This window comes from Xenopus laevis, chromosome 2L, assembly GCF_017654675.1.
Source record: "Xenopus laevis strain J_2021 chromosome 2L, Xenopus_laevis_v10.1, whole genome shotgun sequence".
Lineage (NCBI taxonomy): Eukaryota > Metazoa > Chordata > Amphibia > Anura > Pipidae > Xenopus > Xenopus laevis.
The window spans coordinates 9,547,916-9,619,060 of NC_054373.1; the positions used below are offsets into that span (position 1 = coordinate 9,547,916).

General features: G+C 38.8%; 2 protein-coding genes across 10 annotated transcripts in view; both read left to right on the forward strand.

Moving 5' to 3' along the window:
• Positions 1–19,316: 19,316 nt before the first annotated feature.
• Positions 19,317–54,369, forward strand: tmprss2.2.L (transmembrane serine protease 2 gene 2 L homeolog). Of its 6 annotated transcripts, XM_041581517.1 has the most exons (17): positions 19,321–19,469; positions 29,924–30,031; positions 30,187–30,239; positions 33,316–33,484; positions 33,666–33,746; positions 35,899–36,024; positions 37,915–38,040; positions 40,516–40,635; positions 41,215–41,344; positions 43,396–43,506; positions 43,588–43,631; positions 45,349–45,517; positions 46,553–46,728; positions 47,803–47,898; positions 49,311–49,453; positions 50,771–50,923; positions 54,025–54,369. In XM_041581517.1, the coding sequence occupies exons 3-17, from the start codon at positions 30,225–30,227 to the stop codon at positions 54,034–54,036; spliced, it is 1,671 nt and encodes a 556-aa protein (XP_041437451.1). In that variant the 5' UTR covers positions 19,321–19,469; positions 29,924–30,031; positions 30,187–30,224; the 3' UTR covers positions 54,037–54,369. The 6 variants fall into 6 exon arrangements, with proteins under 6 accessions (XP_041437449.1, XP_041437452.1, XP_041437454.1 ...); XM_041581515.1 differs by lacking the exon at positions 29,924–30,031 and having other exon boundaries at positions 19,317–19,469; XM_041581519.1 differs by lacking the exon at positions 37,915–38,040.
• Positions 54,370–64,573: 10,204 nt separating this feature from the next.
• Positions 64,574–71,145, forward strand: part of tmprss2.3.L (transmembrane serine protease 2 L homeolog) — a 65,204-nt gene continuing 58,632 nt past the window's right edge. For 2 of the 4 annotated variants that reach the window (NM_001087958.1, XM_041580901.1), the window contains 3 exon segments: positions 64,574–64,626; positions 65,805–66,050; positions 66,992–67,160. The gene's annotated coding sequence lies outside the window, so the exon portion shown is untranslated. 4 annotated transcript variants of the gene reach the window in all.

Sequence of the window (71,145 nt, forward strand, 5' to 3'; positions counted from 1 at the left end):
TTTAAGGCAGCCAATCAATTGTTATTAGGTGGCAGGGCATCAGCACCCCCCCCCCCCCCCCCGGATTACCATTTTCCATTTTATCATTATGTTTTTTTAAATAGAAACCGTACAACACATTAATGAATGAAATTTTTCGTATACCGTATATACTCGAGTATAAGCCGTCCCGAGTATAAACTGAGGTACCTAATTTTACCTCCAAAAACTGGAGCTTAGGGTGAAAAATGCAGCAGCTTCTGGTAAATTTCAATCAAAAAATTTAGGGTTTCTGCTCCCATTGGAGGTGCCAGCGTCTCGTTTTTGGATGCCAGGGACCATTCTTGGACACCGGCGAATATTGTTGGAGACTATTCTTGGACGCCGGCGACTATTCTTGGACGCCGGCGACTATTCTAAGACGCCGGTGACCGTTTTTGCGCTTGACCTGAGTATAAGCTGAGGTAGAGTTTTTCAGCATATTTTGGGGGCTGAAAAACTTGGCTTATACTCGAGTATATACGGTATATATAAATATGTAATAAATAATAAGGCACACTAAAATATGACAGAAAAACTAATATACTCTTTTTTATTTAGCAGCCAAGATATTGCCCCAAACCTGTGTCTGTGCCAGCAGCAGCCAAAATATTGCTCCCAAAACTGTACCCATGCTAGACAGCTGCCAAAATATTGCCTCCTAAAACTGTGCTTGTGCCAGTAGCAGCTAAAATATTGCCCCCAGATATGAGACCACCAGGGTATGTTTTTGTTACACAGGGTTTAAAAAGAAAAAAAATCCCCCTTAAAAGTGCACCTTCAATGATTGTGCCCTAGACAGGTGCCTACTCTACCTACCCTTAGTTCCGGCCCTGGTAGGGGGCCCAGTAATGCCCTAAACAAAGGTCTATTTAACTAGGTCTAGGTTTATTTTTACCTAAATATAGGTGAACTAATGTTTTGGGGCCTAAAACTGAATTTGTTTTGGGGTCCTGTAACTTCTGATTTTAGCCATTGACTGTTCTCTAGACAAAACACTAAGTCAGCCACTTGCCTGTGCCTGCAAAGTGCTGCTTGGCCTAAGTAGGTCAGAATGTGATTCATACTCACGTAGCCGTGCAATGGTACCCATCTGATTGCACATACATCATAGACAATTATGAGCTAGCAGGCAAATGCAAAAACGACACAGGATTTATAAATAGCAGAATACAAAATGAACATGTGATTGTAATTTTACAGCATGTCTATAAATTTCTGCTGGGATTCAATCCAGGAATCTTTAGGTTTATGGCTCTGTGCCCTTTATACTGGGCCAGGTGAGTAGCTAGCTGGCTTGCTCAATATCTTTCACCTGCCCTTTGCCATTCCTTCCCAGCAATATTATTGGTTGGGTGGAGTCAGCCAATCAAGACTCACTCTGCCCTGTATATAGCCCAGCCCTCCTCATAGTCATTGCTTGAGCTTTAACTTTTATAGGAGCACTTGCTCCACTTAGGCTACTGGTACCCAGATAAAACTATAGTTTTTCTGGTAAAGACAAGTAGGATGTGGGCCAAGGTCTCAGAACACAAAACAAGTAGCAATAGAAACATAGAAATGTAAATAGTTAACATATTGCTTAGTGTCGGCATCTTGAAGCTTAGGTCTTTCCCTAGATCTTTCTATGGAGGAGGTCCCTGGCCCTGTGAGTATAAATATAGGGGAGTTGGGAAAGAGGGGAAGTTCCTCTTTAGCCTAAGAAGCATCTTGTAGGGGCCTTTGGAAGTTTGTCTGTTGATAGATATTATCTAGAGTAGGGTTGCCACGTGGCCACCTGTGACAAACTGGACAAAGCAGTGGCATATTTAGGTGGGGTCATATTATTGGGGGGCATGTTTGTGCCTGTGGGCAATGGGGCCATCAGTGGTGGTTATTGGAATGGTTTTATAAGGTTAAACAACCCTAAGAAAAAACTAACCCCAATATGTAATAAAAGGCACTAAGTTTGCCCAGGAGCAGTAACCCAAAGCAACCAATAAGCTGTTAGCTTTTAAACAGGTGACTGATTCTACCTGCTGATTGGTTGCTAAGGGTTACTGCTCCTGGGCAAACTTAGTGCCTTTTATTACATAATGGCCTATGTCAAAAGCGAATTTTGTGCACTGAGGCTTTGGAAAATGATAGAGGAGTAGGGGGGATCGGTAGTGGCCCTGTGGCCCTTTTTTGAATTTTCAGACAACAGTTGGCACTGGAGACTTATGGGAGAAGGAGAAATGTTCCTGGTAGGGTTGCCAACTGTGCACTAGGTTAAAATCTGGGAAAGGTGGCAGTTCTGATGACTTCGGGGGCAGGGCTGGGCTGCCCTTTTTACATATGGGTAGCCAATAAGACAGGCAGGACAAATCTTGCAAGGACCACATTGCAACATTGCGCATCATCATAGCAGGAATGGCAGTCTCCAGCTGCAAGGAGTTGACATTAAGGACGTGGACACGTTTGTCTTCCTGGGCAGTGTAGTAAGCAAGGATGGAGGAGCAGACGAGGACATCAGGAGTAGGGATGTCGCGGACTGTTCTGCGGCGAACTTGTTCGCGCGAACATCGGCTGTTCGCGTCCGCCGCAAGTTCGCGAACGTCGCGCGACGTTCGCCAATAGGCGTTCGCGTCAAAATCGTTCGACCATTCGACCATTCGGTCGCTAAAAACGAACGATTTTCGTAACGATTAAAATCCTTCGATCGTTCGAATCGAACGATTTTCGGATGTTCGAAGTTCGCGAACTGTTCGCGAACTGTTCGCATTTTTTGCCGGTGTTCGCGAACACATTATCGGCGGTTCGCTACATCCCTAATCAGGAGCTGCATCAACAAAGCCAGGCATGCATTCAACACCTTACATCCCATCTGGAACTCCACTGCCCTTTCACAACAAACCAAAATTCGTTTTTTTAACACCAACGTGAAAGCAGTCTTGCTTTATGGTTCGGAAACCTGGAGACTGACCATGACAATCACAAGTTAGCTCCAAACCTTCATCAACCGCTGCCTCCGAAACATCCTGCACATCAGATGGCCAGAGAAAACTTCCAACATCTGCCTATGGAAAAGATCAAAACAGATGCCCATCGACCGAGAAATCAGAAGAAGAAAGTGGGACTGGATAGGCCACATCCTCAGAAAGAGTTCTGACAACATCACAAGGCAAGCCCTTGAGTGCAACCCACAAGGGAAAAGAAAAGTTGGCCGGCCAAGACAGACATGGAGGAGGTGCATGGAGGCTGAAATGAAGGCAGATGGATGGACATGGGCTCAGCTGAAGAAGACCACTGCCAACAGAGTTCGTTGGAGGAGTGTCGTAGAGGCCCTATGCTTCCCGCTGGAGCAAACGGACTAAGAGAGAGTAAGAGAGCCAATAAGAACTCTGCCTTTACAAAGTGAAAGATGTACTGTAGCTCTAACAAGCCACTGATTGGCTGATATCATACAAATGCAAAATGTGTCTCTCAGACTCTTTTGTACAGTTTGGGGCAGCGTCTACAAGAAGTAAGTTTGGTTTCTGTTTTGTTTTTTTGTTGCACAAAATAAAGAACCTTTAAATGCATATTCCATCTATTTTTAGAGGTGTATAATGCAACAGCAAATACTTGTTCTTGACACTATTTGTGCTGTAGAATTGCATACTAATGGGAGGAAGGACTTATTTACAACCACAAGAGCTGTTTTGCAAAGTGCCCAAATTGATGCATCGGTGCTATTCCTTGTGCCCATAAATATTCCCTAGCAACTCGCATTCTGCACAACGTGCCTGGTCAGCAGGCAGTTACATGAATGGACACAAGAGGGCTCATGTATGATCGCAACTGCAGTGTCAGACTTGCAGAATAAGATGCACCCGTTCTTTAATGTGACATTTATTGTGTTCAAAAACAGTTTTGCACTTTCCTAATTTCTACAGTTTGCCTCCTGTTCTGAATCGAGTGCAAACAGGCCTATTGGTGAAGGGGAACCCAGGACTTAATGCCATCTCGGAGCAAGGTGGGTCATGTCAAAATGCAGGAGCAATTTTGTATCTTTGATGCAACAAACGCAATTGTGTCAAGTACAACCCCCATTGCAGCTTTGATTACACTGAATTGAGGGAAAACACTGCACTCTGGACTAAAAATTCATGGCACATTGTGTCCAAAATTGCACTTTGTACACTGCACTTGGGTAATCAGATGCACATGATAACAAATGCAAAAATGCAGCACTTCAAGGAACAGTAACACCTGCAAATGAAAGTGTACTAAAGTAATGAGAATATAATGTACTGTTGCCTTGCACTGGTACAACTGGTGTGTTTGCGTCACAAGCTACACTATAGTTTATATAAATAAGCTGCTGTGTAGTCATGGGGGTGAGGATGAGGATGATGGTTTGACTTTGCAAAGGCTATTTCAAGAGAATGCTGAAACAAGCAATGACTGCTCTACAGGGAGGAGCTCTTTAGATGATAACATATCACAGCCACCAACAGATATCCAGTGAGAACTGGTAGAAAACCTGCTGCATATCTGAAAGATTTTGAGACCTAAATATTTGAGGCGACATATTTATTATGCCTTGTTTATGTTTATTGCTATGCAGCACTGCTGACACTAGAGGGCACCCTCTACAGCAGTCCAGAGACTATCCTAGAGTATCCCAGGATTCTATGGTTCTCTTCATGTGGAGCTGGCTTGGCAGTTCTCTAGGCTGTTGAATAAAAACTACAACCAAAACCATCTGCGTGTGTGCGGGTCAAGATTCTACAGGGGTTGGCCATTCAGAACTGAAAAAGGATAAAAGGCACAGGATAGTCAGCAGATCTGTAGTATACAATGGGATTCTTCTATCAACAATCTACTGTGTATCCTGTGCTTGAATGGCTGCCCCCATGACTACACAGCAGCTCGTTTATATAAACTATAGTAGTACTTATCTGTTATCTACTGTGTATCCTGTGCTTGAATGGCTGCCCCCATGGCTACACAGCAGCTCGTTTATATAAACTATAGTAGTACTTATCTGTTATCTACTGTGTATCCTGTGCTTGAATGGCTGCCCCCATGGCTACACAGCAGCTCGTTTATATAAACTATAGTAGTACTTATCTGTTATCTACTGTGTATCCTGTGCTTGAATGGCTGCCCCCATGGCTACACAGCAGCTCGTTTATACAAACTATAGTAGTACTTACCTGTTATCTACTGTGTATCCTGTGCTTGAATGGCTGCCCCCATGGCTACACCGCAGCTCGTTTATATAAACTATAGTAGTACTTATCTGTTATCTACTGTGTATCCTGTGCTTGAATGGCTGCCTCCATGGCTACACAGCAACTTGTTCATATCAACTATATTAGTACTTATCTGTTATCTACTGTGTATCCTGTGCTTGAATGGCTGCCCCCATGGCTACACAGCAGCTTGTTTATATAAACTATAGTAGTACTTAGCTGTTATCTAATGTGTATCCTGTGCTTGAATGGCTGCCCCCATGGCCACACAGCAGCTTGTTTATATAAACTATAGTAGTACTTACCTGTTATCTACTGTGTATCCTGTGCTTGAATGGCTGCCCCCATGGCCACACAGCAGCTTGTTTATATAAACTATAGTAGTACTTACCTGTTATCTACTGTGTATCCTGTGCTTGAATGGGTTCCCCCATGGCTACACAGCAGCTTGTTTATATAAACTATAGTAGTACTTATCTGTTATCTACTGTGTATCCTGTGCTTGAATGGCTGCCCCCATGGCTACACAGCAGCTTATTTATTTAAACTATAGTAGTAGTTTAATTTTTTGGTGTTAGTGTTCCTTTAAGGTATGAGCCCAAAGGACGGATAGGTGACAAGGAATGATTGTCCAGGATATGTGCTGGCTCATGTTCTATTAAAATATTCATAAGCTACAACACAGGTGATATCCAAAGCAAGGTGTGTCTCTCTGCAGATGCCCAAAGATCTGCAACTGAGTTGATGCTCCAGGAGGGAGGTAAGCTCAATGCAAAATGGTTAATAGAAATATGAGGAATGCACAAGGGTTTGAGCACTCAACCTGAATTGCAATATAATAAAATGCTAACACAGCACAGAAATCCTAAGGCTGAGCGCAGGGTTCTATGTTTCCCTTTAATTGAATTATAAGGTGATCATTGTGAATTTATATTTCTGCTCTGGAACTCGGTACCATTGTTTTGGTTTTAAGATCTTTTGAGTTCTCATCATATATCATGGGTAGGCCATATAAACTCGACACTTCTACCAAAGCTCTTATATTTATTTAGGACCTTACCTATCCCTATAGGGCAGTTAGCAAAATTTGAATCAACAGTTTTATGATTTGTATGAGCCGGGAAATCTCCAAGAGTCAATAAAACGACTCTGTATCAACCTAAGACTGGGGGTGGACTAGGCCTGCCAAACCTTTCTCTTTATTATAGAGCAGCCCAGTTAGATGAGGTCCTTACTCTACATTCTACTGATGATAGTCCGCATTGGGTCTCTTTGGAAGCGGCATTTACCCAGCCATTTTCCCCTCTGGCATTAGTTTGGAGCTCTCAGGGGAAGAGACCTAAGCAGGCTAGTAGGTGTCTCCAGCATACTTTGAAAATCTGGGATAACTCTAACAAGATATTAAAGCTGGGTTCCCATATTTTTTAAAGCTGGCACCCATATTTCGTAACCCACAATTTACTCCGGGCCTCCAGGTTTCACAATTTAAGAGACCAGGGAATCTGGGCAGTCGGCCCTCTCTCCCCTCAACAGGCTATAGATAAGCTTTCTATCCCACCTAGTGAAGGATTTAGGTTGCAACAAATCCTACATTTTATATGTTGCCAGTGGAATCTTACGGTTAATAAGGATGTCCCTATGACCTTTTTTGAACGTTGGTGTATCAACTCCCCGAGACTACGTAAATCAGTATCATGTCTCTGTAACAGGTTCTTTGAATCTCCCCAGCCTTTGGAGCTACCCTATATGTTAGCTTGGTATAGAGACCTTTCTAGAGAATTAATTCCTGAGCAGTGGGATCGTGTTTGGTCCACAACTAGATGGTCCTAATAACGTTTCCTTACTGGAGTCTAACTATAAGGTACTTTTTCGATAGTACCTTGTGCCAGCACGCATTGCTAAATTTTCTCCTACTGCTGATCCCTGGGGCTTCCGAGGCTGTGGTGTAATAGGCATGATATTCCATACATGGTGGACTTGTCTTGGGGCCCGGAGATTTTGGATCAGGGTTTTTAACATGATTTATTCTGTTTTTGAAGTTTCCTTTCCCAGAGACCCTGCTATAGCCTTGTTAAACCTCAAGAACTCACCAATACTCAATTTTGATTATTCTCTGCCATAATGATGGTGGCTAAGAGGACCCTGGCGGGGGTCTGGAAACAAAGGCAAATTCCTATAGACCCAGTAAAATCGAGATTTGACTGGATCATGTCTCAGGAAAAAATGATCAGCATTTTGTTAAATACCCACGAGAAGTTTCTGTTAACCTGGAGCCCCTGGATTGAGTACAGATATGGGCCCGGAACGGCCAATATAATTTTTTCTCTACAGTTACGCCCGTTCTTGCTTGGTATCAGTGCAGAAGAGCTATATTATTTTATTTTACTATTTTACTTTATTGTCCTTTTTTTTTTCTTATGTCTTCTTTCCATTAAAAGTTGCTCATGTAATTAATATGCCTATTCACCATGAGGTACGGACTTTCGCCTACAATGAAAATTTGTGCCAAAATATGTAATTGATTTTATTATTTAAAGTTTACTTATGTTGACATGTACATTTGTGCCATCTGATAACAATAACTGTCTGTACACAAGTGCTGTTATAAACAATAAAAATGTATTGAAGTAAAAATATATTGCAATATGTGGACAAACAATCCCTGTTTTGTTTAAAGGGTAAGGCATTTTTTAGTAGCTTAAGGCGCAAATGGGGGAATGTAATAAAAGTCGGAAACAGAAATAATATTCACAATGCGAAAAATGATGCCTCTGTGTGAACAAATTTTCCTTTGCGCGAAATTTAATGTAGCTTTTGCAAACTCCCAAACTGTTTAGCGACCACTTCCGACAGTGGAAGAAGATTAGTGAATTGTACAGTTTGCGCCAGTGAGCAGTCAATGTAATAAAACTTCTTACAGAAAAAGTTGTGACTTAGCTCCAAAAGATTGCGACGCCTTCAAGCTCTTCTTAAAAGTGGGCAATGAGCAATGACAATTCACAATGTAATAGTTTAAAGAAGAGTATTACATTGCGAAATGCGAATTTGTGCGAATTGTTCTTCTCTTTGCGACTTTTATTACATTCCGCCAAAAATGTTTCAGTATCCTTAATATATTGATAATGGGTCGAGTGCAGTGGACTCTTGTATTTGTCACAGCCTCATTGCACCCCTGCCTAATGGTTTTAAAAATTAGTGGTGAGCACTACTTGCCCTTTTTTGTTATAGTATATATATATATATATATATATATATATATATATATATATATATATATATATATATATATATATATATATATATATATATATATATATATATATATATATATATATATACTATATATACATACATATATACATACAGATCAGACTGGGCCTGGGACACGGGGAAACAAATTGGTTTGCCCCACAGACCCAGACTCACTCAGCACTGGAAATCCTAGGCACTGCACCCTTACCTGTACTCCGGCTGATAGTGGACCCAACACAGTACACTGAGGGTGGCTGTGGCATTGGGGGGTCCTGGGGCCGGAGGGATTGTGACTTGGGTGAAGGTCCAGAGTGGTAGTGGCTTGGGGCCTATGGGTCACGAGGCAGCAGACCCAATGGGCCCTGGACCCCCAGTCCAACCCTGTATATATAGACAACATACACATACATGTAGTATATGTTATAAGGTGTTCCAGGCTCGGACTGGATTAGCCGGACACCAGGAAAAAACCCGGTGGGCTCCAGCCTTCGTGGACCATACCGGCCCAGGCCCACTCCCCCCACCCGCCTGAAATGACACACTTCCTGACCTCCCACCGAGATCGACAGGGCCAGATTTACATAACAGGTGCCCCTAGGCCCACTGTCATTTGTCACCCCCATCCCCTTCCTTTTATTCACTCAAATTTTCATCATCGGAGCAATGGGGGAGCAATGGGGATTGGCCCACAAGAAATTTTAAAAACTATTGTATCTCCTGTGCATCCGCTGTGTTTTTGAACCAATGTGGGTGTGGTTGGGCAGCATGTCGCCCCCTAAAATCCTGCCACCCTAGGCCCGGGCCTTGTTGGCCTCTCCACAAATCTGGGCCTGGGGTTCAAAGAGAAACAGGTACGTGCTGGTGGAGGGAAGGCAGATAGAGGGGGGTTGCATTTGGTGCAGTGGTCTTTCAATTTGCTCCAGAATCATCCGCCTCTGACTTGCAGTTTTGTGTTTAGCTGAGTGGAAATGTCTCCCAACAGGAGAATGGGTTTTCTTATCCATAGGATTAAAATTACCAATGGACCTTTTTATGTTCTTCAACCCTGGGATGATTGGTACATCTTTGTGAGAGGATTGATGCATGCAAATGAGAAAGGATTACTAGGCAGAGCGCAAATCTACACAGCTTCTATTTGAACCATTTATATTCCTTACAGCTTGAAAACTGGACTAATTCCTTCTAATATGGACACTATAACTGAATTGGACTGTATCTGTCTAAGATTGGTTGGAAATACAATTTACAATTTATTATTTACACTGTTTATACACTGTTAATATAATGGAAAGCTACATAATGGTGCTATTTTGGATAGATTGTATAATAGTATCCTTTGGTCATTTCGGCTGTTGTCTTTCGTCCTCTGGCCACTAGATGGAGCTGAGGGCACATTTTGGGAATTATGGGAAAATAACTGCTTTAAACGTTTACTCTTTGTTTGATTGTTTGTTAACTGCACCCAAGGAAGGACCCGTGTGGTCTGAAACATGTAGTGCTTCAATAAAACTACACCAAGATGTTGAAAAGGCTCTCCAGTTGCTCTTTCTACATATGTTATAGTATAGAGGTGGCTACTCTATCAACTGTTGCAGAGCCAAATTGAAACTTATATAACGAGTTATGACTATGAAGATTTTCATTCATCCAGGTCATGGTATATCTAATATAAGTCATTCTAAAACAACTGGACCTGCTGACTAATCACTGAAGACGTTTCACTACTCATCCGAGCAGCTTCTTCAGTTCAACTGACTGGTGTGGAAAGTCACTAATCCAATCACAACTAACCAAGTATGTTTGTTGCTAGATTTGTACCTTAACACCACATACTTCATGTACAAGGACCTTTTTATAGACAGTAACATGGCTGTGCAATGTGTTCTCCAGTATCTCTAATTGTAGCAAACTTGTAGGAAAAGGAGGGCCTTACTTACTTTCCAGGGAACTACACCGACTCACTGGTTCAGGTATGTGGATGACACTTGTCTTAAAATCAGATCCAATGAAGTGGCGGCATTTACAGAACACATTAACTCAGAGGACAATAAAATAAAGTTTACAAGGTAAGATGTCCACGAGAACAAACTTGCCTTTTTGGACTGTTTGATATTCATCCAAGAGGGGGGGGGTAACTTTAAAACAAAAGTCTACAGGAAACCCACTGATATGGATCAATATCTGTTGTCCGATTCCCACCATCCACTGGAACACAAACTGGGTGTCATTAGAACTCTGCACCACAGGGCGGAATGTGTGACAACTGATACAGAGTCCAAGGACAAGGAGCTCTGAAAGCATCTGGCTACCCAGACTGGGCCTTTTTGAAAACAGCAGCAACCAAGCCCAACAGGAACACCAATAGAAATAAACCCCCCAGAGTAACATAGCAGGCGAAACATAGTCATCCCATATGTAGCTGGAGTGTCGGAGAGACTCAGGAGGATTTTCAACAAACACCACATCCCTGTGTTTTTCAAACCTAGCAACACACTGAGACAAAAACTGGTACACCCAAAGGATCCAACACCTAAAGAAAAACAAAGCAATGTGGTAAACGGAGTCCAGTGCAGTGAGGAGTGCACAGATCTATACATTGGGGAGACAAAACAACTGTTCTCTAAGCGAATGGCTCAGCACAGGAGGGCGAACTCTACAGGGCAAAACTCAGCTGTCTTTCTACACCTAAAAGACAAGGGACACTCCTTTGAAGATAACAAGGTCCAAATCTTGGATAAAGAAGGTGTGAAAGAGACAATTCATGTCAAGGTGGAGAAACCATTCTGCTCCATACAATGCTGTTCTCACTTCTGTACCCCGGCGGTTTCAGAACACTTCACACATCCATTCATGCAACTCTCACAAGTAACACCTGTATCTAGGAGTTGCATGACACATTGGATAATCCTATCACAGTAACTACACAGAATCTACACCTCTGTGAGTCTCAGATGTCACCTCTCTGAAGAAGTTACAATGTGCCATTGTGATTGGATTAGTGGAAGAGTTTATATGCAGAGAATTTCCCACACCAGTTGAACTGAAGAAACTGCTCGGATGAGTAAGGATTACTCAGCAAGTCCAGTTGTTTTATAATTACTTATATTAGATATTCCAAGGATGGAAAATCTGAATTGACATTATAAGGCAGATGTATTAAGGGTCGAATATAGAGGGTTAATTAACCCTTGATATTCGACTAGGGAATTAAAATCCTTCGACATCGAAGTTGAAGGATTTTGCGCAAACAGTTTGATCGAAGGAATAATCGTACGATCGAATGATTAAATCCTTCGAACCGTACCATTCGAAGGATTTTAATCCATCGATCGAAGGATTATCATTCGACCAAAAAAAGATAGCCAAGCCTATGACTTCGGTAGCTTTTAGGTGGCGAACTAGGGGGTCGAAGTTTTTTCTTAAAGAGACAGTACTTCGACTATCGAATGGTCGAATAGTCGAACGATTTTTAGTTGGAATCATTAGATTCAAAGTCGTAGTCGAAGGTCGGAGTAGCCCATTCGATGGTCGAAGTAGCCAAAAAAACACTTCGGAATTCGAAGTATTTTTTCTTCTATTCCTTCACTTGAATTTAATGAATGGGCCCCTATATCATTGGACACTGAGTGCACTCGGTCATCTGGCAGCCACAATTTTCCCTGTGCCTCTGTGTTGCCGTGCCATGCTCCAACTTCCATGTCATGTAGAAGTCAATGACAGATATCCCTGGAGTTGTTTCTTGACATCGTCATCTGCGCTGGACTATCCAATAAAGTCGAGTTTTCGCAGCGCAAATGTGATAAAATCGAGTTTTTGGAGTGCCAACTGTACAGTACAAATTGACGCTCCTTTTTTTTCCCAAGCATTATTCACAAATTATTGATAAATGAGTTCATCTCATGGAAAGGAGTTTGGTCGACTTTGTTTTTATGAAATAAATGAGATTCATTTGAGTTTTAGTAAATAGGCCCCTTTAAATGTCGCTCACATCTGTCCTTTCTCCCCTGCAGTTTATAAATTCCCTATAACAACAATGAGAGTGAAAGAGAGGAATAGAAAGTGTGGCTAAAGCTGAGTCAACAGAAGCATTGAATTTGAAAACAATAGAAATATACCTGAAAGCTTGTTTGGTATAATATATAAAAGGTTAAAACAAATAAAACAGTATCCTTTTAACTGCAAAGAGACATATAGAAGGTGGGTGAATAACCGAGACATGAGGCTCATATACAACTGCAGTCACGCGGAAAAGGGTGTTGTTATTGCACGAAAACTATTTGTTTCCAAAGTCACTCCTTGCCCCTTTACATTTATTTGACAATTAACGATTGTTTGACTTTTTCAATTATTTGACTTTTTCTTCTGACTCTTTTCAAGTTTCAAATGGGGGTCATTGACCCCACCTAGAAAACAAATGCTCTGTAAGGCTACAAATGTATTGTTATTGCTATTTCTTATTACTTATCTTTCTATTCAGGCCTCTCCTATTCATATTCCAGTCTCTTTTCAAATCAATGCATGGTTGCTAAGGTAATATGGATCCTAGCAACCAGATGGCTGAAATTGCAAACTGGAGAGCTGCTGAATAAAACGCTAAATAACTAAAAAAAAAAAAAAAACACAAATAATAAAAAACGAAAATTAATTGCAAATTGTCTCAGAACATCCCTCTCTATCATACTAAATGTTAATTTAAAGGTGCAAAACCCATTTAATATCTGTATAGAAACAGTGAAAGATGCATATCCTGATATACAATAATTAATGTAGAACTAGGAATGCACCAGTTTCCAGATTCAGTGGGATCCAAGCATTTTTTAGCATAATTCAGTAGGAATGCACTGAATCCAAGATTCAGTTCGGGATTTGGCCAGGATTCTGCCTTTTTCAGCAGGATTTGTATTCGGCCCGAATACTTCTGCCTGGCCAAACCGAATCCCATATGCAAGGGGAAATTGCGTGACTTTCGGGGGTTCGAAATCCCAAAATAGTGGGTTTGGTGCATCCCTATAATTCGGAATTCTTAGCTCTGGTCAAACTGAACCCAAATCCTAAATATTTTTTACACAAATTATATTTACAGTGAGTGGGAGCAGCTGATGAAGGGAAGAACGTTATAACGTTGTGCCTGTTGTGCTATAACCCCGGAGGCACAAGACCAATAAAAATTAGATTCCATTTTTTGTTCGGTTTTTGTTGAAACCAAGTGACCTGCCAATATTAGTTTCTCCTTTTTATACAAATCAGTTAAAGTTAGAAAGGCCACTATTGATAAAAAATTAAAACCAATTGTAAATTGTCTCAGAATATCCCTTTCTACATCATACTAAGGAGCAGATTTACTAAAGAGTGAAGTGGCTAACACTAGAGTCAATTCGCCAGCGACATCCCCAATTTACTAACGGGCGCAGGCAACAATTCGCTAGCGAAAGAGATAGGCCCTAGTGCTCCGTCGCACTCTATTGCCAGGCGACAATTCACTTTGGAGAATGAACGATACTCAAATTCACTAAAATACGAATTTTACTGAAATTTTACATCTTTCGCCAGACTTGTCTTCACCAGCTCAGGCCAAGTGCAATGACGTGCATAAATCTTCCTCATTCTTCTGTAACTTACATCATATTCTGTGAGTGGAAAAAGCATCAAAGTTCAAATAACGCTGACGACTTTTCCTTATTTCAGAGTGATAGGCTACAAAAGTCCTTACATTTTTTTTTTTTGTAACCGATTTTCTCCAGACATTTTCTAACATATGGAACATAAACTATACAGTGGGCTCATGTGTAGGACATTATAACAACTCTATTGTCTTTATTAATGTTCCCTGGACTTGTGTTTCAAAAAGTGGAATTTGTAAGTATAGGCACCAACATTTATAATAACGACATCCATAAAACGTTAAATTTCCCGCCCTATGCAAATTGACCTGAGCGCAAGATCCCTAGCGATATTTCGTTAGGCAGAAATGAACACTAGAGTTTCTATGAATTGCGCGCATTGCCGAAGTAACGGTAGCAAAAAGTCGCCAGTGTTTGGTGCCCACGACGGAACTCAGCATTTTAGTGAATTAGCGTTGTCTGAGCGAATTTTCGCCTGGCGAAGTGTTGTGCTCGGTGCAAGGTGGACACTAGTGAATTTTCACTGATTAGTAAATCTGACCCTAAGGGGCAGATGTATTAAGGGTCGAATATCGAGGGTTAATTAACCCTCGATATTCGACTGGCGAATTAAAATCCTTCGACTTCGAAGTCGAAGGATTTTGCGCAATTCGTACCATCGAACGATCGAAGGAATAATCGGATTATCCTTCGACCAAAAAACAGATAGCCAAGCCTATGGGGACCTTCCCCATAGGCTAACATTGACTTCGGTAGCTTTTAGGTGGCGAACTAGGGGGTCGAAGTTTTTTCGACTATCGAATGGTCAAATAGTCGAACGATTTTTAGTTCGAATCGTTCGATTCGAAGTCGTAGTCGAAGGTCGAAGTAGCCCATACGATGGTTGAGGTAGCCAAAAAAACACTTCGAAATTCGAAGTTTTTTTTCTTCTATTCCTTCACTCAAACTTAGTGAATGGGCCCCTAAATGTTAATTTAATGGTGAACAACCCCTTTAAAGGTAGTCAAAAGGAGCATCTTAAATTTCCTTATAGTTATAGTCTTCGCCGCTCAGCCTGTTCCGAATCTCATGTACTGTTACTACTGACGTGGGGGGGGGAAGCCTGGAGTTACTGCAACCTACATCTATGGTTTCCACAAAGGTCTGCACCAATCGTTGCATCAAACCTGTTTGTATAGAATAAGGTACATGTCAGACACCCCCCAATGGCTGTAACCCAAGTCACAGGACCTAAGATGCCCATTTATAAATAAATCCATGTCTATTGTATCTTGTTTCCTTTTCTGTAGGTGTCTCCATTTTATCACATGGTACTTCCATTTACAGCCAACTGGTTAATTAATACAGGTTTGTGATTCGTTATCCAGAAAGCTCCAGAATTACTCTGTAATAATAAAACAGTCGCTTGTACTTGATCCCAACTAATATATAATTAATCCTCATTGGAGGCAAAACCAGCCTATCGGGTTTATTTAATGTTTACATGATTTCCTAGTAGACTGAAGGTATGAAGATCCAAATTACAGAAAGATCTGTGATCTGGAAAACCCCAGGTCCAGAGCATTCTGGTTAACAGGTCCCATACCTGTAGTAAGAAACAAAACCTATGAAGATCATTCCAACTAGTCCCCCCCAAAGTTCATGTTCCATGTATAACAACCCCTGTAATGAAGGGGTTTAGGGATTCATCAAGAGATGGGGTGTAATTAAATAGTCTTTAGAGTTGGGTGGGTGGGTGGGGATAACGCCATACGGTAAGTTCCCTGAATATCTGTAAAGAAAGAGTAGGGGGTCCAAAACTGTGTTGCTGCCCCCATTGCAGGCCTGGAAGGGGCGCTGTATGTGAGGGATCTGCTGTTAATTGGAGGAGTGAACTAATGTGAATGATATAGAGCCGGGAAGGCTTTACCAACAGTTCATGATGGGGAATAAAGAGGAACATTATAGTCTGCTCATAGTAAAAACCTAATTATTTATTTTAAGGCAGTGTCTAATCGTAAACCAAATACCCACCAACGACATCCTTCTCCCTCACATCTCCAAAACAATCAGCACATACCTTACCTTACATGGCCACTTACACACCCTCCATTGTCTTCTACAGCAATCGCTTGAAGGCAAATATCTGTCCTGCAATTGTCACTTGTAAACAAGGCAGTCGGCATTTCCAAGTGTCAGGAGGTTGCACGTCGCTCACAAGAGATTTCAGCTAAAGGGGGACAATTTGCTTCAGTTACACCAGACTTGCCCACTAACTCTCCCAATGCCATCAAGCCCCTGTCTAAATATGTCACCTTTTCTCAAAAACGATGCCAACCTTTACTTCTATGTCATCTTATCAAATACCCTGAGTACCAGTTTAACTGGTAAGGCTGGGAAAATCCTGGTACAACTATGGGACCTGTTATCCAGAATGTTTGGGACCTGGGGATTTCCGGGTTATGGATATTTCCGTAATTTGGATCTTCATACCTTAAGTCTACTAGAAAATCATATAAACATGAAATAAACCCAATAGGCTGGTTTTGCTTCCAATAAGGATTAATTATATCTTAGTTGGGATCAAGTACAAGCAACTGTTTTATTATTACACATGAAAAGGAAATCTTCTTTTAAACTTTAGTTTATTTGATTACAATGGAGTCAATGGGAGACAGCCTTTCCATAATTTGGAGCTTTCTGGATAACGGGTTTCCAGATAACAGATCCCATCCCTGTACCATAAATATGTTGTATACTTTATTCTTTCAGTCTGTACTCAGTTCATCAGCTTTACCCAAAGCTGAAATGATCAGGAGAGCTGGAACAGGTTTTGGTTGGTGTCATGCAGCAATTATTCAAGGAAAACTATACCCCCAAAATGAACACTTAAGCAACAGATAGTTTATATCAAATTAAGTGGCATATTAAAGAATCTTACCAAACTGGAATATATATTTCAGTAAATATTGCCCTTTTACATCTCTTGCCTTGAACCCCCATTTCGTGATGGTCTGTGTGCTGCCTCAGAGATCACCTGACCAGAAATGCTGCAGCTCTAACTGTAACAGGAAGAGATCACCTGACCAGAAATACTGCAGCTCTAACTGTAACAGGAGGAGATCACCTGACCAGAAATACTGCAGCTCTAACTGTAACAGGAAGAAGTGTTCAAGCAAAAGACACAACTCTGTCTGTTAATTGGCTCATGTGACCTAACATGTATGGTTTGTATGTGAGTACAGTGAATCGTAGGATCCCAGGGGGCGGCCCTTATTTTTTTAAATGGCAATTTTCTATTTATGATTAACCAATGGCACATACTGCTAAAAAGGTATATTATTATGAAAATTGTTTATTAACATGAAGCAGGGTTTTACATATGAGCTGTTTTATGCAATATCTTTTTATAGAGACCTATATGTTTGAGGGGTATAGTTTTTCCTTTAAGTAAAAGCTTTTATATGGTTCTTTATGTTACATTAATGGTGACTTTCTACTGATTTGTATAAAAAGGAGAATGTATTATTGGCAGGTCGCCTGGTTTCATCAAAAACAGAACAATCAATGGAATCTATTTTTTATTGCTCTTGTGCCTCCAGGGTTATAGCACAACAGGCACAACGTTACTAATTTGTAATATTTAGAGTTTGGGTTCAGTTTGACCAGGGCTGAGAATTCAGCTGTTTGAATTATGCTAGAAAAGACTTGGATCCCACTGAATTTTTAATTATTTAGCTTTTTATTCAGCAGCTCTCCAGCTATTTGGTTGCTAGGGTCCTAATTCCCCTAGCAACCATGTATTGATTTGAACAAGAGACTGGAATATAAATAGGAGAGGTCGGAATAGAAAGATATTTAATTAAAAGTAGTAATAGCAATATTTGTAGCCTTACAGAGCATTTGTTTTTAGATGGGGTCAGTGAGCTCTATTTGAAAGCTGGAAAGGGTCAGAAGTAAAATGCTAATCATTCTAAATAGTGATGGGCGAATCTGTGCAGTTTCACTTCGCCGAAAAATTTGCGAAAACAGTAAAAAATTAGCGAAACGCATTGAAGTCAATGAGCGTCAAAATCATTTTGATGTGGGTCAATTTTGATGCGAGCGTCAATTTTTATACGTGTGACTATTTGGTCCAAATGCATTAAAGTCAATGGAAGTCCGAATAACTTTGACGTACGACAATTTTTATGCGTGCGCCAATTTTGACGCACTAAATTTTTTGCTGCCGAACTTTTGCCGCAGTTTCGCAAATTAATTCACTTGCAACGAAACACAGAAATCCACCGCAAATTCATGTCTGGCGAATTTATTCGCCCATCACTAGTTCTTAAACTTTCAAAATAAAAAATGAAGAGCAGCTGATAAAGCTGCTTAGAATTCATTCTATAATGTATTAAAAGTTAACTTAAAGGTGAACCACCCCTTTAAAGTGCCCATTTGGAGCAGAGAGGTAAAATTTGATTCAGCTCATTCTTAGCCCAGTGAAACCACCAAAATGATCTGTTATCTAGGTGGGGGAGTAGGGGAAAAATATATAAAATATATATATACAGAGAGAGGGGGAGAAAGAGAATATTGCTCACTGCCCACCGGTAATTAGAAATGACAACATCATATGATTATGCGTTAAAAATAGTGATGGGCAAATTTGAAAACGGTGAAAAATTCGCAAAACGGCGCGAGTGAATTTTCATCAGCGAATTTAGCGCCCGTTTCACAAATGTATTCGCTGGCGGCGAATCGCGCAAATTCGCGCCTGGCGGATAAATTCGACCATCACTAGTTATAAAGCTATTTCAGGAATGACTCCTAATGTGTAGATCTAGTTTTGCAGCTTTGGTATTATAAAATACCTGTTATCCAGAATGCTCGGGACCTGGGGTTTTCCAGATAAGGGATCTTTCTGTAATTTGGATCAACATATCTTAAATCTACTAGAAAATCATGTAAACATGAAATAAACCCAATAGCCTGGTTTTGCCTCCAATAAAGATTAATTATATCTTAGTTGGGATCAAGTACAAGATACTGTTTTATCATTACACAGAAAAAGGAAATCATTTTTAAAAAATAATGTTCACAGGGAGTTCACATCATTCTTTATACATTAAACAATTCAGTGTCAGTTTATAAATCACTAATGATTTGCATGTGACGTTCTATTTGCTGTCCACTAATCTGCCATATTTGCACTTTTTTTTCTTTTGCTGTCTTTCCTCATTCCCCGGTACAAAGCACCTGACCTTCTGTAACTCTTACACTTATTGTCGTCTATAGAAAAGGTGTGTTTAGTAAACCTGTATCTCTCGTCTTCTCAGTGCCTCCCCCTATAAACATACAGAGGAACAATTACACACACAGATCCCAACTGAAGGTACAGCAGAGACTCGTCCAGGTAAGAACAAACAAAACTCTATGCTCTCATAGATACTCAATGCATAAGGAAATTTTGTGTTTTGGTAATATAGGAAATATCCGTGATACATTTTTAATTTAACTGCCAGCTTGCCGTAAAACAGTCAGAAAGTCATTGAAGGGGCTATTATCCTTTAAATTAACTTCCAGTATAATGTAGAGAGTGATATTCTGAAACAATTTGCAATTGGTTTTCATTTTTTATTTGTGGTTTTTGAGTTATTTAGCTTTTTATTCAGCAGCTCTCCAGTTATTTGTGGTTTTTGAGTTATTTAGCTTTTTATTCAGCAGCTCTCCAGTTTGCAATTTCAGCTGTCTGGTTGCAAGGGTCCAAATTCCCCTAGCAACCATGCCTTTATTTGAATAAGAGACTGGAATAGGAGAGGCCTGAATAGAAAGATGAGCAATAAAAAAGTAGCAATAACAATAAATGTGTAGCCTTACAGAACATTTGTTTTTAAGATGGGGTCAGTGACCCCCATTTGAAAGCTGGAAAAGTCAAAAGCAGAAGGCAAATAATAATAATAACGACCAACTGTGAAATTGCTTAGGGGCATTTCTATCAAGGGTCGAATTTCGAATGGAAAAAACTTCGAAATTCTAATTCAAAAAGACCAACCGAAATTAAGTTGAAGTTTTTTTTGGTCGAATAGGTACGTTTTCGATCGAATAGATCCGTATTCTGCCGAATTCGAAACGTTTGAATTAAATTAATAGCGCAATCGAACTAATTCGATTTGACGTTTTTCCCTCAAAAACTTCAACTTTTCAAAGTCCACCAATTGACTTCAAATAGATTCTAGGAGGTCACCCATAGGCTAAAACAGCAATTCGGCAGGTTTTATATGGCGAATGGTCGAAGACGAATTTTTAAAGAGACAGTACATGATAAATTTTGATATTGGAATTTTCAATTTTTTTTCAAATTGAATTTGGACTATTCCCTAGTCGAAGTACACATAAAATAGCTCGAAATTCAATTTTTTTTAATTTGAAAGTTCATGTCAACCTTTGATAAATCTGCCCCTAAAAGTTAATTTGAAGGTGAACCACTTCTTCAAGATATCCAAAGCTAGCCGTGTCGTTTGTCAGATAAAGAAACATCTCTGTGATTGATATTTCTGATTTCACACAGTGTCACTATATTCTAATGACAGTTTGTGATATTTGTTAGGCATCCGTTATCTAAAAAGCTCCAGATTACGGAAAGGCCGTCTCCCACAGACTCCGTTTTATCCAAATAATCCAAATGTTTAAAAATGATTTCCTTTTTCTGTATAATAATAAAACAGTCGCTTGTCCTTGATCCCAACTAAGATATAATTAATCCTTATTGGAAGCAAAACCAGCCTATTGGGTTTATTTCATGTTTATAGGATTTTCTAGTAGACTTAAGGTATGAAGATCCAAATTACAGAAAGATCCCTTATCTGGATAACCCCAGATCCCAAGCATTCTCGAAAACTGGTCTAATACCTGTAATTGTCTAGACAGTGGGTCATTAGGAGATGACAAGCAAAAAAAAGTAAAGTCCCAGAAATTAAACATACATGTCTACTAAGGTGCCAATTTCCTATTGTTTAGGGATGCAACGAATCCAGGAATCGGCCAGAATTTGGCTTTTTTTTTTTTTTTTTACAGGATTCAGATTCGGCCGAAGTCAAACCGAATCCAAAGCACTTGACTTTTCGTCACACAAACTAGGAAGTTTCCTTTCACCCTTTCTAGTCCTAATTTGCATATGTCAATGAGGATTTGGCTTCAGTTCAGTAATCTTTCACAAAGGATTTGGGATTCCCAAAATAGTGGATTTGTTGCATTCCGTCCTATTGTCCGAAAACCTTTCTACAGCTTCGTGTTGCAGTAGTAATAAGGTATCTCATTTATTCCTGTACAGGTATGGGATCTGTTATCGAATACTCAAGACCTGGAGTTTTCTGGATAAAGGGTCTTTCTGTAATTTGGCACTTAAACCTTTAGTCTACCAGAAAATCCTGTAAACATTTAATAAACCCAATAGACTGGTTTTGCCTCCAATAAGGATTAATTATATCTTAGTTGGGATCAAGTACAAGCGACTGTTTTATTATTACAGAGAAAAAGGAAATCATTTTTAAAAATTTGGATTGTTTGATTATAATGGAGTCTATGGCCGACGGCCTTCTGGTAATTTGGAGCTTTCTGGATAACGGGTTTCCGGATAACGGATTCCATACCTGTCTATATGTATTTGCTAATGTGCCAAAATCTCATTGTTTTCTCTTTATACCAATGGAAATTCTCCACCCTGAAGCTATAGTAATTACATTTTTGTTGAAAAATGTCAGGAACAAAAAATATGCTGTATATGTGATTCTAAGCAGAGATTACTGTCAGGATAATTTACTCCTGATGATGTCTGTGAGTCAACTGATTTTTCTAAAGATGAGACTGAGAATTGTCACCCATTTGTGTTTTGGGGATTATTGAGTAGCAAGTGATTAGGTAACTGTACAGGTAATTATCAGGTAATGGGTAGTAAGTAATTTTGTAGTTAGGTTGGCACTGCCCAAGCCATTATCTTTGTTGGGGGCGATTCCAATTAAAAAGATCATATCCAGTATTTCCAGTTCTAGATTTGTTATTGCCTGTGGGAATAGCGTGTATGTATGTAAGTAATGTGTATATATAACTTTATTTGTAAAGCCCTGTAAGCTGCTGTACGGTGTATTTAAAAGTACAGTATATACATATACAATATATAAAAGTACAGCATATAAATATATAAATAATATATATATTGTATACAAATATACAATATATAAAAGTACAGTATATAAATATACAATATATAAAAGTACAATATATAAAATATATACAATATATAAAAGTACAATATATGAAATATACAATATATAAAATTTCAATATACAAAATATACAATATATAAAATATACAACATATAAAAGTGCAATATATAAAAGTACAATATATAAAATATACAATATATAAAAGTACAGTATATAAATATACAATATATAAAATTACACTTTATAAAATATACAATATATAAAATATACAATATATAGTGAATAAAGTAATCCCTCTTGTAAAATATAAGGATATTATAAGTAACCGAGGAGTTTCATGACCATATAAAAAGACGAGGCCGAAGGCCGAATGTTTTTATACAGGTCATGGAACTCCGAGGTAACTTCTAATATCCTCATATTTTACAACTGGGGGTACATTATTTATTATAATACACAAGTTTCAGTGAGTCATGTGACAGAAATGACATCAGAACTCACCGTTTATAACTGATGACATCAGAACTCACCTTTTATAAGGATATCATTTACAAGATAGTCATGGCTTTTGTGTTATATAAATAATATATATATTGTATACAAATATACAATATATAAAAGTACAATATATAAAATATACAATATATAAAATTTCAATATATAAAATATACAATATATAAAAGTACAATATATGAAATATACAATATATAAAATTTCAATATATAAAATATACAATATAAAAAGTACAATATATAAAATATACAACATATAAAAGTGCAATATATAAAATATACAATATATAAAATTACACTTTATAAAATATACAATATATAAAATATACAATATAAAGTGAATAAAGTACCCCCTCTTGTAAAATATAAGGATATTATAAGGTACCGAGGAGTTTCATGACCATATAAAAAGACGAGGCCGAGTGTTTTTATACAGGTCATGGAACTCCGAGGTAACTTCTAATATCCTCATATTTTACAACTGGGGGTACTTTATTTATTATAATACACAAGTTTCAGTGAGTCATGTGACAGCAATGACATCAGAACTCACCGTTTATAACTGATGACATCAGAACTCACCTTTTAGAAGGATATAATTTACAAGATATTCATGGCTTTTGTGAATTATATAAAATTACACTATATAAAATATACAATTTATAAAAGTACAATGTATAAAAGTACACACAGGGAGGACAAGTAACATAATAAAAAATACACAGAGATTATATACGAGCACAGAGCCTTTTTCTTCTGACTCTTTCCAGCTTTCAATTGGGGGTCACTGACCCCATCTAAAGACAAATGCTCTTTAAGGCTACACATTTATTGTTATTGCTACTTTTTGTTACTCGTCATTCTATTCAGGCCTCTCCTCATTCCAGTCTCTTATTCAAATTAATGCATGGTTGCTAGGGTCATTTGGACTAGTTTTTGAAAATGAAAATTCGGCAGTGTCCAAAAAAATGGATGGCGGCGTCCATTTTTTTGGGACGCCAGCACAATTTTGCCAAAACCAAGATGGTGCATTTTCAAATTCAAGCTACAGTATTTCCAGGGTTGGGGTATAATAAATCTCGAATATTCAAGTTTTTTTTTAACCCAAAAATGTAAGTTTTGACCAATAAAAAAACAACACAAAAACTTGAACCGTAAAGGAGAAATCAACCAATTCTTCCAGCGAAGTTTCACGCGTCCATCTTCTGGCTCCTCTGTAAGCTGACTGGGACATCGGTATTTCTGCGCATGCGCGGTATTACACGGAAATTCCCAATCTCCCAGTCAGCTTACCGAGGACGCAGAAGATGGACGCGTGGAACTTGCTACTTGCTGTAAGAATCTGCAGCGAGGGGTATGGAGTATGGGGCATCTCCCTGGGGGGTAGTTAGCCTGGGGGGAGGAGGGAGGGGGGTCTACATGGGATGGGGGGTACGGGTTTTTTCAGAACAGGTTGATTTCTCCTTTAATAAATCTGCCCCATACTGAAGGTTGAGGCATGCTGTGAAATGTAATCCATCAACATCAAGGTTGTATTCTTAAAGCAATATTGCACAATAAAACTTTTCCAAAACTTTTCCCCAAATCTCCACAGCCAGCGAATGCTTTAAAATGCAAAAAATCCTCCAATGAGAATCCCAGCTGATCTGTGTAAATCTGGCTCCATGTTCTTTGTTCCTGCAACTTGAGTTGGAAGCTTTAAGCCCAGTTTCCCAGCACTGAACAAGGCTGTCCTTTATCCCCATGTTTGATTCCAGTGTCATATAATAAAAAAAAGACAAATAATCTCTATATGTAAGATAACAGCAAGATGCTTGACATTGTAATGAGCTTCAACATTTCCCATTGGTCAGTTCTTTTGCATTTATAATGAAGTTTTTGATCAGTAGAATTATTATTGGTGAATTTTCTTGCATCTTTAATTACGTTTTTCGGGAACTTCTATAGAAAACTAGGGGGTGCTGTGGGACAGTGTTATGGCTGGGTTTACATGCCCTTTAATTCTGCCAATCTACGTGTCACACATACAAGCTTTTGTGTACAAAGTGGGGTTATTGTATTAGCCTATCCCTGGGCCTATCATTATGTGATCATTATAGAGAGGAAGTGAACAGGATGATTTCCCCAGTGGAACAACTGCTCTTAAAGGAACAGTAACATCAAAATTAAAAGTGTTTTAAAGTAATAAAAATATAATGCAGTGTTGCCCTGCACTGGTAAAACTGCTGTGTTTGCTTAAGAAACACTACTATTGTTTATATAAATCAACTGCTGTGTAGCCATGGGGGAAGCCATTCAAAGGAGAAAAGGCTCAGGTTACACAGCAGATAGCAAATAAGCTCTGTCTGTCTAATGGTGTTATCTGTTATCCATTAGTTAACCTGTGCCATATAGCCATTTTTCAATTTCCGCCATTGCTCCACAGCAGCTTGTTTATATGAACTATAGTAGTGTTTCTGAAGCAAACAGATCAGTTTTACCAGTGCAGGGCAACACTACATTATATTCTCATTACTTTAAAACACTTACATTTTTTGGTGTTACTGTTCCTTTAAGAATTTAATTTGTAAAGGCAGCCTTCTATCATTCAGACAAAGATATTTGTAAAGCAGAAAATTATTATTGGGTTCACTGAAAGCTTCACTGAAAGAAAGGTCAGTAGTAATGGGCAAATTTGTCCTGTTTCGCCAAGAAATTTGCGAATTCCCAACGAAATTCGCTAAACGGCAAGTGGCAAAAAAATCAGTGCCGGCGGCAATTTTGACTCTAGCGACAATTTACATTAAAGTCAATGGGAGGATGAATAATTTTGACGCGCTGCAGTTTTATGTGTGCGTCAAATTGTCGTGGGCATCAAACTTTTTTTTTTCTATTCACCAGCGGTGAAACGCAGAAATTTTCAGCAAATTCCTGCCCATCACTAAAGTTCACCTTTAGCTGTCACCTGGTGAACAATTGTTGTTGTTAATAAACAGACTCCATGGAGACACAATGTTCATACTCTGGGGTGAATTTTTGATAATATTTAGCATTCAGAAAAAGCCTCTGCTATTTAGGAAATACATTGCTTATTATTTAAAAACACACAACCCTTTTGCTCAGCATTAATCATTACTCATCATGCTTCGTCAAGTTACAACTTCTTACAACCCCCAGTAACGAATGTATTATTACTCAAGACTCAAGGTGGACCTTCAGTGTAGATATGGAGAAAGGGTTTTCCACACTGGCTTCTCTACTCACAGTTCACAGCAATGGATGGTACTGATGAGTGGATAGGAAGGGATAGACTTTGCTGTGTGCTGGGCACTTCTGAAGATTTTTTTGCATCGGCCCGGTGATGACTAGTTACTCTTTCTGTCACTGTGTCTATCTGCTTGAGTCCTTTGCTTTCAGGTGGCACTAAATTACTAAACCTTCTCCTCTCCTGGAGTTTCTGCTTGTCCACTAACTACCCTCAATTTGACTCTTAGGGGCAGATTTATCAAGGGTCAAACTTCGAGGGCTAAAAAACCCTTGAATTCGACCCTCAAAGTAAAATCCTTCGAATTCGAAGGATTTTAGCGCAAAAGGTAAAGCAGAAAGTTATTATTGGGTTCACTGAAAGAAAGATCATTAGTGATGGGCGAATTTATCATGTTTCGCCAAAAAATTTGCAAATTTCCAGCGCCGAGTGGCAAAAAAATCAAACGATTCGAACGATTTTAAGCGATTGATCGAAGGATTTTTATTCGACCAAAAAAAAACTTAAAAAAGTGCTGTGGAAGGTCCCCATAGGCTAACATTGGACTTCGGTAGCTTTAATTTGGCGAAGTATGAAGTCAAAGTTTTTTTTAAAGAGACAGTACTTCGATTATCGAATGGTCGAACGTTTTTTACTTCGAATCGTTCGAATCATTCGATCGAATTTGACCAATTCGATGGTCGAAGTACCCAAAAAATTAATTCGAAATTCGAATATTTTTTGATTCGAACTATACACTCAAGCTTAGTAAATCTGCCCCTTACTCTTAGAGGCCTATTTATCACATTTTAGTGTTTTTTTTTAATTTTTGAACCTACAACTAAACTCACAACTGTAAAACTGTGAATGTCATGAGATTCATTAAAAAATAGGAATAAAAAAGTACAAACGGAAAAGAATGTGCTAAGTAATACGAATACCTCAAGAACCTCTAAAAATGTGAGTTTTTCAGACCATTTTCAGCAAAAAAAAATGAAAACCTCTAAAAGTCCGAATGGAACTAAAAATAAGATCAGTGCAGCAGCCATTGACGTCTATAGGACAGCAACAACTTTTACCAGGCAAAGTTTTGTACTAGTTTACACTTAAAAAAATCTCGAATTTTTAGAAATGGGAAAACCACAAAGATTTACGGAAAAAAACTAAATGAAATTGTTAGTAAATGGGCTCTACTAGAGTGCACTTTATCTGCTTTAGCAGCTAGATCGTTTTCCATTCACATTTTTTAAAGTTATTTACAATTTGGCAAAATTTTGAGATGACATTTTATACTTTTCAATTTTTGCCAGACCATGTATATAAATGTCATCTATCATTTTTCTAAATAGGCCCTTTAATATCCTTAAAGGGTTCTTTTAATTTGTTTTGCTTTTTGATTTAGCAGACACATTGATTACTGTATATTGTAGAATGCTCACAGGGGCCTTGAAAATATAAGGACCTATAGAATGTGTATGTGTGACTTCAATTGCTACAATTCAAGTCAATTCATAACACAATGATCAGTTGAACGTGACACTTTGGAGCTCTGTTTGCCTTAAGGGTATTTCTACCCTCTACTACTACATTTATTTACTGGGGTCCCAGTACTAGTGGGATTTTAAACTACAGTTACTTTCAGTGAGATGGCTTGGCTACAGGCAGTTTCAGCCGTATAAGGAAGGAGATCAACAAGAAAAACATGCCTCAGGGGCTAGTCAAGAAGCATAATGACTTGGTGTTTACATTAAAAGCAAAGCAGGTTAGACAACATTAAAATTCTTTTGAAAAACCCACAGACTTCCCTTGTCTCCGAGCATTTTGTTCCTAAGTAGAGTCATGTGTTTCATTGACTCATCACGGAAAAAGATGCCCACAAAAGTTTTGACAACACTACTCAAAACACAAAGGTTACTCTGCTTGGTGGTATTATACAAGTGCTCTTTTATGATTGATTTTATTCATTTACTTGTAGACAACTCAGAATGTAATATTTCCAAAAGACTTTGCATCCTGAAAACTCTTTGCTAAAAATCATATATGGAAAATGTTATTGCTCCAATGCAATAATCCCCAACCAGTGGCTCACGAGTAACATGTTACTCACCAACCGCTTGGATGTTGCTCCCAGTGGCCTAAAAGCGGGTGCTTATTTTTGAATTCCTGGCTTGGAGGCACGCTTTGGTTGCATATAAACAGGTGCCAATTACAGCCCTTATTTGGTACACCTAGGAACTTTCTTCATGCTTGTGTTGCTCCCCAACTGTTTTTATATTTGAATGTGGCTCACGGGTCAAAAAGTTGGGGACCCCATGGCAAAACCTTCACAGAACACTAAAAACCAGCTCCATCTAGATTTATGTTACTCCACACTAAAAATAAAGCCTCAGCGCATTAGGAGGTGATAGAAACACTTATTTTTTAATTGCAGGCTGGCACAAACCAGACTTCACTCCAATAGTTGATACAGTTAAAAAGAGATTTATTTAAAGGAGAAACAAATCCTTAATTAAAAAAAACCTTATACCCTACCCTACATAGACCCTCCCTCCCAGCCTAGCTACCCCCGTGGGCAAATGCCCCTAACTCTTTACTTACCCCTCCGTGCAGATTCTGTCCAGCCATCTTCTTCTCTTCGGTAATCTTCGGAATGAGACTTGTGAAGCAGCGCATGTGCAGTTGGAGCAATTTTCTGTTTCGTGACAACTGTGCAAAACTCACGAAAATTGCTGATGCGCCCATTCTGAAGATTACCGAATCGTCTGAAGATGGAGCCTGTTAACTCTGCTAGACAGAATCGGCACGGAGGGGTAAGTAAAGAGTTAGGGGCATTTGCCCGGGGAAGCAGCTAGACTGGGGGTCTATGTAGGGTAGGGTGTTTTTTTATTAATGGTTTATTTCTCCTTTAAGACAAAAACATCTCAATCTGTAGCCTTACGTGTTTCATGACTTTTGGGCACTTTGTTATAATTTTATGACAGTGCCCACAAGTAGGGATGGCGAATTTGATCTGTTTGTTTCGACAAAAATTTGCCGCCAGTGAAATGTCGCTGACGCCCATTAAAGTCTATGGGCGTCAAAGAAATTTAGTCGTGCGACGAAATTTTTTTGACACACGTCTTTTTATTTTGACCCGCAATGCCATACAAGTCTATGAGTGTCATTTTTTCGGCGAAACAAGGCGAAAAAAATCACCCATCCCTACCCACAAGGCACGAAACGCATAAGGCTACAGATTTAGATGGTTTTTGTCTTAAACTCCTTCAGTTTATACCTGTGTTTGAGTCTGTGAATCAGGTATTTTCTGTCTAAATAAGGACAGATGGGAGGGATGATATAAATACTGTGCGTATACTGGAGCTTGAATAATTAATGGCCCTTTGTAGGACAACAATCCAAAACACATCAAAATATCCAAATAACATTGCAATGGCCTTCGGCACAAAAAGGAGCTACAATACCGCAGTCTCCATCTAGCTGAGAACTGTGGAACTATCCTATACAGCCAAAAGTATGTGGAGATCTGCCAGTCAAACATCTCATTTCAAAACCAATTAATATAAAGATAATCCTCTCGTTGCTGCTATAACAGCCTATATCCTTCTGGTAAGATATTCCATTAGATGTTAGTACTTTTGCTTCGATTCATACTTCGGCACTGATGTTGGGGATCAAGCCTGCTCACAGTGAAATTCCAATTTATCCCACAAGCATTTATTTAATTTGAGGTCAGGGATCTGTGCAGGCCAGTCAAGTTCCTCCACTCCCATATCTGAAAACCCAATAATTATGAGCCTTTCGTTGTGCATGGGTTATTATACTGCTGAAAAAGGTAAGAGCCTCATCCAAATTGTCGTCAAAAACTAGTAAACGCAAAATTGTTAAGATTGTTTTTCTCTTTTTAACATAGACTAGCCGAGTGGTGTATTGAATGAAAAGCAACATTCTAGGCCACAATTGAACCTCAATTCCCAAACATAGAAGGACATAGAAGGATATAATCAGTGTTTATCAATAGGTAAACGACAGCATCTCAAGTTTTAACTCATGTCTTCTCTCTGTCCAAACAAGGATTTTTCTAGCCAGATTTTGCCTTCTGTACATTTGGAAATATGTTCTTCCATTACCTTGGAATCCATCTTCAATGTGTTGGGTTTTTTGTTGTCATTCTAGGTTATACAAATTCAGCCCTGATCTTTTCTGAGACTTAAATGGACCCCAATGTGGTAGGTGAACTTATTTGTATTTTTTGGAAATATAATCGAAGACTGTGAAATCAAACCCTGTCCCAGTTGTACATATCTATGTCCTAAAGCAAGCTAATAAATATGTGAATACCAGTTTGTATGGTTTGGGCCCAATCTTCATTGTTTCAATATTATCAACAATAGAAGGAATAGTGACCAGTGGGAGTCACTATTTGGGGTATAATTTTTTATGGATTTGGTCCATATAATGACCCTATAATGCAGAAATATTTTTCAAGGTGAATTTTATATTAGTTTTCAAAAATGTATTGGTGGTTTAACCAGAATGCTCGGGGCCTGGGGTTTTCCAGATAATGGATCTTTCCATAATCTTGATCTTCATTCCTTACATCTACAAGAAAATAATTTAAACATTAAATAAACCCAATAAGCAGGCTTTGCCTCCAATAAGGATTAATTATATCTTTGTTTGGATCAAGTACAAGCTACTGTTTTACTATTACAGAGAAAAAGGAAATCATTTTTTAAAAATTTGGATTATTTGGATAAACTGGAGTCTATGGGAGATGGCCTTTCTGTAATTCGAAGCATTCTGGATAATAGGTTTCCGGATAAAGGATCCCATTACTGTACTAGGAGGCCAGCTGGTAGTAAAAGTACCCAAGTGTAATTGGATTAATACACTAAAAGCAATACCTATACCTATATTAAAATTGTATTTGAATATTTATTAAAAATATATTAACTATTCATTTTTTTACAGTCTTAAAAGCTCAATATGTCCTATTTTTCTTCTTCTTTTAACAGCGATATTTAGTTTTCCAAGGAATGTCTTCTATTGGAGTAGAGAGATTTCTCTTTTCAAGATTCACAGTGAAAATTTAAATTTTCGAATTCGAATTTCGAAATAGGAATTTTCAAGTTTTTTTATGTCCAAAACTGTCAAATTCGACTAGGGAATTATTAAAATTAAATTAAATTAATTTTTTTTAAAAATTCAAATTCAATTTTCGAAAATTTATCATACACTGGCCCTCAAATTTGTCTATTCACCACCTTAAACCTGCTGAATTTCTGTTTAAGTCTGTAGAAGATGTGATGGGATCAATTTGAAGTTGCTTGCAGCCTTCCAGACATTCTCTGTCCTAAGTTCCAGGAGCCTCCCCTTTTATAACCTCCCAGCCTCCACCCTCTGGGGTCCTTCCCTAAAGGTGGCCATAGACGCAAAGATCCTATTGTACGAATTCAAGATTCATGTGTGGAGAGTGCTTACACCTGATATGCCCGTAAGTGGCATATTGGGGAAAGATCTTTGCGTCTATGGCCTCCTTTACTCTTATGAAACTACTATTACTCTCTACCTCCGTCTAGTGGCCAACCCAATTATAAATTATATGAACAATTCATATTTCACCTCCTTGCAAAAGATATAGTCATCGCCTGACGAGTTTCGTGTCACTGGGACAATTAATCATAGGCATTGTCCCTTTAATTCATGTTATGATATTTGGATCATATTTGAATTTTCAAAAGGCATGAGAAGGATAACTCCAGGTTATCCAATCAAATGCCTTTTTCAGTGTCTATTGATAGGAATTCTGTAGGTAGATTTAAAAATCCATGACTTGTAAACATGCTAAATCTACACAAACTGCCATCATACACCTTGTCTGGGCTTTAGGAGAACTTAAGAGGGACATGGAGAATGGTCCTACCTTGTTGCTGCCACTTCTAATTACTATGAGAACAATCCAATTACCAGTAACAATCCAGTAACCCACAGCAACCAATCAGCATGAAAAGGTGTTTTAAAGGGGTTGTTCACCTTTAAATTAACTTTTAGTGCGACATTGATATTCTTAGACACTTTGAATTGGTTTTCATGTTTTATTATTTGTGTTTTTTCAGTTATTTAGCTTTTTTAATTTAGCAGAGTTCAATTTCAGCACTCAGATTGCTAGGGTCCACATTATCCTAGCAACCATACATTGATTTGTATAAGAGATATGAATAGAAGAGGCAGTAGCGTAACTGGAGGGGGGCGGGCCCTGGTGCGTGACGCGCAGCCAGGCCCCACCCCCTTCTGTACTGCCCGCATTTGTCAGTGGCGCACGGGAGTGCACGGGATGCCGGGGGGGCACTGAGGGGGTGCGGGGCTGGCCCGCTCACACCCCCTGCTCCCCCGGTAGTTCCGCCACTGAGAAGAGACCTGAATAGAAAGATGAGTAATAAAAAGTAGCTACATGTGTAGCCTTACGGAGCATTTGTTTTTAGATGGGGTCAGTGACCCCCATTTGAAAGCTGGAAAGAATTAAAAAAAACTTTACAACATAAAAAATATAGGCCACTTGAATAGTTGCTTAGAATTACCAAAAAAAACCCAAAAAGTGACCTACCCCTTTAAAGGGGAACTCCGGCTTCCAAACCAAAATTTGATAAAGAGGCTCACATAACAGAGAAACCCCTAATATACCCATCACAGTTACCTGTTTCTTCAAAAAGTGTGAATAAATGCCATTCTCTATGCTGAAATCCAACTGTTTAACAGTTCTTCTCTTTCTGCATCATTTGAAATCCTGGCAGGGAAGGAGGGACTAAACACTGATGTTACAAATTGTAACAACTTCTCCACAGCTACAGACAGCATGCAGGAACTACATAACCCACAATGCATTGCACTGTGATGTTCCTTTCCTTATTGAAATCACATGTGCAGGGAATTGTGGGGTTTGGAGGATGCAGGCTGAGGACAGATGGCTGTTGATACAAAGTAACAGTAGTCAGACAGCTCAGCAAAGTAGTCAGACAGATCAGCAGGAGAGCAGTGGGCTAGGCTTAGGGAACTGTTCCAAACCATCAAAAATCATGAAAATTCTGCATATTTTTTAAGTGGTGTATATTGCAAAGGTGCTTGAAATTATGTTTACTTTTCAAAAAGTTATGTTTGTGTGTAGTTCCCCTTTAAGCAAAGACAAAATGTTGACACAAGCATCTGATTGGCTACTTTTGATGCAAAAAAAATGTCCCCATTTTTAATATGACAGAATATTTGACATTGATCTTCTCTTATTTTTTTTTGTCTTGTTTAACATAGTACGTTGTCCCACCCAGCTACAATGAGTATGAGCTGCCTCCACCTCCTCTTTATGAACCAGTTCCTTATACAATACCAGTCAAGCCTCCACCGCCTCCATACAGCTCCGAAGTAAATACTGCCCAATTTGGAGCAGGACCTCCAACAAGATCCTCATCCTGGACTCACAGTAAATGATTTTCATTAATTAACCCAATCTTTGTAAAAATCTTTATTTTTCCAGGGGACACAAGGGGAAGTACAGTGGAAGTTATATTATATTCCTGTAGAATTACTGCAGAACTGCATTCAAAAGCGCTTGGTTGCCATGTTTTCTCTATATTAACCATTTCTTTCTTTTTTTTTTATAGAAAAGAAGATTTGCCTAATTTCTGCCACAGTTGTTTGCACAGTGGTAGCTATTGGGGCTGCACTAATTATAGGGTTTTTGGGTAAGAGAAACAGTATTTCTTGTATTTAACATGTGTATGCCTTTGTATTCCAAATTGAAGGGGTTGTTTACCTTTGAGTTAACTTTTTGGATGATGTAGAGAGTGATATTCTGAGGCCAATTTGCAATTGGTTTTCATTTTTTATTATTTGTGGTTTGAGTTATTTAGCTTATTATTCAGCAGCTCTCCAGCAATCTGGTTGCTAGGGTTCAAATTACCCTAGCACCCATGCTTTGATTTGAATAAGAGACTGGCTATACATAAGACATGACCTGAATAGAAAGATGAGCAATAAAAAGTAACAATACATTTGTAGCCTTACAGAGCATTTGTTTTCAGATGGGGTCAGTGACCCCCATTTGAAAGCTGGAAAGAAAAAAAGCAAATAATTCTGAAAATATAAAAAATAAATAATGAATACCAATTGAAAAGTTTCTTAGAATTGTCCATTCTTTAACATACTAAAAGTTAACTTAAAAAGGAGTTATCCTTTAAAAGGATACTGTTTTATTTGTTTCAACCTTTTATTTATTATACTAAACAAGCTTTCGGGTTCCATATATTTTTATAAAAGGAACCCAGAAATCGGGCTCAGGCGGGTGCGGGTGGTGGGAGGATGGGTATCTTGCGGGTGCGGGTCCGGGAAATCCCAACCCGCACATCACTACCGGACAGGACATTCAAGTGAATGACATGGTGATCAGTCAATCGCTGATCGCCATATCATCAGACCCGCCCCCTGATGTACCCACCCCTGACAACATCCAGAAGGAAAAACAAGCTTCCCGCAGTGATTATAAACTGCAAAATGTCTCTTAAAAATGGGAATATTCAAATTGTTATTCAAAGTGTAGAAATGGATATTTGATATTTAGTGCTAATGGCAGACTTGTTGTACAGGAGGGCAGGGCATGTATCTTTAAAACCACATATAATAGTTATAATAAGAATCTGATCAAATTGGTATATCCATTCCAGTAAATATTGCCCTTTTCCTTCTGTTACCTTGAGCTGCCATTTTGTGATCTCACTCACTGATCACCTGACAGGAAATAATGCAGCTTCTAACTTTACCCGAAAGGAGTGTTTTCTGCCCTTCCATTGGCTGATATAACCTAGCATGTGTGTGCGTGGCCCTGGGTTGTGTGTGAGCGCAGTACTGTGCAACAGACAAAGGGTGGTTTTAAATACTTAAAATAGCAATTTTTCTATATGATATTATCCAATGGCAGAGGCTATTAGCATACTTCCCAACTGCCCGTTTTCTGTGGGTCTCAATTCTGACAGCTCAGCCTGCAGCCCGAGGTGTCTAACTGAAATGTCCCGACTTTCTCTTTGATCTCCTGCACTGACACTAGAAAAAGTAACAAAGTTCCTGAAATGTCATTAAAATTGGCCCTGAACACTCAGCAGCTGCACTTGGATACTTTTGTAACAATTTAAGTTAAGCAAAGATACAATTGCAACAATTTAAGATATGCAAGTCTCTTGGAAGAACTGAGACTCACAGCTTAAAAGGCAAAACTGTTATAACACATAAAACATTGCCCTAAAACTCCCAGAAATGTGTTCAAATGTTCATAACCTGACAAATTTTGTAAAACGGACATGGTAATTAGGGGGTGTGGTCATAAAATGGGCGTGGTACAAGTTGTTGTCCCTCTTTTCATTTTTCAAATGTTGTGAGGTATGTATTAGTGAAAAATATTTCTCACGAAAAAGCTTTGTTATGCTTGCCGCCTGTTCAGCTACCTGGGTCAGGCCAACTGGGTCGAAATTGCCTGTCCGGTTCTCCAAATTAAATAAACCGTGCAGGATTGTCCTAGACTGACACAGTGATCGACCAATTGCCAGTCGCCATGTCATAGCCCTGCCCATGACATCGCCCAGTCCGCCCCAAGATGTCACAGGCCTGCCCCCCTGCCTGGACACTGAAGCCTCCAAAGGTGGCAAATCTACTTTATCGATTTGAAACAATGTATTATATATATGGGCTGTTTATGTGATTTTTTTATATAGAGACCTACAGTAACTATAACTAGCCTAATGGGTGACATAACTGCTCAATAATTGTCCCATGGCTACTTTGTTTAATACTTTTTTAATTTGATAAAACTATAAAGTCAATTTTTTTTTTTTTTCGTTTTTACAGTCACAAAGCCATCAAACACGGCAACCTGTCAAATTCGCTGTGCCTACTCTTCCAAGTGTATCTCTCCCTACCAGATATGCGATGGAACATACGACTGCATTTTTGGAACTGATGAAGATAATTGCGGTAAGGACTAATCTGCTAATAGTAGAACATGAATGGCTGTAAGCCAAGCCTTAAAGGAGAAGGAAAGGTTAAAACTAAGTAAGCCTTATCAGAAAGGTCCATCTAAATATACCAGTAAACCCCCAAAGTAATGAGTCCCCTATCAAAAGAAACACTGCATTTCTTTCCTTCTATTGTGTACACATGGGCTTCTGTATCAGACTTCCTGCCTTCAGCTTAAACCTCATTGCCCTGGGCAAGAGCATGCTCAGTTTGCTACTCTTCCCCCTCCCCCTCCCTTCTCTACTGTAATCTGAGCCCAGAGCAGGGAGAGACTCAGGCAGGAAGTGATGTCACACCACATTAATACTGCAGCTCCTATTCTAAACAAACAGAGAGTTTCTAGAGCTTTTTACTCAGGTATGGTAAAATATTCTACAGAATAAATATAGAATTCTAGCTTGCACTACTGCAGCTAATCTATTGGCAATAAAATGCCTCCATAGCTTTCCTTCTCCTTTAAACAACTCAGAAGATACACAGTGCCCAGAGTGCTCTATTTGTACATCGTTTATTATTATAAAGCTGTGCCTTATATGTGGTTGCACCCTATTCTAATGAGGTCCTGATAAAAGATCAGAAGCAAAAAGTGCTTAATCTGGTCTAGACCCAATAGAGTTGGGCTTGTTTCTCTTCTGTGGATGTTGTTTTTCCTTCCATGTGGTGGAGAATGTGCTGCATCTGTGGCCTAAACCCCTGATAGCTCCAAATATAGATGTCTTAACACAGTTTAAAAGATATATACACAGTTCTGGGGATAAAGATACCTTGATGGACTTAACTACTTCACTCAAGAGGAATCTTTGATTAAAGAGTCAGTAATTTAAAAACATTTCCTATTTTTATTTTTTTTATGTTTATTTATACTAACCGCAATACCACTATTAATTTATTCTGTAAGTTGCATTCTGTCTTGTCAGTGGTGTTGTAGGGAGACCCACTGTATTAATATTGTCAGGGTCCGACTGGGCCATTGGGACCCCGGGAAAAAACCCGGTCGGCCCCCAGCTCTTTTGGGTCAAGCCATCCCTGACCGCTCCCTGCACTCCCTCTCCTTACCTCCCTCCCTGACCCTGGTTGTGGTGGAAATGGTACACTCCCTCACTCGTGCACAAGGAGGCGGGGTGTCAGCAGAGAGGACTGTATGGCTGGGTAGCCTGGTGGATGGTTTGGGGGTCCCTGAGGCTGCAGGCCCAGTGGGTCCTGGGCCCCCCAGTCTGACGCTGAATATATTAATAGGGGAGTTATCTTAACTAGTGGATGGTACCTGGATGGTACAGAGAGATCATTCATGCAGTCGAAACAAGAACACGAGGAGGCCTATTTATCAACATTTTTGTGGTTTTAGCTGTTCTTGAAACCACGACTAAACTCACTTTGTCTAAAATCAGGAATATCATGAAAGATCCCGAATAAAAAAAGTCTGAATGTAAAATAAAGCTGAACGATCAAAAAAAAAATACAAATACCTAGGACAATTCTTAGTGGGAAAAAATATCCGAAAAGCTCTAAAAGTCTGAATTGATTGATGGACGGGCCATTAGAATTAGCACAGCTCCCACTGACTTCTATAGGACCTTAATCATTTTTAGAGAGTCGTGGAAAATTTTAAATTCGATGTTAGTAAGTGGGCCCCTTAGGGATCAATGTTTTGGTCCAGTTCTTCACTATATACATTTTAAAGAAGGTCGATGGAAAGATGCAGCAACCTACTATGGAACTAAATGAGCTAATATTAGTAGTAGTAAAAAAAATGTTCTCAAGTATGAGCAACGTTATGAAGAATTGTATAGTCCTAGTAGAAAGTTATGTTTATTAATAAATGCTTAAAGAGGCTGATTTTTTCCATAGTTACTAAAAGCCCAAGCAACCCAACATGCCAGATTTACTGTATCTACACCTTTAAGTGTATTTATGGCTACCAGATATGTGATGGTATAAGAGACTGCACTTATGGAGATGATGAAAACAATTGTGGTAAGACATTTTTAGATGTATGGTTTAAGACATAATTCATTTCTTGAATTTTTTTTTTTTCCTGTGTACATACATTATATTTAAGCCTTAAAGGAGAACCAAACCCTTTTTATTATAATACCCTACCCCCTACCCTACATAAACCCCCCTCCCTGCTCCCACCCAGCTTAGGTGTTACCCTGGGTAAATGCCACTAACTCTTTACTTACCCCTTGTTGCAGATGCAGGCATCGGAGTTCACGGGCGCCATCTTTTCTCATCGTTAATCTTCGGGAAGAGAGCAGCGTATCGGCACATGCACAGTTGGCACAATTATATGGTCCCGAACAACTGCGCGTGCACCGAAAGCCACGGAAATTACTGAAGTGCTGGAAGAAGACCCGAAGATTACTGAAGAGAAGAAGATGGCGCCCGTGAACTCTGATGCCCTGAATCTGCAACGAGGGGTAAGTAAAGAGTTAGGGGCATTTACCCCAGGGTAACACCTAGGCTTGGGGGGGCAGGGAGGGGGGTCTATGTAGGATAGGGGGGTAGGGTATTTTAATAAAAAGGGTTTGGTTCTCCTTTAAAACTACTAGATCAATGTGAGTATATTTAGAGTATATTTATATTTATGACAGTAATATGTCACTCATTTGTATAGTTAAATATCTCTTACAGACTGTAAAATGTACTGTGCTTCAAAGTTCAGTCTACCCCATATACAGAATTACATAGCCTAACCTCTGCTGTATATGATATTCTGGCACAAAATTCCAGGTTACTTTAAGGACATTCCCTGTTTAACGTGGTGCCTCTAATGGGGCCAAGTAACCTGTGGTTGAAATATTAGGTACATACATATGACATCTGGTCTGGAAATAGGTCAGCCCAAAAAGTGTTGGGCAGGATTCCATTCTGAAGGCAGTTGGGGTGAAAGTAATGCAGCTCATCTGTAAGATGTGTCTTCTCTTTCCCCTGGTGTAATGCAACAAATCATCATTGGAGGGGCTGATGGAGAAAGCTGATTCGTTCAAAGCGCTAACGGGGGAATGTAATAAAAATCACTAACGGAAAAACTATTCGCAATGCGAAAAGTTATGCCTTTGCGCGAACAAATTTTGCTTTGTGCGAATTTAATATAGCTTTTGCGAGCCCGGAAACTGTTTAGCGACCACTTCCGACAGTGAAAGACCGTTTGCGAATTTTATAGTTTGCGCCAATGCGCAGTCAATGTAATAAAACTTCTTACTGAAAAAGTCATTATGTTTGCTCCAAAAGATTACGACACCTTCAAGCACTTCTTATGAATGCGCAATTAAAATTCGCAATGCGCAATTAAAATTCGCAATGCAATAACAGTTTAAGGAACAATATTACATTGCGAGATGTGGATTTTTAGTTTTATTGGTGCGAATTGTTTTGCTCTTTGCGACTTTTATTACATGCCCCTGTAAGTGTTCAAACTGTGTAGTGGGGCAAGATACTTTGGGTCAGATTAAATTCAGTGAGAAAAAAGTCATTGATGAGATTCAATTTGAAATGCAATTCAATTCAGAAAAACTTATCTCATGGTAAATCACATGAAAACTCTATTAAAGTTTATGGGTAAAAACTGGAACTGATAAACCATGTTAAATGTGATAAACCATGAGATAACTTTTTATCACTGAATTGAATCTGGCCCTTTGTATGGGAAGGAACTGTCTGGAGACCAGTTGGGGTGAGATTTAGGTATAAGCATATTTGCTGTCTTAAATATTCCATGAAGCCCAGCCTGGAAGCCAGTGTAGGTGAAATGTGGCTAAGGTTTAAACAAAAGTTTAAACTTTTTATGAGGAAAAGAATGACTTCAAGGTGAACGTTGGACTACAAAGTGGGGCTTGAACCCAGAAGGCCCGGAAATCATTTATTTAAAGCTAACAGCTAAAGCTGTACTTCTTACAGTGAGGGCCAAATGACACAGAGGCATTATCTTGCTATTCAACACTTGGCTATTTACTAAAAATGTAATTTCACTTTTGTTCCACAAATCTCTAAAAAATTTTGTTTTTCGAATTTTTTTTAAAAAAAAATCTCTAAAAATTCAATATTTATGAAGTGTAACAACAAAAACCACTAATACAAAACTTTGCCAGCTAAAAGTTGTCAAGGTCCTATAGAAGTCAATGGGAGCTGTCCTATTGGACAGTTTTAAATTAATTCAGACCATTAGAGGTTTTCAGATTTTTTTCACTAGGAGTTGCCTGAAAAAACGAACATTTTTAGAGGTTTTTGAGGAATTCGTATTTTAGCGCATTCTTTTCCTTTCATTCTCTTTTTATTCGGATCTTTTAAGAAATTCCATAGTCTTACAGTTTGTGAGTTTAGTTATAGTTTCAGAAACCTCTAAAACCTCTGAAATTCAACCTTTGACAAATAGGCCTCTACATGAAATACAACTTCTTTACTCAAGATGCATTTTATACTAGCAAGTCAATAATTCTTTACGTACAGTAACAACAAGACCAACTTACTGTGAAAAGAGTTGCGGCTCATCACCAAGTTGTGTCCTGTCTTCCCAGTGGTGTGATGGGGTGACCCAGTGTCCTAATGGAGAAGATGAGATGTCCTGTGGTGAGTAATGATGATCTTCCTCAGTTCTATTCTACGAGGATCATCTGCCTAAAAATACATTTCAAATGATTTTAAACAAAGTCTATAATTTTCGAGAAGTAATTCATCCAATAATTGAAGATACGTACCAGTGGGCCCAGGGCTTGATTAACAACAGGAGTTTCAGGGTCCTGTCTAATATTAACAAGGTTCTTAAAAGAGATTTTGGCTCTGCTCTTCTATTCAGCATTTAATTATTCCTGGTATTATTTTGTGTGTTTTTTACTGTTTGTACCGTTTTGCTTTAAGTAGAAAGTTTAAATATGATACAAAATATATTTATATTTACAAATGAATTAAAATACCTATGCATCTTCCTCAAAGGAAGGTTATTTCTCTTAGAGGTTTGTACTTTTTTGGCTTTTTCTCTCCTGTTCTGAGGATGGACTGGACTGTTGAGCCCTGACCAACTCATATACTGTAGATCTATTATCTGGGGTCCACAAGAAACGAGTCCTAGAACATCCTCCATGTAGTTTTTTTTATTCCTTGTAGAGTTACAGGACATTCTGTAAGGAACAAACCTACTTTCTCTTCCAGTGAGATTATATGGAGCAGACTTCCAACTGCAGGTCTATTCTCCATTAAAGTCAGCATGGCTGCCCGTGTGCAGTAATAACTGGAATAATGACTATGGGAAGCTTGCCTGCCAGGACTTTGGATACAGCAGGTAAATATATTTATGTGTATTATGTAAATTCTGTTGGTTATATTGTATATCCTACAGTTAATATTACTAGAAGTAATTTTATGCATTCTTTAGTATCCATTACTATTGGTAGAGTAAAAATACTACAGAAAACATGGAAGAAATGAGTATTGACCCTGCCCATGTTGGCGTTTATAGTGTACGGGAACATACCCATCGTTTATTAAAAGAATGCCGTCAGAAGGCAGTTGCCTCAAACTTCGGGTGACTTTCTGAAAACCAAGCGATTTAACCAAGGGATTTAAATGGCATGGACAGCCTTCTCACCTCCTCTATGAAACACTCAGATAGACGTTTCTTTAGTGGATTGAAAAGGCTGCAGCCAAGTTTTATTAAACATAAATTAACAATCACAGAGTTTTACATTTTCAAACAATTTAACATTAGAACAACTATCCAGTGACATCTCCAACACTAACCGCTGAAGGCTGCTTCTATGGAGATACCCTGCTAGGCACAGTATTAAAATCCTGAGGCTAGTTCTCTTGTCTTTGTCCCTCCCCTTTTAACAGCATCTAATCTCTGCAACCCTAGCCTCAGACCTACCCAACTTCCGCTATGACTCCTGTCCACGTACTCCACTCAACTTCCTTCCTTTCCCTGTAGATGTGACTCATATCACTCTCCCACCGCTTCATATTCGCCTAAAAGGGGTCAGGTAAAGGTGGGCTGGAAAGGTAAAGTGGTGTTTGACCCCTTACTGCGTTTCCCACTTAGCAAACTCCTGCGCGCTCTAGCCAATCCGCTTCTGTATTATATTCCCCACAACTCCTTGCTACCTAAAGCTTCCAGGTCCACTTCCTTGTTCTGTCATGGCCCTGTCCTTCTATTTCATTATGGTCCTTAAGGGCCTTCTCAATTGCCAGTGGTAAAGCATTTGCAGGAGACTGGCAACAATATCACATTACTGCATGTCTACCTAAAGACAGCCATATTGTGGGCCAAATGGATAGATACTGTTTAACTGATTATTCACTGTTATAACCCTTTGTTATACCGACAGCCTAAAGATGGAATTTATAGTTTAGACAGATTAACTGCAAGCACATAACATTTAAGCTCAATTTTCTTTAATCTTTAAATTCTATTTCCAACTTTCTTCATAAATAAGACCTTCCCTTCCCTGTATTAGCTTGGTCATTCTTCTTTGGACTCTTCTTCTTTATTTCAGTAATATTTAAATCACGGGACCCCGTACAACAACATTTTCATAATGCCCACCCTGCACCCTGCACCCCACCCCAGATCCCTGCACTCTGCACCCCACCCCAGATCCCGCCCACTTAACATCACAATTAGAAGACCACATAGACATCAGCGCTAACAAAACATTGGTGGCAGGGGCCTATAGAGTATTACAATAATACATTGGTGGCCAGGGGATTAAAAAAATGAAAAAAACACACATTGGTGTTCAGAGGAATTCAACTCGTGGCTTCAGGACTTCAACTTCGCCTCGTTTTGTAACTTTGGGTCTTTTCGCCTCTTCAGGACTTCAATTTCGGCTGTTTCGTGACTTCGGGTCTTTTCACCTCTTCGGGACTTCGGCTTCAGCTATCTTCGTGGCTTCTGGTTTTTTTGCTTTGGCTTTTTTTCAGCACTTCCGCATTTCAGCTGTTCGGGACTTCAGAAGGAAGCGGCACGGCTTCGGCACTGTCAATGGGGTCCTGGCTCTTTCGAAAAGTTCAGCACCCCTTTAGGCACTTGTACCCCCTGTGCCAGGCCCAGGCCTCTGTGTGGGCTGATTGGGCCTCTGTGTACCTGAAATGCCAGGGCCTATTTTAATTCTCAGTCCGGTCATGTGCCCCCCTGATGACGGCCCTGTCTATAGGTATATATGTTACTTCACATTTCCAACGGTGTAAAATTATTCCAACCCTATTAAATTAAGGACATTTTTCTTTCAATGTCTTAAGTCTTCTATTTTATGTTTTTTTGCAATAGATTTCATTCACTCTTATACCCATAATGTGTCTTCCATTAATACACACAACTGTGTTTGGTCTTTGCAGGAGCAGCTATAACAGATCTGATACTTTGCCTTCCACCTATTCCCCTAATGGGTATTTCCAGCTGAATAATGGATCTTGGAGCAGCAAATTTTATACAAATGTTCAGTATAGGTATGACTATTATGTGTTCTGGCAAATAATATATTCATGTTTGGGGCTAATAAAACAGTACGTCTATATATCTATTTGCAGTTCTTCCTGTTTTTCGGGAAATGTGGTCTCGTTACGCTGCATAAGTAAGTATTACAGTATGCTCATCGACACAATAATTGAATTCTTTATTATCAGTTTTCGATCACAAATGGGACTTATAAGGACTTGTAACCTTGGAACCTGGACTCAAAACTATATTCTGGGAGGGGGGGTGGTCTACCATGATCCCTTTTGATACAATGAGCTTTCATCCTACAACAGAAAGTAGACATTAGAAATACAAAACTTCTTAAACCAAATGCCATTTGGGTCACAAAACCGCTGGACCTTAATCAAAATAAAAATAAATAACATTTTAAATTATATATTCGATAAAAAAATAGCACAAACATATATTCACATGGAATGTTTACCATATTTGTGGTAATTCCAATTTTACAAAATTAACATTGATTGGAAACTATAGCATTCCCGTCACTGGTGCAACTGTTCAGTAGAAAGAGTTTGTCTAAAAAAACAGATGTATAGGTGTCACTTGCCCCTTATTATTAAATATGTCACACATTAACACCTTCTGGTTCTTTTCAGTGGACTCCAACTTGAGGCTGCAGAGCAAATCTTGATATTTTCAGAACAAATATCCATCACAAGACCAGAAACTTTTAAACAGTTGACTTTCAAGGGACACTTTGGTACATGATATAGTGGTCCATCAAGATCCTTTCATCTGAGAGGTCTCTTCTTATTTAGATTTCACACCTGAAGTTAGTTCCCACATAGTTGTGCCTCAGCTCTTCCCAGAAAACCTGGACAACTGTATCTTTCCTACATGTTCCATCTTCTGCAGACCTTACATGCTTAGGATGATCTATTATGGGACTAGCCTCACTCTAACTATCCCTCATTCAACTTTGTTTGTGTTTTTGTTTCTAATCCCAAATCCAAATGAGACAAACAACCAGGGCCCAGGTACTCCTTGATAACAGTACTTAGAGTAGTAGATCCATATGATGACCACTTACATTTATACTCACTGCTTGGCATAATGCATGCAATACCCCAGTTCTGAAAAAATGGTATATTGCCTATATTTTGGACACAAGAAGCAAAGTAAAATAACTTGGAGACTGTTTGACTGGGAAAGACCATCTCCCTCATTTGTGAGATCCTGGCCCCAACTCCACATGACTTGATCTATCTTTTGACTGTGGTTCAACTGATAATTCTCCTACCTGATCAGGGCCTTTGGCACCTTGTTCTCTAAAATTTACAAGGTAATCCTGGCTCCCACTCTGGACCTGCCCATCAACTAGTCTACTCCCTCTAAAATGCCTGAGCTTACGCATCTGGGACAGTGATATCTTTTCTATTAACTGATCTTGTAGCAGCCAGATTTTATAGTTTGTGTTTTGCTCTGCCAAGTGTCTACAGACCCAATATAACCAACCTCATTAAAGACCCAATGTTGTCCTTTTCCAGACAGTCTATTCAATATCTGTCTTGGTATTGATCACATATGGACCAGGTTTAGTCCCAACTCAGCAGCCTATATCTGCTTTTGTATGGACACCTTTTGGCCTCTAATTTAAGAGGGCTGTCCAGATTTATACCATTAAAAAATGGGTTGAACCCAATAACATAGGTTAAATTGTCAGCATGGCCGAGAGTAGCTGGATTTAGTGCATAGCCTAAAATGTTCACACTTTTTAAGTGTGTAAGGGTCTATATTTTCAAGCTTTTCTGCTGTTTTTTGTAGTTCACAAATTAATTATGCTGTGGTTTTAATTCCATTTTCTGCAGGGTGCGGTGTATCTAATAACAATGTAGCCAGTCGTATAGTAGGAGGAACTAATGCTGCCTTAGGAAACTGGCCATGGCAAGTCAGTCTACGGCACTCATCGGGCATTTTATGCGGTGGGTCCATCATTTCTCCTAAGTGGATAGTGACTGCAGCTCACTGTGTATATGGGTAAGTTGTGGATCAATCAATATGTTAATTTCATAGAAATCAAGTGTTGATATTGGTGTTTACAAGTTGATACAAGTATCAGAAATCCACTTTGGGTATACTGATGAAAATAGGTACCTACTGCCCAAAATGGACACTATTTTGGTACAGAAGAGTAGGAGAGCTTAGGTTAGGGTAGGTCCTCTGGGTGATGTGTTTTCCCAAATGGCGTCATAGACACTCCATGACACAATTTAGGATACAACGATGAGGAAGAAATTGTCTTTGGTCATTAGGGTCTGCAAACATGAGAATCAGTATAGAACACAGAGGTAGGAAAAGCTATTTTTGTATTGTGTTGTAGGAGTATATGATTATTATTATGGAGTATGATTGGAGTAATGGTTTGTAAATATGCTAAATGGCTACATCTAGTTCAGCAACGTATGAAGAAAGATGCTCCTTTGTATCTTGTAAATTTTAATGATATCTGATAGAGATGGTAACATGGTCTTCTTTAGTTTTATGTAACAGAGAAAACTATACAAAGGGGTGACTATGACCATACATATTTGGTACAAACCATAGCAGCATCTTTGCAACATATTAATTGTGACTTAAGTATGAGTTTCCTCAAACTGCTAATAAAAAATACATCTCTGTATATTCCTGTTTGACCCAAGAAAAGGTACGTAAAAGAAAAAAAATACATTAAAGGCATACTTTATAACACATTTGAAAATTAACAAAGGCTCCAACACTTGATGGTATTCACCCCACGGTATCGAAAAAGCTCTGCTTTCTGGCTGATCACCTGAACAGTACCCTGCTAGTGGATACCATGAGTATTAAATTGTACTACTGCCCTAAAATTGTAGCTGCCATATATACTGTAAATACTGATGCCCAACATTTCTGTAGTCAACAGAGAAGTGGGAGTGACTTGAGACATTTTGTTTATTTCATTTCACAAATGTAAATGTATATTTACATTAGTTTTATTATATATAAATATCTGTAAACTGAACACAACACTATTTTCTGTTTTCTGGGAAGGTCCTCTGGAATTGCTTCTGACTGGAAGGTTTTCGCTGGGTTACTGAACTTGTCAAATTATTATGACAGCAATGGCCATTTAGTGGAAAAAATAATTGCACACCCTGGTTATAAGGATTCCAATAAAGATAAAGATATTGCCCTAATGAAACTAAGAGATGAAATAACATTTGGCTGTAAGTATTCTTCAGGGGGAAGTGGGAGGGGAAAACCAATATGTAGCCAATGAGAGAATTCCAGTTTGAAGTTAAAATATTAAAACAGCCAAATCCAATAGCAAAACCAACATTAAGAGGTACTTTTATCAAAGGTTGAATATCAAATTCATGTGAGTTTTTAAAAACTCCCATGAACTCGAAAATCAACCAATCGAAATGTATTTAAAAAAACAAATTTGTTAAACTCCGGTGAATAGAATTGACCCAAAAACTCAAATCGAATTTTCTCCGAAAAAACTTGGTTGTCAGGAAGGCTGCAGACAACTCACAATTGATCCCTGGAAATCTCCCATTGACTAAAACAGCAATTTGACAGGTTTTAGGTGGTTAGGTTTTTATAGTCAAGTTCAAGTTCTTAAAAGACCAGAGTATGATCAATCTTGAAAATCGAATTTGAATTTTTAAAAAAACTTGAATCGAATTTGAACAATTCAAATTTTCAATTTGACCCTTGATAAATCTGTCCCTAAATGTGAATCAAGTGAATAATCCAATATGTTGTCTGCATAACCCAGTATCTAAGTTTAAAGTAACTGAATTGACTGAATAATACCTAAACCAGAGGCTTCCCAGTAGAGTTGAAAAAAATAATTTCCAGAATGTTGATATTTAGCAAAACAGCCTATTAAATATCACGGAAACTCATGATAACGGTTCAGTAATGTGCCCTTACCCTTTGGCCTTGGCCAAATTGGCTTCTAGAGGTAAACATCAAAAGAATACAAGTGCCATGTACAAAGTTCAATTCTTGACTCAAACCCACCATGTTTTTACCCATAATGCTACATCAGTGGCAGCTGCATCTTCAAAATATTATTTTGACAGCCTGGACCTGGAGAAATTGCTTTTGGCCAACTGCGATGGCCTTTATAAATAGCTATAATTTCAAAGTTTCTCAATGGTGTAATTATGGCTGATGACAAGATGTTGTTTGTCATTGCGATTCTAAGTAATTTAAATATATATAATGCAATCGGTCTATCTTTGCACCAGTAGTTCTTACAATGTTCACAACTTGTATAACTTTTTCAGATAACACTCAGCCGGTGTGCTTACCCAATTCTGGAATGTTCTGGAATGCTGGCACATCATGTTGGATATCTGGTTGGGGTACGACCTCTGAAAAAGGTAAGAAAAAGGTTAGGATTAAAGTCTGAGAATGGGCATTTCCCAATTAAAATAATAATATTTCTTATACTTAAAGTGATTCTGAACGTTACAAACAGGGCATAACTATAGAAGTATACCAGGAGGTACAGGAGGGCCCTGTGGCTCTCATACAGGGGCGCCATCAGGGGGTCACAGGGGGGACAGTTGTCCTGGGCCCATAGGGTTTGGTGTCTAAGGGGGGGCCCAGCCATGCTTCACTTACTTGATTAGTCGGGCCCCTCCTGCTTTCAGCGTCCTGCACAGCAGCTCTCTGCATGGAAGCTTTTCACCTATTAAGATTTACTGTAACCTCATTGGTCCTTTAAAAATAAGTCCCGGTAAATCTGCATTGGGATTGGATCCCCTTATCCAATCCCTGTACAGCTTTACCGGGACGTACAGGAGGGTACGAGGGTACAGGAAATCTTAATAGGAGAAAAGCTTCCGTGCACAGAGCTGCTGTGCAGCACACTGAAAGCAGGGGGGCCCAGCTAATCAAGTAAGTGAAGCATGGCCAGCCCCCCTTAGACACTAAAATTTGAGGGGATCTGGACAATTTTTTTTTTTACTTGCAGGGGGTCCCCTATTCACCAATGGCTTTCTATAACTTGGGGGGGGGGGCAGGCCATCATTTTTTTTTACTTGTAAGGGGGGCCCTACCCCAATGTTTTTTTTTTAACTTATACGGGGGCCCTGATCACTAATTATTTTTTTTAACTTGTAGAGGGACCCTGACCACCAATTTTTTTAAAAAAAATTTATGGGGGCCCTGGCACCACAGTTTTTTTCTTATAAGGGGGCCTGACCATCAATAGCTTTTTATAACTTGTGTGCGTGGGGGGTTTACCTTTTTTAGCACTGATGTCTATGAGGTCTTTTAACTGTACTGTGGAGTGGGCGGGAGCTGGGTGGGTCCAGGGGGCCCTGAAAATATTTTTGTACGGGGCCCTGTGATTTCCCTGCTCTCATAATATATCATTTGGTAATGTGTGGGTCATATGATAAGCCACCACTGTTGGACTTCAACTGTTCAGCCTGTTTCTTCTAAGCCTTGACTTTATGTCCCAGAAAGCCTTGCAGTCGTGGCAAACTGGTCAGACCTGGTACAATTTCTTTGTAGGATGAAACCAGCAAACTCACTTCAGGCAACTTATGGAGACGGAAGTAATTGGTTTGCCAGATTTTAACTTCTGGAAAAGAAGTTTGATTGTCTACAGTTGTGTACTTCAAAAGTTGGCGGGGTGCCCCAAAACATCTGTATTCTAGAGCACCAATAAATTGTTTCTTGGCACTGAAACTTAGCATGAGCAGAGGTTTTCAAACACTCCCTCTCTCTAAACAATGGCTAATTTGTTCAAACTGTTTATTTCTTTTTACTGTTTTAATTTTAGGTACGGTTTCTACAACTCTGAAGAATGCTGAAGTTCCTCTGATTGACTCGAAAGTATGCAACCAGTCTTCCATGTACAATGGGGAAATTACATCTTCTATGATATGTGCTGGTTATCGTTCGGGGGGTGTCGACACATGCCAGGTAATCCATTATGTTTTTCGAATGATTGGCCACATGCTGGGCCTTATTTAACAAAATTGGGCATACTAGGAGCAAAAAAAAAAGGTGCATCGTTGTACCTTTAAAACACCAGTCATACACCAGTAGCACCAGAGTCTTACCTCTCATTTGTCCAGTTTTATTTCGTCAGTTACTAAATAAAAATGCATCTAAAAGGGATTATGTTGTGTTTAATTTGGTATAGTTTTTATTTCTAAATTTCAATTTAAATTACAAATAAATCATTCTACAATATAATATATAATTTTATTCCTGAACCATTAAGTATAATTTTTAGTTCCAATATTGGTGTAGCGCCAGCCATCTCAGCTAATTGTGCCGGATTCTGAGCTTTCAGAAAGAGCCAGCACTTCATGATGGAGCTGCTTTCAGACAGGCTATTGTTTTTTCCTACTCAATGTAACTGAAGGAGTCCCTTTGGGACTTGGATTTTTACTATTCTCATGTCTACCAGGGAACTGTTATCTTGTATCAGGAAACTGTTATCCTGTTACTTTCTCATTTTTATGTTATCATATGGCTTGGGCACCTGGGAAACTGACAATTTGTCTAGTCCCATGTCAGAATTCAAAAGTAAAAAAATCTGTTTGACCTTTTGAAAAATGACTTTCAGTGGAGAATTCTGCTGGAGCAGCATATTGACTTATGTGTTTTAAAAAAACATGTTTTCCAGTGACAGAATCTGCTTTTATGCCCCATAAGAGCCCCACTTAGTATGTGTAAATGTGGCTTCATATTCTTTGTTCCTTTGTTAAAAAGGTTTTCGTGGCAAGTATGTCTTCCTGTTTGATGATAGCGTTCTACAAAGAAACCAAAATAATTTCTACAAGAAATATTGTTTTGGTGAGCAGAATTCTTCTTGGTGAATAGTGCTTTGCAAATATTGTGCCCCAGCAGAGTATAAGGTTTCATTTACAGTTAGAGCTGCAGTATTTCTGGTCAGGTGATCTCTGAGGCAGCACACAGACCATCACTAAATGGTGGCTCAAGGCAAGAGATGTAAAAGGGCAATTATTATTATTATTATTAACATGTATTTATTTACACTGGGACCAGGTTCTTCAGGAGCAGGTTATCCTGCCTGTGTAAATTTTTGGAATGTAGGAGGAAACCCATATAGAAATGGGAAGAATATGCAAATACTTTGCAGACAGAGCCCTGACTGAAACAGAAATCAGGACCCAATGCTTCACGAAAACAACACTAGCCATTACTATTGCTCATATAATCTGATTTTTGTCGAATAAAAAAACTGGATAATTTGTTTTGATTTCATAGGGTGACAGCGGAGGTCCATTAGTAACCAAAACCAGCTCTATTTGGTGGCTCGTTGGTGACACCAGCTGGGGATATGGTTGCGCCCGAGTCAATAAACCTGGTGTATATGGGAACATGACAACATTCCTGGAATGGATATATTTACAAACAAGGGTAAGACACGCTGAGCCTTTATTACACTTTTTATTTCCCCTTTAAAGACCTTATCTGCCGCATCTAAATTTGATTCTTCTTTGCAGAGGTTGCACATGTTAGAGATTATTTTGTTGCAGGAAAGTGATACATATAGTACCTAGAAGCAGTAGGGCACTAAATAATTGACATTTATGGGGGAGTTTTATTGGCACACAGAGACATCTGTTGGCATATTCTGGCTGATCGCCCTCCCACCTACTTTAAAGTCAAGTTCAAAAGGAACGAAATATGGGATTGAGGAATAATCTTAATACACCTAGGGCAATAGAAATATTTCTGAAGGTGTATTTCACACCTGTCATAAGCAGACATTAGATACAGGGCTTTCCCTCTTCTATGCGGCCTCAGGCACCCCTTTAACTTGACTAGTCCACAATTGTACATATGGAAGCCTGCAATTACTGCCTGCCTGGACCTGAAGATAATTCCAATGTTCCCTAGAGCAGGGATCCCAACCAGTGGCTCTTGAGTAACATGTTGCTCACCAACCACTTGAATGTTGCTCCCAGTGGCCTCAAAGCAAGGGCTTATTTTTGAATTCCATGCTTGGGGGCAAATTAAAAACCAGTTGTACTGCCAAACAGAGCCTCCTGTAGGCTACCAAATAGCTAATCACAGGACTTATTTTGCGCCACCAGAAACAATTTTTTATGCTTGTGTTGCTCCCCCAACTCTTCTTACATTTGAATGTGGCTCACAGTTAGAAACGTTTTGGGACCATTGCCCTAAAGCAGTGAAGTGTAAAATGTAATTATACATTTTTTTCCAGAGAAAACAACCCCAACCTTGACAGTCTACCCTCATAATTAAAGTCTTCCATCCCTCTAACCAGTTTAGTTGCACTTAGTCTCTGCACTCTCTCCAGCTCATTTATATCCCTCTTAAGGACTGGAGTCCAAAACTGCCCCCATACTCCAGATGAGGCCTCACCAGGGACCTATAAAGAGACATTATTATGTTTTCATCCCTTGAGTTAATGCTCTTTTTTATACAAGACAGAACTTTATTTGCTTTAGTAGCCACAGAATGACACTGCCCAGAATTAGACAACTTGTTATCTACAAAGACCCCAAGATCCTTCTCATTTAAGGAAACACCCTTCAAATTTTGGGTCATAGTTATCAAGGGTCGAATTTAGAATTTGAAAAACTTTGAAATTCGAATTCAAAAGACCAACCGAAATTAAGTTGAAGTTTTTTTTTTGGCCGAATAGGTCAGTTTTTGATCGAATAGGTCCATATTTGGCTGAATTCTAATCATACAAATTGAAGTAATAGCACATTTGATCAAATTCGAATTGACTCCAAATAGGTTCTAGGAGGTCTCCCATAGGCTAAAATAGCAATTTGGCAGGTTTTAGATGGCAATTGGTCGAATTTGAATTTTTAAAGAGACAGTACATGATAAATTTTGATATTCAAATTTTCGAATTTCTTAAAAATTCGAATCGAATTTGGACTATTCCCTAGTTGAGGTACACAAAAATAGCTTGAAATCCAAATTTTTTTAATTCGAAAATTCACCTCGACCGTTGATAAATCTGCCCCTTAGTGTATAACTTGCATTTATATTATTTTTGCCAAAATGCATAACCTGCATTTATCAACATTGAACCTCATTTTCCAGTTTGCTGCCAACAAAGTGGCAGCATCCTGCATGGAACCTATAGTTCTGCACAATTTAGTATCATCTGCAAAAATAGAAACAGTACTTTCAATGTCCATCTCCAGGTCATTAATAAACAAGTTGAAAAGCAAGGGACCTAGTACAGAGCCCTGCGGTACTCCACTAACAACACTGGTCCAATTAGAAAATGTTCCATTTACCACCACTCTTTGTGGTCTATCTTTTAGCCAGTTCTCTATCCAGGTACAGTAAAAATACTATGTTCCAGGCCAACATTCCTTAATTTAACCAGTAACCTTTTGTGGGGCACTGTATCAAATGCTTTAGCAAAGTCTAAGTAAATCACATCCACTGCCATCCTAGAATTGAGGTCTCTACTTACTTTCTCATAAAAAGAAATTAAGTTAGTCTGGCAGTTAGTCTATTATGCATAAAACCATGCTGGTACAAACTCATAGTATTATGATATGCTATGAAGTCCAGTATCTTATCCTTTATTAATCCTTTGAAAAGCTTTCCCACCACTGATGTCAGACTAACTGGCCTATAGTTTTGAGGCTGAGAACGGGATCCCTTTTTGAATAGCGGCACCACATTAGCAATTCGCCAGTCTCTCTGCACTATGCCAGACCTTAATGAATCCTGAAGAATTAAATAAATCTGGCCCCGACCTTTGTTTATCTTAACATGTTCTGGTCTCTTTTGAATTTGTGATCATGTGTGAATCATGCATCATTAGTTTTATTACTAGAATTGGGACTATCAAGAAGGAAACCTTCATTAACTCATTCCTCATTTGTGTAGACAGAATCTGAGTTTAGAATCTGAGCTTTTTTTTTTTGTTTCCATCAACCAGCTGACCCTCTCTGATATTAAAGGTCCCACCCCTTCCTGCTTCATAATTTTGGATTCTTTTTACTGCTCAGTGGTCTCAAATCAGATGCTTATATTTGAATTTCTGGCTTGGAGGCAAGTTTTAGTTGCATAAAAACGAAGAGAACTTTAAAAGTGAGCCTCCTATAGGCTGCCAGTCCACATAGGGGCTACCAAATATCCAATCACAGCCCTTATTTGGCTCACCTGGAAGTTTTTCATGCCTGTGTTGCTCCCCAGCTCTTTTTATTGTTTAATGTGGCTCACGGGTAACAAAGTTTGGGGACCCCTGCCCTAGAGTGTTGCATCTATCCAACTGACTTTGAGCAAAGTGAATGGAACACTGATGCCGTTATTCATACCGCATGCATTGGCATTCCCACTCAGAAACTGTACACATAATACTTTAAATTATTGAGAGCTAATTTGCACTTGCATTGGCACATCACACACACAAATTGCAAAAGATGCTATGACATGGACACCTGCAATGATGCATTTAGCCTTTTATGTATAAAGTTGTATTGTGTAATAACATCACTTATTTCTATTTATTTCAGATTAACAGTTGATGAATGCTCCTATGTTTTTATTCTAACAATTTCAAGAATCTGTAAAAATAAGAGAACAAATCTGATTATTTATCCCAAAATGTGCCTTAGAATGAGAATTGTTGGTTGAACTGAATGAATTTGTTGAAGAAAATTCCTTTGGGTATGGACAGTGTACCTCTCCCAATGTTTGAAAATCATCTTTTAGCATATCCAGACTCCTTCTTCTGTTACTCCAGGTCTGGCAGCTCTAGGTTTTTTTTCAGACAATGAAGGATCATGTGGACTGATTCATACCAACCAAAAGGCTACTATGAAAACATTAAAGTTTATTTTTTCACACACCTTCATCAAGCTTGTGTCTGCATGTGGTTCTTACTGCCAAGCAATGGGTTATTTCACAATGAAATGATGTATGTGGGATATATCGTGGAGATAATGAGATGTAAAAGTGGCTGCTCTGTCTTTATAATGGCAGCTTGGACCTGGCTAAAATTCCTCTTGGAGAAAGGAGAAGGTTTTCATGACTTAGAGATGTAGGGGCAAATTCACTAACCTGCGGAAATTTACCAGCGATGGCTTTGCTCACATCGCCATACTTAGCCAGGCGAAAATTTGCCAGGACAAACCTAATTTATTAAAATTCTAAGTTGCGTCCAGGGCGCAGAATGATGGAGAAGTTTCGCTAACGTTAATTCAGCCAGTAAAGTGAAGTTGCGCTAGTGTTGGCTAATTTGCATACGGCGGGAAGTTAAAGTACAATGGACGTATATGTTGCAGCAAATACATTACACTACACAAGCCCAGGGAACCTTAATAAAATAAAATAGAGTTATTATATTGCCCCACACATGAGCCCAGTGTATAGTTTATGTTCCATATGTTAGGAAATGTAGGGGGGAAGCCAGTTACCCTAAAATAAATTTACGATCTTTTGCAGCCTATCACCCTGAAAAACTAAAAAGTCGCCAGCATTTTTTGGGACTTAGAAAAATTTCAACTATTTTTTGAGGAACTCCTATCTAGTGATGGGCGAATTTATTCGGCAGGCGCGAATTCGCGGCGAATTTGCGTGATTCGTGGCAGGCGAATAAATTTGCGAAACGCCCGCGAAAATTTGCCGAAAAAACGGGCGCCGGCATCGAAAAAACGGGCGCCGGCGTCAAAAACGAGACGCCGGCGCCGTTTTGCGAATTTCGCGCTAAATTCGCGAATTTTTCGGCGAAACTGCGCAAATTCGCCCATCACTACTCCTATCTACTCTTTTGCATTTCTGGCGCAGGAGGTAATGTTCTGTAAAATCTGCATCTTAGTGAATTTGCGTAGTTACGTCCATTCGCCAGAGCGAAAATTTGCCTGGCGTTAGAGTGCGAAGTATCGATACAGTCCACTCCTTCACTAGCGAATTTATGCCTGCACCTGTTAGTAAATCGGCAAAGTGTGGAAATAGCGTCATGCTGGCGAATTTTCGCAAAACGTTAGTCACTTCGCCCTTTGGTGAATTTCCCCCTTAGAATGTGATGCATATGCATGAAGTAGACTGCAGGTGGTGTTGCTCAATGGAATGTTGTGTAGGGAATGTAGTGATATAACCTTACCCCACAATCTATAGAGAATACACTCATCTGCCATCAGTATATTGTAGGAGTGCTCCTCTAAAGCCCCAATTTTTCCTTTCTGTATACATGGACAATAGCATTGTGGGTATCCTTGCCAATATACTATAGACATATTACTTTCCATTGCATTCATTTCTATGAGCTGTTTAAAACATGGTGATCAAGCACCTGCCCCAGAAGGAACTATTTCTGTATCAACATACTAAGCCATCTTGGGGCAAATTTATTAAGGTTCGAGTTGTTATTTCCATTAATATTCAAGTTTTGATGTCTTTTTTGGTCAAAATTCACATTTTCGGGTTAAAAAAAATCCAATTGATCGTGATAAACTGGAATATTTGAGATTTCTTATTCCTTGAGCCTGGAAATAGCTTGAATCAAAAAATACAACATCTAAAACCTGTCAAGGTCATGTAGGAGTCAGTGGTAGAGGTCCCTTGAACCATTTGAAGATGTTAATGTCCTTCATGATGTTTTTTTTGGAGAGTTTTGCCCAAAAACAGGAATGATACAAGTGATTGAGTTTTTTTCTGCCAAAAGTTCAATTAAGTTGGGTTTTCGGGTTGCAGGACTTGAACTTGCAGATTCGGGTTTTTGCCATTCAAGTTTTTTCTTGAATTAGATACCATACGAGTTCTGAGCTCATTCGAATTCATTCAAGGTAAAAAAAAACTCTAACACTCGACCTTTGATAAATACCCCACTAGTGTCTGAAAACTAAACGCCATGGGGCAAATTCACTAAAGGGCAAATTTTCACCTCGGAAGCCTTTACCACAATTTGTGCCACTTCGTCAGCTAATTCACTAAAATGTGAAGTTGTGTCTTGCAAGCTGAACACTGGTGAAGTTTCTCTAGTGTGAATTCGTCAGTACTAGGGATGGGCGAATTTTTTTGCTTCATTTTGACGAAAAAATGACGCCCATAGACTTGTATGGCGGCGTGCGCCAAAAAAACCACGCGCGTCGAAACAATTTCGCCGCACGTCAAAAAATTTTTGATGCCCATAGACTTTAATGGGCGTCTGCGACATTTCGACTGCAGCTAATTTTTGCCGTAACGGGTCAAATTCGCCCATCCCTGGTCAGCACGAGCATTTCTTAGCAAGCTTTTGCTAACAATCATTTCCGCCTAGCGAAACTTTATTAGAACACTTGTGCTTAGGTCAATTTGAATAGGGCGGGGCTTTATAAGAGATGTTGGTGCGAATGCTTGAAGTGGCCACTTATTATTACACATGTCCAAGGAATTTGGACACATACAACCAGATGGCTGAAATTGCAAACTGGAGAGCTGCTGAATAAAAAGCTAAATAACTCAAAATCCACAAATAATAAAAAATGAGAACCAATATCAAATTGTCTCAGAATATTGCTCTCTAATCTACATCATACTGAAGGGGACAACAAACCGACTGCTACTGGAACCTTTGGATTTCGTCTGACCAACAATGCCTCGTATTCCGGATCCGGGGAACTTTCACAAAGAAACAGCAACGAGTTGATCAGAATAACAAGTTCCCTTTATTGAAGGTCAAACATAGGCTTATATAGGTTATAAGTAAAGACGTCCCAATATAGTGACGTATCAGCATAGTTATTAGCATAGTATATGTCTGTAATAAGTATATCCTTCAGGATGGACAAGATAGAAAAGAGACAAATATGTGCACGCGCGTTAGCTAAGATATTTTGTCTGAGGCGAGCTGATAATATTGTTTATAGTACATGATGATACTTATGCAAGGTTGTCTAAGAAGAGACAGAAAAACAAGTACAGAGGCCTACAAGGGTCTGCACATAGGCATGTTAACCCTTCAACCCCCTCTATTATCATAACATGATCATCTAATGTGAAAAAGACATATGGGAATGTATTTTCTTCAACTGAGAATTTTCTGAAGTACGTATCATAGAGTGGATACGCTTCCTAAAAAAGCAGGAAAGATATAAATTGAAAATAACAAGAACAAGAATGACTGTAACAATAACAAGGGGATAAATAATAGAATGCATGATAGCAGAACCAGTAGGTGACCAACCAGTAAACACATCATACCAATGGTGTTGTAAATCATCTTGTAACTGAGAACCTAAAGAAATTAATCTGTGTCTGGTAGCAACAGTTTTAACAACAGTATCATAGAATTTATCAGTGTGTTTGCGATATGCAGCAACAGTGTCAGTATGATGATGAATAAGTGAACGAAACAGAGAAACAGGGAGTTGATAATTGGCAATAGGTAAAATTAACCTAAACTATAAACTCACCTAAATGCAAATAACCGTATTGAGACTACTATGCTCTGAAGAGGGGCTAGGCCTGTCTTCAAAACCAAGAACTCATTCTTGACCAGCAGAATTAACACAACTACATGCTGGAGAATTCCTAATCCATCCCAATCTTGTTATTTGCCTAACTATACAAACTAAAAGAATTAACATGAAGTATTACATATCTAATTCAACCAACACCCAAAAGATTCCATGCCCTGTATTTTGAAATATTGCGTTTAGTAAACATAAGTCTCTTTATCCATGTTCCAGTGCCGTTTAGAAAAGATGGTTTGAATAAAGGCATCTGCAAAGGTATTGTCCCAATTATAGTTCTTAGAAGTGATGAACTTAGTATACTTGCATCTCCATGATATAGGCGTGTTCTTGTAGAGACTGGTGTCATCAAACTTTTTCTATATAGTGCTTTGGAAAGAGACATGGAAAAGCTGTCCGGAATTAAAGGGAACTGTGAAATAAGAATGGTTCCCATCTATCACAGATTTCGAATTATCAATAAAGAGTGTTCATTTGAAATCATCATCATCGTAAACATGTAGCAAGAAAAACGATCCACATGATCCAAATCTTCCACATGCTCAGTTGTTTATCTATAGAAGTAAACAAATTATAATGTTAGAAACTACTTTTATAAAGAATTTCAGAGTCAGGATCTTGAATCCTGACACGGTAGATTTGTTTAGCCTTAGGTTTTGTACTTTGAGAAATTATAAACACAGTACTTGGGGTCATTTATCAACACTGGGCAAATTTGCCCATGGGCAGTAACCCATGGTAACCAATCAAATTGCTGCATTCATTGTTCTACTTCCAGCTGGCTTTAAAAAGCTAATCACTGATTGGTTGCTATAGGTAACTGCCCATGGGCAAATTTGCCCAGTGTTGATAAATGAGCCCCAGTAAGTTTATAAAGGGCATAAAATTATAGCAATATAATGAAAACCATGAACAAGAAAACACTATCTTGCTTAAGTAAAACTAAATATATTACTAGACTGGAAACCTTTAAAAGGGTTCCACCCCTTATGCCTAATTGCCCTTGCTTCATATTGTATCTCTTTAATCTTATTTACAATTCCACAAAAAATATTAAACTTTACTATGGTAAACAATTCTCTTAAAAAGATTGTGGCGTGATATTAAAAAAAAATAGTTGCTGTTACATTATCCTAATCTACAATTGCTATGGCAGGAGCTAAAGTAGCAATAATACAGGTACCATAGCTATTCTCTGGTAAATAAACATAAGCCCATGTACCACATATAAAGTAGTAGGTAGATTTCTATGTTATTAATCCATAAATAGCTAATTTTTTTTTAGAATAGAATAGGTTCCAACACTCTATACTTTTCTTAAAGTTAGTATCTGTCAAATTAACAGTTGTTTTATAAATACCATCTTCTGCTCGATGCTAAATTCATTAGCTTCATCTTTAGTTGCCTGTAAAAACACACTTAGACCAATCATTATTTTCCATGTGTCATTTAAACATGTTTAATGCTTTAATAGTGCTATTTTCCAAGCCATATATAAATAATAATTGTTATTGTTAAACTAGTTTATGAGCAGAAATTGGGAAAACTACCATGGGTAGTCCCATTGAATCAGTTGGCCTAATGCCACACACTCAACAATTAGTTTTATTGGTTCCCTTAGTTAGTCTTTTTTTGTAAAGTTATGTAATGATTTGATTGTTCATAAAAATTACTTTTGCTAGAGGACATATGAATGAAACCAAAAATCAGTAATACTCAAAATACAAATACATGCTTGTCGGGTACACTTGCTCTACTACAATTTGAAACATGTATCTATATATCTTTGTTATGTAATTTTACTGAAGTAGGTGTTACTGATTGCACTTAGAAAGGACCTTCAAACCTTGGGTCCAAGCTGTTCCTCATTCTTATGGCTGACCCAGACAGAATGTCATAGGGTGACAGTTTGTAAGGGCCTTTTGGATTGGTGCATATTGAGAACAAATCAATGGAAGGCAGTTAACCCAAGATTTTAATGTTTCTTCAGAATCTATTACATTTTATTCTATATAACACCATTTAGGTTTTCAACCTTCCCAAAACTATGAGGGTTATTTTTATTTAAAACATTATCTGCCCTGTAAAATGTGTACCCCTGTTACTTTCAATGTAGGTTGGTAAAGAATACCTACAGATTACCTTAGGTATTTAAAATTTCTTAGCAGTTGCTTTGTAGCCTTAGCAACTTGGCCATGCCTCAGGCCATCCTAAGAACATGTCAATACATACTGGTACATATCCATATGGACCTACTTTAGGCAGTTGGCTGTAGTCTATTTGTAATCGCTGGAAGGGTTATTCTGGTTTAGCAAAGTGCTGTCTCGGAGATTTGACTATCTGACCAGGATTATGAAGTAAACAGGTAACACAAGAAACGAGATATTTTGCAACAAATGCTGGAAACACAGGTGCTATCCAACTTTTCTGAACTGAAGCAGCCATTGCATTCTTACCTGAGTGCGCAAGTCCATGAGTTAGATGTGTTATCATAGCATACACTGTTTTTGATAGACAGTATAATAGACCATTTTTCCATAGACCCATGTCATCCTTGGAGGCTCCCAGCTTCGAACACTTTCCTTTTTCCATCTCAGGGGCCTAGTCCTGTATTGTAGCCAGGATATCCATATCCAACTGCCCTATGTGGTCTTTCTGGATGCAACTTACTGTCATTATAGGCAAGAGGGCAGCTGACTTGGCTCTCTCATCAGCTTTTGCATTTCCTTTTAGGTTCTGGAGTTTGAAGCTTTGTGTGCGCTTGTACTTTAAGAATGGCTACCTCAGTTGGAAGCTGTAATGCTAAAAATAGCTGTTTTACTAAATTTGTATTTGTATTCTTATTTGGATTACCTGATGATGTCATAACATTTCTGGCCCTCCAAATCAGAAGATAGTCAAGACAAATACCAATACAGTACCTGCTATCAGAAAAGATGTTTGCCCTTTGACCTTCCGCTAGTGTGCATGCTGTGATGAGTGCTTGTAGCTCAGCTTCTTGAGCTGACATGTGTGGAGGTAGATTCTGCTAAACTAAAACATCAGACAAAGGTTACAACAGAATATGCTTTTACCATCCTCAGTAAAGTAGTGAGAACCATCAAAAAACAATTCACAATAAGGATTTAACAAAGGTTCATCTTTTACATTATCAAACCCTTGTACCTCACTTTGTCATGTATGTCAACATATCATCCCCCCCCTTTTTCAGGTATTATTGTGGCAGGGTTGAGGATATTATATCTTTTGATCGTTAGATTTCATGGTGTTAGTAAAGCTACTTCATACTTTGTTTTGTCTTCCCCCCCATTTTTTTTCTAAGGGAGGGGTAGAGCTTGGCTGTTAGACTGAGAACTGCCTGTATAAGCACTGCTGTTTTCAGCACTGAAAGATAAATTGTCTCTTCTCACTATTCACTATTTTCTAACTTAACCCTTCTGCTAGCAGCTTTTCTTGTTCTTTTCTTTGCTTTCTAGCTTCCTCTGACTCTAGGGCATTTTCCTCACCTTCTTTTATGTCACTTACCTGACCTTCTTCTACTGCACTTATGACGGAAAACATTCCCAGCATAGGGAGTTGATGGCTATATGTATGCCATATTAGTTACAACCACTCAATTCTTGCAGGGCTAGAGCTTCTAATACATAACTTTAACTTTCCCATTTGATTCGATAGAGACTTTCTCATACACTTTAATAAGACTATGACCTAGACTGCTATTAAATACTGGGAAGTGAACGTTGAGGCGATATGCCAAAAAGTCTGGGACGTTTAGACAAAAGGTGTTTTTCTGCCTAAATACTGTTCAGGGTAACCTCCTGGTCTAACTTTGGCCAATCTCCAGCCCCCCTCAGTAATGCCAAATAGAAGACCACACACACAGTCAGGACAGGACATAACCTCTAATCCAATGGGATTTATGGGGTATTACGATGTATAGAGACAGAGTTGTATCAGCGTCCTATCAACGTCCAGGATACCCTTTCTCCATCATCAAAACTCCCCTGTCATCCAAATCCCTTGGAAAGAGAATATCACAAAACATAAAACACAAACCGGGTAATAGAAAGCTCTATACAGGTTCAATAAAGAGCTACAGACAAGAAAATACCTGTCTTTGCTGGCTGCCAGGAGTCGATTTAGACAACAGGTATGAACAATAATAGGTAGCAGGTTTGACACGAGTAAGAAACTAAAAAATAAGTCTTCCCGTGTCCCGAGGTGATCAGTCTCCGTCCCGTCCTCTATTGGTCAACCTGTGTCCTTTGTATCGGCTGATGAGCAGTCAGAACCTGCAGCCCCACTTTGGGCACAAAAATTGATAAGGACACAAACAGTCCTGAGGATATCTATTCCCGTCCTAATTAGATTATGGCTGTACACCAAAAGAACCACACTGACACAAGACGTTCAGTATAGAAAAAGCTTCTCCCCATCCTGCTATTTTATCTACCTATGGGTCTACATGAAATCCCCCTGTTTACACATTTCGCCAGGATTGGGTGGTGGCAAATCTTTAGAACCTTTGCTTCCCATGATAGGAACATTTCACAAAATTATAGTATAAATGGGTTGCAATAAATCAGGAGCTAGATAAAGCTGTCTTGAGATCAGAGGTCCCAACAAAACTTTTATCTATTTCCAAGATAAGTCTTAATATTGCAACAAATTTATTTGAGAAGTAAATATCATGCAAGAAAACCTGATAAGGGCTGGCTGTCTTGGGATCAGAGGTCCCGACTAAACCTGACACCTTGATCAAGCGGTAATCCTTAATATTGCAGAATATTTAGCATACAGTTGATTAAAACAACATTAAACACTACAAATGACATTACAACACAACATGCTCAACATGCAAAGAACAGTACGGAAGCGCTGTAACCATTCAGGGTCCCCTGTCTCAAGTAGCAAAACTGAGTTTACCACAAACTCTTGAGCTTCCCAAAAACTCTTTTTGAGTCTACCAAAGACTCTTTTTGAGTCTACCAAAGACTCCTGGAATTTACCTAAAATTCCAATTAGGTCCCTCATCAGGGATCCTCTTTATCTAATAACCACCAAAGCCAATAGTACCCCAACCCTATACTTAGAGATACAGCATAAAGCATATATGGGTGGTAAGGAAAAGATTTTTACCTACCGCCCGTGCCGCTTGCTATAATCCGCTGCTGACACCAGATTGTTGGGGTAACTGGCTACTGACGCCCAGGGGTCCCTAAGACATCACGTCCGTACGTCCTCGGATCCGGGAGCTTGTACAGAGAGACACTAACAAGCAGTGAGACTCATAACAAGTTCAGTTTATTGGTAGTGTTACAACAGCCTATATTGAGTACAAGGACAAAGAACACTTTGACGTATAAGAAGCATATGATCTATAGCATAGGAGCAAGACACATCTTGTGACAGGATACATCGCTTATCAGTAAGTAATAACAGTTGCAGAGAAGAAACAGCACATACATTGATTGTGTAGCATTGTGTAACATAAAGGTAACCCTTCATAAGGTATTACCTCTTAGGCAGAAAATTTGACCTTGTTACTGACCACGCACCTCTAAAATGGATGGCCCAAAAGAAGGAGACCAATAGACGAGTGAATCGTTGGTTCCTCATGCTGCAGGACTACTGTTTCACAGTGAAATACAGGCCCGGGTCAGAAATGGGCAATGTTGATGCCCTGTCCCGGGTTCATTCCTGTTGGGCCTCAGTTGTTCCAACCATTGGATAGAAACAAGGAGGGGGGGTATGTGGTGAGGTCACTACTAGGATACTTGGGAAAGTCCAGGATGGAGCTTATTGTTAGTCTCTCATCATCTCCCGCCTTGATTACTGCAACTTACTCCTCACAGGTATTCCAACAAGTCACCTTTCACAACTCCAATCTGTTCTAAACGCGGCCGCTAGACTCATTCATCTAGCTCGCCGCTCAACATCAGCTGCTCCCATATGTATGTCCCTTCACTGGCTCCCAATCTCTTCTAGAATCAAATTCAAATTACTTACACTCACATTAAAGGCCCTTAATAATGAAACCCCTCCCTATATTTCATCTCTAATCTCCAAATACACTCCCTCACGAAACCTACGCTCTGCTTCTGCTCTTCGCCTCACTTCTCCTCTGGTCACTTCTGCCCATTCTCATCTACAAGACTTCTCTCGGGCTTCTGCTTTTCTCTGGAACTCTCTGCCACAAGCTGTCAGACTTTCTCCTTCCTTCCAAACTTTCAAGCGCTCCTTAAAGACCCATCTGTTTAAAGAGGCCTATTCGATGTACCTTAATTAATCATTGCTGTATCAAAAATGACAAAGTGTTTATACAATCCTAATGTCTCAATTGTACCCTAACCTTTTAGTTTGTAAACCCTATTGTACTCTGTAATCCTTGTCTGTTATCCACCATTTATTCCCTGTTTGCTATAACTGCAGTAAAGCACTGCGTATCTTGACAGCGCTATATAAATAAATGATGATGATTATTTATGCCCCAGGTTCCTAACAGAGTGGTTCCGGGACTGCTAGTCCAGCCCGGGTGTTTTGAGTTGTACTGAGGTATCTCAGGTGGTTAATTAAAGAGGCAGCTCAAGCCAGAGTGGAGAGTTCCTGGCTGGGAAATAAACAGGAAAGCTGCCTGTGTGAGAGGGATTAAATCACCAAAAGGTTTGGGATTTTATATATTCCTGTATGTTCTTTGTTTTGGGGAGACAGGCGGTAGGCCTTCTCCTGTTAGTTAGGAAAACTGACCTGTATTAGTTAGAAGCCCATTAAGAGGCAAGGATTTTATTTTGAATTGTTTATGTTGTTTTGCTGCAAGTGAAAATAAACTGCCAGAAAGAAACAACCCCCTTATGAATTCTGATTGTGCCGTGGGCTGCTTTACCCCCAGAAAACTGATCCCAGCTACCAAGTCTTTACAATGTGTTTAGTGAACAATCAATATTGGAAGAATTTTCCCCCCACATTTTTTGTGTGTGAGCTGGCCTTTATTAAAACAATCTTCATCAACTATAAGGGAGAGCAGCAGCCACCCCCATCCCCTAGCATGACGAATTCCTTGATTGAATTTATTGTCCCTAATCTAGGTACTGTCAGCTCTGCTATTGTTAGTCTTTAAATTAAATGAAGTAACTGTACTGGTGTTTTATTCCCTCCTTACATATTTCTTTTAACCCAGGTTGTGGCGGTGTTTTTTTGTCCAGCTAGCTGCTGGCACAGGAACCATTGAAAGTGGTAGTTGGGAAGGGATGAAATCATACTGCCATATGTCACTCTTTCTTTTCTGTACATTTTTTTAAACTTGGGCAGCTATATTACAAATCTTAAAGGACATGGCGCAGTTTTTGTGGCATGCTTTGACCCTGGGGGGAAGGCTGTTGTATGTTTTGCTGTGGCTATTTGGGGGCTGCCCTACTGTGATTATCTGAGGGTGTGCTGTGTCTCATACTTGCTGTGAATTTTTGGGGGGTAGGGTTGGAATGGACTACTGTACTATGTATTGTTCAAGCAATTTGGGCTTCTGTGCTATGACTGGTAAGGTGGTACCAGAAAGGTGGTGCGAGGATTTAAGCACTTGGATGACAATATACTTTTTCCTAACTCTGTTCACCATAGGCCAATTTTTACACAGAGCAGAGACCGCCTGGACCCATAGGGAAAACAAAAAATAACAAAGCTCATATTAGAATATGAGATATCATCATAATGATTTTTCCAGGGGTTTCAGACAATGAAGAATCATGTGGACTTACAAAACAATAAAGTCAATTTTTTACAAACGTGTGTGTGGGTTCCATTTTGCTAAACATTCTAACATTAAAACATATACTTGTTGTATCTAGATGCTCTTCTCTGCTTATCCACTGTTTGAAGGACATAACTGGCAAACAGTCATCAGAACTACATGCTGATCATCTCTGGAAGAGAATTCTATGTTAATTAAAGGGTAACCCCACTTGGGAAACCTGGATATCTGGTTTAAGGAACACAGTCTCCATGTGTGGATCCTGCTCCTGGGCAGCTCTTTTTACTACAGCCTGGTAGAGCAGTGGCCTTGATCTGACCTAGTTCAGCATCATCCTCTAATGGTAAAAAGTGGAGGAAATGTTCATAAAAGTGGCTTATGTTAAAATCTCATAAAATGTATTATCTAAGCACTCAATAAAAGGAAAAAGGACCATAAAACCACTGTACATTTCCACACTAGAAACCATCCTCAGCCCCATCAATGGAATAATTAATATACATATTCCAAAAGTGAGAAGGATGGAACTACCCTTTCCTATGGAAACTCACATCATGGAGGACTGGTACTTTTGGGACTAATCTTTTAGTAAGGTGCAGGAGAATATACAGCAATCACTTGATGAAAATCTGTAATTTTATAGGACACATGGGTGGGGGAAATATGGGAATAATTGTGTCCTTAAAAAATTTATGATTTTTCAAGATAACCTATAAGGTTTCACCCCCTCCTAATTACTGTAATTACATCATTAAGTTTTTAAAATTGCATCTGATTTTAAAATATTTTATAGACTCATTACTTGATGTATAGATCTAGATTTACAATTTGATTTCTCTTGTTCAAAACATCTGGCTATTTAGGACTTTCAAGAGAAGGAAAAAATAAAAACTAGCTCATGCTCAATGGATTCCGTACACTTCAGCCACCAATAAGGGGGCAACACAAAGAAATATCTGAGCCAAAACAACAAGAACAAATTGATGTCTATTTACCATAAACCAAGTAAAAATAATAATTAATAAATGTGCTATACACAGTGATTAGGGAATATTAAAAAGTATGTGACCACCCCCCTGGCCACCTGTCTACCTGCCTTGGGGAATTTTTTATTTTGGTAAAAGCATGTCAAATTGGAGCTTTCACATTAATATATACATACATAGTAAATATGCCCCCAAATTTTCACCAATAATCAGTACTGGTACATAAATGACTAATGCATAAGTTGTCATTTATCATATTTACATATATTTTGACCAAACTTTTTCCTCATTCTTGTAGGCCAACTGAATTGCTGACATTCGTACATACGTTTACATTCTACAGAGAAGGTGTTTACAGTAAACCTGTATCACTTGTGTCTTCCTTGCCTCCCAGTATGAAAATCTAGAGAAACCATGACTCACTGAGCTCAAGAGTGAATAAACTAATACAGAAGGGTCTGATCCAGGTAAGAACCAGGAAAATGTATTTTTATAATAGACAATTGTGTAAGTAAAATTAGTTAGTAAATGTGTCAGGGGGAAAGATGAGGGAGTCTTAAAATTGCCCTCTTATTAAATCTAATGGAAAATTAAGAAGTTTAGGAATATTTTTTTTGAAGACCCAGCAAAGTATATGGTTCAAACAACTGATGTTGACAAAAACTCCAACGTGTGGTTTTAAATAATTGCTATAGGATGCTGCCATGGATTCTAAATTATTCCTTATTATTAACAAGCATTGCTAAATGTAAACCTGCCAGGTTGAGAAAATTGCTATAGCTTTTTTCCCCTCGTTACAGTTCATTCATCGTATGAATGGTGAGGATTGTCTCAGTAGAAAATATGCTGCTTGTAGAGATGAGAGACATAGTTACAATAGCTGCATTTGAAGTAAAAAGGTGTTGCTTATTAGAGTGAAGAGTCTAAAAGGAAAAGAGGATATAAGGCAGCCATGTGGATGGGCAAATGGAGTAGTTAAGGGTTCAGCAAAATGAGAAATAGGGCATATTATTATTGCACTTAGCAGAAGGCAGTGACATATGGGGGCACATTTACTTAATTCGAGTGAAGGAATAGAATTAAAAAAACTTCAAATTTCGAATGATTTTTTTGGCTACTTCGACCATCGAATTGGCTACTTCGACCTTCAACTACGAATTCGACTTCGAATCAAATTAAAAATCATTCTACTATTCGACCATTCGATAGTCGAAGTACTGTTTCTTTAAAAAAACTTCTACCCCCTACTTCGCCAAGTAAAACCTACCGAACCTCAATGTCTCCATAGGCTTTCTTACAAATTTTTCGTCTGAGGAAAATTGTTAGATCGATGGATTAAAATCCTTCGAATCGTTTGATTCAAAGGATTTAATCGTTCAATTTTTCCTTCGATCGAACGAATTGCGGTAAATCTTTCGATATTCGAAGTCGAAGGATTTAACTTCGACAGTCGAATATCGAGGGTTAATTAACCCTCAATATTCGACCCTAAGTAAATGTGCCCCAAAGTGTATACTTAAGGAAGGCTAGGCAGGATGAGGGTAACTTTCTCTGTGATTTAGAAAGGCTATTTAAGGCACAGTGATTTGGAGAAAGTTTTTGAGATACTGACTATGACTAAACCCACAACATTTAAAAAAAAAAAAAAAAGATTGAGAGAGTTGATCCTTTAAATAACAGAAATAATTTGGTTATAAAGGAAACAGATGCTTAATAAGTTATTTTTTTCATGTATACAATAGGGAAGTGGCTAAAGGAAGATATGAGACATAAATAGTTAACATTAGCGTTAACATGGCACCAGGGCCAGACGGGATACAACATCTGTTACTTAGAAAGCTTAGTTCGGTTTTAGCCAGGCCTCTGTCATTTTCTGATTTTTTCTGGCATGGATTTGAGGAATGTTGATGTTATTCCAATATTTAAAAAGGGGTTATGTTCTCAGCCTGACAATTTTAGACTCGTAAGTTTGATGTCTGTTGTGGGCATTAAAAATTTTGTTAAGGGATCACATTCAAGACTCTGTTCTGTAGAATTGCATTATGGGTATTAATCAGCATGGCTTTAAGAATGACAGATTGGGGACAGTGGGGGAGCAGTAGATGTGATCTATTTGAATTTTGATAAAGTTAAAACAAAGGATCTCTTTCTAAACTAGGGGCTGTTGGGTAATGTTGTTTGTACATGGATAGGAAACTGGCTACAGGATCGGGTATAGAGGGTGGTTGTCAATGGTATATTTTATACTTGGGGTAGGCATCCTAGTGGGGTCCACCAGTTCTGTATACAGGAGGAACAGGGAACAGAGAGTGAAGTTGTGGAACAGGAGGTGCAGTACAGAATCAGGAACCAGGAGCGTAGTCAGAATAAACAGGCCGGGGTCAAAACCAATCAGTAACATGGTACAAAGTCAAGATCCAGAAGAGTGGTCAAACAGGCAAGGGTCGGTTCAGGCAGAGACACAGCAAAGTCAAAACAGGCAAAGGTCAGGAACACATAATCAGACAAGAATCACACCCAGGAACTATCAGGAAATATACATTTATTGGGCAATGAGTCAGTGCAGAGTAGGGGTTTTATAGCCAGACAAATGGCTTACACAGATCCCCTGTGGTCATATTAGCAACAGATAAAACAAGCCAAGCCTACTTGCAATTACATGGAAATCAACAGGAGTGAACCAGGACCTTAGCTATTTGCTCACATAGCACAGAGGTAATGCAGATAGCACAGAAACTCCAGGTTCCTGGTTCAGGATACCTGACGAAGGTTCAGAACCGAAACGCGTTGATGTGGGGGAATGTGTGAGGATTGAATAAATTCACTTATAATCATTTCCGTGAGTGCCTCTAGTGTTTCTAACTATTTTGAATTGTGGGAGCAGCACGGAATTCTCCATGATATGGGGTGAGTGCCGATGTTGGATGTGACTATATATATATATATATAATATTTCCGAAGGTACCTGCACTCCGTCCACTTCTTTGTGGGTGCTTGGTCAAAGAGTTATGTATAATTATTCGCCATGGACCAGCACTCCAGTTTCATTAATCAATAGTGTTTTATTTAAACATCACTGTGCATTTAATGTTTCGGCCCTCATTGGGGCCTTTATCAAGGATAATGTGCTTGTAACAGTTTATATACCCACAATCCCCTCCAAATGGGTGCCAAAATGATGTCATAACCCTGTTCATTAAGCAATTAGTGCAAATAATTTCAAATAGTTAAACAGTACCTTAACATTTGTGCCACTTGGGGGCAGACTTATCAAGGGTTTGAATTTCGAAATAAAAAATACTTCGAAATTCAACCATCGAATTAAAATACTTCGACTTAGAATATCGAAGTCGAAGGATTTGTCACCGAATTTGGCCATCGAACGATCAAAGTTAAATCATTTGATCAAACAATAACATTGTTCGAATCTAACGATTTGAACGATTTTACTTTGATGTGTAAAGACTTTGAAATTGGTTGTAGAAGGTCCCCATAGGCTAACATAGCACTTCCGAAGGTTTAATTTGGCGAAGTATTGAAGTCGAAGTTTTTTTAAAGAGATAGTACTTCGATTATTGAATGGTTGAATATTCAAACTATTTTTACTTCAAATCGAATTCGAAGTCGTAGTATCCTATTCGGTGGTCGAAGTATCCAAAAAATTTCTTTGAATTTTGAATTTATTTACTTGAAAATTCCCTCTAATTCACTTCAACCCTTGATAAATCTGCCCCTAGGTGTCACCAAATTGCAGTGACTGTTTGTGTTTAGTCCATAAAGATGAATCAAAAGAAAGTTACACATTGCTTATAATATTTCCAGAATCATCAGATACACAGTAGCAGTACCCGTATCTCAAAATAAACCTTATCTCAAGCATGTTACAACATATGTTTCAATACTTTTAAGGAAATTAACAATTAACATTTCTATACAATACAGTTTTAAGGTACTGCTAAATTATAGAAGGAGAAAATCACTTTTAAGTCAAAAAGCAGGCAAGAGCCTGCTGCCTATTTAGTCCCTGGAATGCTGGTCCATCGCAAATAATTATATATATATATATATATATATATATATATATATATATATATATATATTCCTAATTTGAATACTGTCTCTTTAAATTACAATTAACCCTTGGCAATCCAGGGTCCTGAGTACATTTTGCATATGAAAAGTAGTGGGAACTTGGATTTACTTGGGAACACTGAGGAGCACACCTCAGGGGATTTCCACTAGGAAAAATAAAACACACAGTTTGCAATAAAACAAATATTAACTTTATATAAACTGTATTTAGTAACTGTAAATGCAAATCACACAATATAGCTTTTACTCTGGGAAACCTATATGTACTATCAACCCCTGGCTTAGTCTCTCAATGTCCCACAGTCCCACAGTGGGTCGATAAATGCAGAATCAATATCCCATCCCCAAGAGCTCTTATGT

Coding starts and splice junctions, on each gene's coding strand:
- tmprss2.2.L (XM_041581515.1), top strand. Junction 43,507..43,587: donor TATACAAATGTTCAGTATAG/GTATGACTATTA, acceptor ATCTATTTGCAG/TTCTTCCTGTTTTTCGGGAA. Junction 45,518..46,552: donor GCAGCTCACTGTGTATATGG/GTAAGTTGTGGA, acceptor TTTTCTGGGAAG/GTCCTCTGGAATTGCTTCTG.